The 54,459-nt window shown below is 40.1% G+C and overlaps 2 protein-coding genes across 5 annotated transcripts; both read right to left on the bottom strand.

The window, feature by feature from the left end:
- Positions 1–526: 526 nt before the first annotated feature.
- sfxn5a (sideroflexin 5a) lies at positions 527–22,898 on the bottom strand. Of its 2 annotated transcripts, none has more exons than XM_034235453.1 (14): positions 22,739–22,898; positions 20,961–21,029; positions 19,467–19,544; positions 19,024–19,050; positions 18,272–18,326; positions 17,501–17,526; positions 17,256–17,309; positions 16,363–16,419; positions 16,173–16,238; positions 14,777–14,867; positions 11,403–11,518; positions 11,170–11,255; positions 3,752–3,869; positions 527–1,712 (listed from the first exon to the last, which is right to left on the bottom strand). In XM_034235453.1, exons 1-14 carry the CDS (start codon positions 22,784–22,786, stop codon positions 1,635–1,637), a joined length of 969 nt encoding a protein of 322 aa, XP_034091344.1. In that variant the 5' UTR covers positions 22,787–22,898; the 3' UTR covers positions 527–1,634. The 2 variants fall into 2 exon arrangements, with proteins under 2 accessions (XP_034091344.1, XP_034091345.1); XM_034235454.1 differs by lacking the exon at positions 527–1,712 and adding an exon at positions 2,975–3,199.
- A 1,352-nt stretch (positions 22,899–24,250) lies between these two features.
- Positions 24,251–53,649, bottom strand: rab11fip5a (RAB11 family interacting protein 5a (class I)). Of its 3 annotated transcripts, none has more exons than XM_034235343.1 (6): positions 52,851–53,649; positions 37,503–38,011; positions 35,727–36,291; positions 29,466–32,963; positions 27,610–27,766; positions 24,251–26,866 (listed from the first exon to the last, which is right to left on the bottom strand). In XM_034235343.1, the coding sequence occupies exons 1-6, from the start codon at positions 53,228–53,230 to the stop codon at positions 26,609–26,611; spliced, it is 5,367 nt and encodes a 1,788-aa protein (XP_034091234.1). In that variant the 5' UTR covers positions 53,231–53,649; the 3' UTR covers positions 24,251–26,608. The 3 variants fall into 3 exon arrangements, with proteins under 3 accessions (XP_034091234.1, XP_034091235.1, XP_034091236.1); XM_034235344.1 differs by having other exon boundaries at positions 29,466–32,708; XM_034235345.1 differs by lacking the exon at positions 29,466–32,963 and having other exon boundaries at positions 52,851–53,642.
- Positions 53,650–54,459: the final 810 nt, after the last annotated feature.

Raw genomic sequence — 54,459 nt, 5'->3', positions numbered from 1 at the left:
TGCTTTCCCCCAAAATATAAAGTTATGTGTCATTTTAAAATGTAATTAGAATTTAGAAATGTAAAACATATCTTGAACATTCTTGGGAATTTGTTGAAAAGGTAAACTCACTAACAATTATAATTTGTATTGAGTCATAAGATACATTCTTGAAATATAGTCAGAATTAAAGCCATCAGGTAATATTTCAATAAAACTTACATTATTACAGTAAACTTCTAAGGGTAAACACACATGTGATTACAAACACAACAGCCATTATAATAGTTAAAAGCCAATAGGATTGATAATTATTTGGGTTTTGCATTTGTCTTACCCGAGTTACAGCCAGCATCCTCCGCTGGTGCTGCATGTGGCTGCTTGTCAACGTGCGTTTCCTCACACATCACACAGATCATGACAAAAGATAACACTTGTAGACAGGAAGTTTATATAAATCAAGTCCAAGTACATACAAAAGACATTTAAAAAGAAACAATATGGAATACAAATCTCCATATTTTACATTAAGACTTGTATGTGTATATAAAGTATTAACTTGTTTTATTAAAAAACTACATTCATCATTTAACTACATTACAATGTTTTCAATACAGGCTTTTGTGGTGAAAAAAAATCACATTGTCATTGGATGATTTCCATGAGATATACATTTGTTTTAAAATGTATTGCAGTTCACAGTTCGAGTTTACAAGAAAGGTTTTTAGATGTAGACGCACTATACCAAAATCAGGCAGAGCAACTTTTCCAGTTGGCTGAAACCATTAAATAGGAGTTTCGCAACATAGGGGTCAGCACCCCTACAAGGGGTCGCGAGAAGAATGTGCTGGGTTGCAAAATGATTGCCCAGGTAAAGAAATCAGAAAAACAAAATGAAGTTCATATTTTGGACTTTACAATTAGCTTTTTTCTTGTGCAATATTTTAGATTTTCCCTCTAGACATGCAACCTCTGACACCAGGTCGTAAGACTCGCGTTAGCTTTATATAAAAAGCAAGAGAAGGTCGGTCGTTTCATTATAAACAAGAACAAAAAACTATTTAAAAGGAAATGCATTTCAGTCATTTTTCCTGATTTCATTTACAGTATTTACATTTACAATCCAGAACACATGGTCGGCTCGGACTGGAGTACAGTAGTACATTTACTCAAATGATGTACAATTTGGAGGTACTTTACTCCTGCACTTCAGAGGGACTTGACAATATGATGATTCAGATTCTCATCATGCAGGAATTCACTTACTACTTTACTTTGAGTATTTGGTCCATCACTATCTAATCCACTAATTATTCTACTAAGTTTTTTCTAAGTTAACCTCAAAATGTATTGTCTTTTACAGGTAAGAAGAAACCATGCAAGCTAAAAGAAAATAGTTTTTGATAGTTGCTATTCGAGTTACTCCATAAATATATTTTGTTATTTTGTTGGTCGGTGTGCATGTCTTAACAGGGATAGTAATTCCTAAAAGGTGTTGATATGTGTTATTTATTATATATTGTCTTGGCAAAAACAACGTGTATCCTTTCTGTAAACATATGCCTACTTTTCACAGGATAACGCAGCCAAGTTTTTTGCATAATTCAGTCTTCTTACTTTATTCCTATATTTAGATGTTTGGCAGAGCAGATCACTCACAGGCCTTTATTGTATGTCACAATCTTACAATCTGTTGCCATGGCGATCTCTGGCTCTAGCTGATTGACGCTGATCTGTGGGAATCAAAGCAGGAAAAAAAAGGTCATCAGTGCAAATAGAAATGCGTTTAAATAGCAGTCAGACATAAAACGCTAACATACAGTATGTGTAGATGCATCCATACAACGCTAACATACAGTATGTGTAGATGCATCCATACAACTCTACATGCAGTATGTGTAGATGCATCCATACAACTCTACATGCAGTATGTGTAGATGCATCCATAAAACTCTACATACAGTATGTGTAGATGCATCCATAAAACTCTACATACAGTATGTGTAGATGCATCCATAAAACTCTACATACAGTATGTGTCGATGCATCCATAAAACTCTACATACAGTATGTGTAGATGCATCCATACAACTCTACATGCAGTATGTGTAGATGCATCCATACAACTCTACATGCAGTATGTGTAGATGCATCCATACAACTCTACATACAGTATGTGTAGATGCATCCATACAACTCTACATACAGTATGTGTAGATGCATCCATAAAACTCTACATACAGTATGTGTAGATGCATCCATAAAACTCTACATACAGTATGTGTAGATGCATCCATACAACTCTACATACAGTATGTGTAGATGCATCCATAAAACTCTACATGCAGTATGTGTAGATGCATCCATAAAACGCTAACATACAGTATGTGTCGATGCATCCATAAAACTCTACATGCAGTATGTGTAGATGCATCCATAAAACTCTACATGCAGTATGTGTAGATGCATCCATACAACTCTACATACAGTATGTGTAGATGCATCCATAAAACTCTACATGCAGTATGTGTAGATGCATCCATAAAACTCTACATGCAGTATGTGTAGATGCATCCATAAAACTTTACATGCAATTTGTAACAGTTTCATAAATATATTCTTAAAGGCTTCAAATGTTCTGTATTTACAGCTAATGTGTAAAACGAGCCAATTTGGCAGAGGAAAGTCTAATTTGAGGTTTGCGGCTCCTAATATTTGAACCAGAGACAGATGGCTGTTGGAGTTGGAGGCAGAATCCTAATCAGACATCTTGGTAGGTGTGAAATGGGGAAGTGGGACAAATTGAGTAGGCAGGGGGTCCAGGGGAACAGGGCATTCATGTTGCTTTTTAGGGAGTTTTTTTTCACCTGCTATCTTAGCGAAAGTGCAACAAAAAAAAAGGGGCTTGTGAGAGAAAAACAGGCCCCTTTCGTGGAGCGGGAGGCAGCTTTTCACAGGACTGTCAGCAACACATATGTCTGAAGTTTTTGTGCCATATGGCTGTCTGAGATATTTCCAGTGGTAATTAATTCCTAAACATTTTAAAGCTAGGGCTGCTTGTCTTGTGTCAGCGAGTCATTTGGCAAAGACAAGACAAAAAGATAGAGACATGGAGTGAAAAACAAAACGCCATTTAATGAGTAGTGTGACACATACTGAGGCAATAAGGCTCAAGTTAGATCTCAACCTGCATGGCTTCGATGAATGGAGGCAGTAGAGACTGTGGGCAGATCATAACAGAGCGGGTTAAGCCTTCAAGGGATACGCCTCATTAGCAGAGCCTCTGTAAAACTCAATGGGGGACGATAAAGAGGTCAGGAGACCCCGGTCATCAACATCAGTCATGGCAGGCATGAGGATTGTTCTCGGTTGCTGTTCCCTCCTTCCAGAAATGTCCTCATATCAGACCGTAAAACACAGAATGATAAGACCTTAAAAAACTCCCCTTTCCTGATAAACTCCTTCCGCCACCTGAAGGCTAGCCTATTTGGCCGCTTTCCTTTTGATAGTTTGTTTATTTCTATTCCATTTCATTGCATCTTGTTTTTTCATATGGATTATTTTATTGTTAAGTGTCTCTGAGATGAAGTTCTATATAACAACAATGTATTATTATTATCATTATTATGAGCATAGCAGCTATTTAATACACAGAGAATGTGAAGAAGCAAGAATTGGTGTTAAAAAACAACTTCAAAAACACAATCTATTATATGTTAGGGCAAAGACATATTCCTTTGCATAGGAAGAAGTTATTTTTGGGATGACGTACCTGGGACATCTGTGGGAAGAGGCTGATGGCGAGAGGCAGAGCGAGGCCGAAGGCGGCGAGGCACACCAGGCTGTGGACAGGGAGGACGAGCCGCCGGCGCCTCTGCAGGAGAGGAAGCCTGCAGGGGGAAAACATCGACACTTTTTCATCTCACAGTTCATATAGAGAGAAACATAATAACCAACTCATTACATGGTTAAGTGACAGCAGTGGAATACAATGTATACTGGATTTGTTTAGCAATTCCACAATCATCTCAAAATGTTTAAAAGCAGTACAGTAAAGCTTAAGTAAACAGTGGAAATTTGTCCTATTTGCCAAAACCAATTTTCTGAATCAGATGTGGCCAATTAGACAGATGGATAGAGATAGGTACTTTATTGATCCAAATTTGGGACATTTTTGCATTGCAGCAGCATAAAAAACAAAAGGCAATGTACATGAGAGAAATTAAGACACAAGAAATAAACAGTCCAAAATATTTCAGAAATACAAATAAAATATCGTAAAAAATTCAAAAAGTTAAAGGTGGGGTAGGTACGTTTGAGAAACCGGCTCGAGGTACACTTTTTGTTATATTCCATGGAATGCTCTTAACATCCGATAGCAATGAATATCTTAAGTGCTTTGACAAAAAATCCATAAAGAAATGTCATCTGTGGAAGCCGTGGCGCTGTAAAAAGCACGACCAATCATTTGAGCCGGCCCGGCTAAAATAACTGGATGGCCTACCTGCCTGTCAGCCTTCCATCTGTGCACAAACTTATCTCGTGCACTCATTGGTCATGTGCGCGTACATGTGTGTTGGAGGAGGGGCTCTGTGAGGAAGTGGCAGATTTTTTCCAGCTGTGTATTTTCAAATTCTAGTGAGCAGGGCTGCATTCCAATAGTCCCTTTAGCTTAGGAACCTTCCTAACGGAGTGAAATGACCCGGAAGTACGTCACTGGCAGCCATGATAAGTGCCGTTCCAATTCTCCAAATGAAAGGAAAGGAGGTTTCAAACTTCCTTTATAACCTCCTTTAGCTTAGGAACCACTGGACCTCCCTAACCGAAAGGAGAGGAGAAAATTCTGCCCCACAATGCATTGCAGCCGCAGCATTTGCCATCACAACAGTCGGCCGTTCACGGACACAAACGATTATGGGAGAAATTATATCATGAAAGTTACGGTGCTTATTAAGCTTTTAAAAACGTATGTGGTACGTTGCCAAAGTGCTTTGTTTTGAACGTTCATCAGTATTATAATCAAAAAGAGAAATATGAATGTTAATTTTTACTGAAATGATCAAATAAAGTCAACATCTCAGTCTTTACTGAGCTGTGTGGGGTTTGTTCAACTTTTAAAAGATGTTTGAATGGTGATATACACAACACAGTGATAGATGTTAAGGACTAACGTTTATAATAAATACATTTATGATTTTAAGATATTTTCATACAATCATACGTATTGGGATCATTTGTATTAATGTGGACCGGAGGGAGAGGGTGACGAGCATAAGTTTCACTTTCCTTTTTTATTTCAATTCCAACTTTGGTCATGAAGAATATGTTTCTCTGTTGTCCCCGTTCATAAAGCATAAAACAACAGCACCAGAGCACGGTGCAGAGTCTCTAGATGAGTTTACAGTAGTCCCTCGTTCTTATTAAACATCCATGTTGTAGTCCGCTGTATAGAAAACTGTAGTTTCCATAGTTTCCCCACAGCAGCAGACGCACATTCATGACGTCCGCTGCCGCATCATAAACACGTCGGATCGTGAAAGTGCATTCGGATTCTCTAAAGTACCGCGGTCTCTTCTCCTAAGTCCTTTTGAATTATCCTATCCACTATCCCTTAACCCCGTGACGTTTCACTCAGAGGTCAAGGAATAGACGATAGGGTTAGAATTTAGGAGCTGATTTTTGGATTATCGGAACGCAACCCTGGTTTCTCCAAAATTACCTACCCCACCTTTAAAGAATATAAAATAACAATTAAAAAAAAGATATACATGTGGAAAATATACATGTGGAAATACACATTTCCAGTAACAAATATAATGAAGGATATTTTTGTGCAAAAATTGATACCAAAAACATCTCAAAATGTTTGAAAGCAGTACAGTTAAGCGTAAGTAAACAGAGGCAATTTGTCCTATTTGCCTAAAACTATTTTTGTAATCAGATGTGGTCAATTACTGGCATTTTTGGGATGCTGCCAAAGCAGCATCCCTCTCCTCTGTCATCATCCTGTTGGACCTGTCTGCTGCATTCGACACGGTGAACCATCAGATCCTCCTTCACACTCTCCAAGAACTTGGAGTTTCAGGCTCTGCACTTTCCCTCCTCACCTCATACCTCAAAGACCGTACCTACAGGGTGACTTGGAGAGGGTCCGAGTCCGACCCTTGTCAATTAACTACAGGGGTCCCTCAGGGCTCTGTTCTTGGTCCCCTCCTCTTCTCCCTGTACACAAACTCGCTCGGATCAGTCATTAGCCCGCATGGTTTTTCATACTACTGCTACGCTGACGACACCCAATTAATTCTGTCCTTTCCCCGCTCAGAGACCCAGGTCGTCGCACGCATCACTGCTTGTCTAGCTGACATCTCTCAGTGGATGTCTGCTCATCACCTCAAGCTCAACCTTGACAAGACTGAGCTGCTCTTCCTTCCAGGAAAAGATTGTCCCACTCTTGACCTGACACCTTCCTCGACTCAGACTGCAAGGAATCTGGGTGTGATCCTAGATAACAACCTGTCCTTCACTGCAAACATCGCTGCTACAACCCGTTGCTGCAGATACACGCTTTACAACATCAGGAAGATACGTCCCCAGCTGACACAGAAAGCGACGCAGGTTCTGGTCCAGGCTCTCGTCACCTCACGCCAAGACTACTGCAACTCCCTCCTGGCTGGTCTACCTGCATGTGCCATCCGACCTCTGCAGCTCATCCAGAATGCAGCGGCTCGTCTGGTCTTCAACCTTCCGAAATGTTCCCACACCACTCCGCTCCTCCGCTCCCTTCACTGGCTTCCGGTAACTGCTAGAATCCACTTCAAGACACTAATACTTGCTTACCATGCTGCGAATGGATCTGGCCCTTCCTACATCCAGGACATGGTTAAACTGTACACCCCAGCACGTGCACTACGCTCTGCATCAGCCAAACGACTCGCTGCACCCTCGCTGCGAGGGGGACCCAAGTTCCCATCAGCAAAAACACGTGGGTTTGCTATCCTGGCTCCAAGATGGTGGAATGAGCTCCCCATTGACATCAGGACAGCAGAAAGCTTGCACATCTTCCGGCGCAGACTGAAAACTCATCTCTTTCGACTCCACCTCGAGCGATAGAATTACTAACAAAGAATTACTAACAAAGCACTTATATACTAATAAAGGACTGGCTTATCTATAGCCAGTTGAGTAGCACTTGAAATGTTTGGCTCTATGAAACCTGATGTACTTATATGATTCTGTTTTCTTCAAGGTTGTGTCTTCCTGGTCGAATGTACTTATTGTAAGTCGCTTTGGATAAAAGCGTCAGCTAAATGCAATGTAATGTAATGTAAAGAAAACATCTTCTAATGAAGTGCAAATCTATACAAATGGTGCACCTCATTTGAACAAAGACGCAGAAATATTAACCTTCAATGTCTAAATCAAAGATCTGTATTTTATTCAGGATCTCTGTGCAGCTAAGCAGACTCAGGAACATCACATCCACTATGTCAGAGCCATAATGTCTTCATTTGATCATCAACCTATAGTGAGAAAGATGGTACATGTAGAGGCTCCATTTCAAAGTGTGAATGGTACATTTACTGACGACCAGAAGGTGAACAGGAAGTTATTTTTTAAGTTAACAAGTTAGCTGTTCAATTAAAGCTTAAATAGCATCTTTTTATTCACATTACCCTGTTTTGTTTGTATTTGAAAATAATGCTTCAGTGATAAAAACAGCATTTCTAAGTTTAACATTCGTTTACAGTCAATCTTTGCTTTTATTGTCCTTAGTTTGAAATTCTGAAAGGTGATTGCTTTGTTGTGTTAACCTAAATAATCTAAGATAAATGTATTGTAACAGTTGGAAAACCCTTTTGTCAATCTTCACAAAAACACTTTTATTTGTAATGGCGTTTTAAAGACCTATCTCCAGAAATACATTTTCTCGCCAAAATGTCTCCTCGCTTCCCCTCCGTACGATAATCCCCTCTTCAGCGTAGGACAGTGAACTCAGCAGGAGCTCGAGAGAGAGCCGCTCCCTCTCTCCTCCACCAGCGACGCCTCTCCCCCTAACGAGGAGAGCTGCCGCTTAATGAGGGAGCTCATTAACACATATGGCTTCCATGCTTTAATTAGGCTACACACACACACACACACACACACACACACACACACACACACACACACACACACACACACACACACACACACACACACACACACACACACACACACACACACACACACACACACACACACACACACACACACACACAAACGTGCACACACACAAACGTGCAGATACACATCTTAGAACTGGGGTTACAAAGAGAAAAGTCAATGGGAGAAAAGTTGTGAGAGTCACAAGTAAACCTTAAAATCACTGGAAAGAAGGGAAATTATCCAAAATTGACGACACAGCTGTGAATGACTGAATAACCTGGAGAGTGGCCATGTTCTGGTCGATGTTTTAACCCGGGGTTGAACTGTTTACATGAACCTCTGACAGCGTGATGCAGAATCGCTGTCGCAGCGAGAAGACCAATTAATAGAATATCCCAGATGACTCATGCTGTGCCAAAGAGAGAAACAACAATATGTCGGAGGTTCGCAATTGTTTTTCAGCCAAAGACCTTTAAAAGATAGAACATATTATGGAGACAACCTCAGGTCCCTTTGGAATAATTTGACTTAGCCTTATGCAAAAGAACGAGAGAAGTGTATTAGAAAGACATTAGGGATGTATTTAATTCTACTTTTATTGCATTAGCTGCAGGCTTTATATATACACACGTTGCAGCTGTACCTCAAACAATTATTTGGAGTGCATTTTAACACATGCATTTCACAGAAGCAAGAATGCACACTATTGAAGACTGACAAAAAGGATTTCACAAAATGATCATTTAAATATATCGATCAGAAAATGGACAATTTTATTTTCCTGATTTAAAGAATGTATAATTCAATATATTTGCTCAATGTGAGTCTGTTTGGGCCTAAATACATTTGAACTAAATAAAGAATAAAGAATGTTGTGTATTCTGAACAAACACCTTTGGTTGAGTTACTTTCTAGTCCTGCTGCGCCTGCTGTTCTGAGAGGTATGTTAACAGGAGCAATAATGGGTTTCTAATTTCAACACTAAACAAACACGGCGAGGTGATGATGAACATGCAGCGGAATTATATAAAGTGTTTCAGTTTCAGCAGCGGAAGAAGCTTGTGTTTTAATTCTGCTGTGGTACAGATTTTGTTTTTCTCCAATAGCTGAACATTTCAAATGTACAGCTTTTGTACTTAGGATTTGTTCTATTATCATTAATACGGTGATATTCGTATACAAATAGGGGAGAAACCAAACAATTACATGTACAATTAGAGGTTCAACACACCAAATAGTCCAAATGCAATGACCCTTTGTTTTATAACCATTTTCTGACACTACCACAACTCGACTGTAAGATACGGTTTAATCAAGTTCTTTAGATCAAATTGTGGAATATTTGGAGAAATCTGTAAAGATAACATGGCAAGATTCAGCCGAAACCTCAGGCTCTGTCAGAAAAGTGAATAATATCTATAATACGGAAGTGTCTGCAACCTGTATTCTTTCTTATATCCAACAGGGGGTGATTTCACTGGTTACAAAAAGAGGTCAGATTGTATTGAAGTCTATAAGAAACTGCCCTGACTTTTTACCTCAGTGAACAGTTTCCTGACGAGTTTATTGTGGCAATCACTAGTTTCATGTCTTATTCAATACAGTACATTCAGATATACATGTTGTGAATGAGTCGTTCCTGTATTTTCAGTTCTTGAAGTTAACTTTGAACATTTGGACCAACTAAGACCTCCAGCGTTTGGTTGTATTTCTGGTTGGAAAACAACAACATGGCCACGGCGTTAAACCAAGATGATGACAGCAAGAATGCCAAAGGCTTGAATGCAATTAATTCAACTTAATTCAAATGAAAAAGGTATACTTTTTGCAACACTTTTTCCTTGTACTGTATGTGCAGTTTTTCTACACATCACAGTATAAGCCAAAGGATACTCAGCACAGGTAGATGTAGCCTGTTCGGAAAATACTGAATGTACTCTTCTAATATCAGAGTAGCAGCTGATAAAGGCCCTACGTAGCTGTGTACGTAACATAGCCTAAGACTCACAAAAACAAATACAAAAACATATTTAAAAATACGTATTGTTCTGGAGCCTCTCGCAGCTAGCGAAGCACGTGCAGGACAGAACCGGCTGTCACCAAAATGTGCTCTCAGCGGAGTCATCCATCATGGAGGGGCCTCGCAGGGTCTCTGTCCCCTTGTTCTCGCTCCATTGAGAGCCAGTGGAGGCGAGCTGACAGAGGATAGCTGAGCCTCAGTCCACCTCACACCCTCTGCTCACTCTCACACACTCTCCCTCTCTCACTCTCTTTTCCCGTGCAGTCATGCAGCTGCCAGGAATCCCAAACACACCTGGGCCGCCCGCCTGCTCGCAGCGGTCGGGACAAGTGCTGTCAGGGATTTACAAAGATGGCCGCATTCCTCAGCCAGGCCATTGATCACCAAACATCCGTATAAACACATTGCATCATTAAGACATCATTACAGTCACATCACACAACGCTGGCATCCCATTGAGAGAGAAGGTTCATGGATTTCAATGGAAGGTCGTAGGGGTAGAGGAATCTGAAACTGACGTTGTTGCTAATAATTCACTATAAAATGATGATTTGATTAGCGATAATATGTTTTTAATACCAGGTCAATTATCATAACAATAGCGCTTTTATTTTGTAAGGATCATAGTGTATTCAAGTCCACTAGTTGTAATCCTATAGATTATTTTATATAACACTTACTGCACTTAAAGTAAACAATCAATACTTTAGGTTACTTATTACATGGATTATTACTGTGATTATTATGTGTTATAAATATGAAATAACAGTTATGGGAATTATAATACAATATGATCCTTAAAAAATGACATTAAGTGACCCGCATTTATAAAATCAAGGAAAAATGTTTTATTATGCGTTTATCTTTTTTAAAGCATCATGAATAGTTTTGCGTGCTTATAACTTTAATTATTCAGTGCAATAAGCACAGTTTGTTTGTAATGCATTATAAAAATTGGCATTATAGAGCCAATGTATCTCTTAGGAGAAGCCAAAAAAGCTGATATTAATAAAACATCCTCTTACTTCTCCAGTGCAGCCATGATGATGGGAGGCAGCATCAGAATTGGCATCGGCATGACCACTCTGGTCAGAGCTGTTTCTAAAAGTGCCTGTCACAAACAAAAGAAGACATAAAGACATTACATAAGAAAGCCAGAAAGAAAAATCAACTATTTAAAAAAAAAAAGACAGACATTACATCAATCCCATATAAAAGCTGCACATGAAGAGTTGACGTTGGATAAAAGGTAACCTACGTGTTTGGCAGCCACTTTTGAGGTTCCCACCACGTTCCCGTTGTCGTCGAGCACACTGATGCCCTCCGACAGCTCCGAGTGCCTCATGAGAACCACGTTACAGACGTTTGCAGTGGCTGTAGAGAAGCGAGAAGGTTTTTAAATATGAAAAGAAGTATCAGACATCTATGGATTCGACATATATGAGTTCAAAAGTGAAATGAATTGTCTTTTCATCACTGTGACTCTGGTTTAAAGGTCTCCTATTGTAAACATGTTAGGCATAGATTATAGGTTTCCGATATATAAAAAACATGTCTCTGAAGTGTTTTGCTCAAAATACCAATCAGATCATGCATTTTAGCCATGCCTCATACCCCTATATTTCAGCCCTGTTACTAAAGTGCTGATTCTGGGTCAGTAACTTCAAACCCGAGCTGCTGCTGGATTATTTATGAAACAGTATGGAGCTCCAATGCTTTCTCTCTTGCGGGTTTACCACAAGGTGAGTTCCTTTTTTTATTACCTGCTTTTTTATACATATTCTCTCCAGTACAGCGTTAGCTCTGAGTGTTAGCGTGCTTGCTGGATCAGCTCCGTTGTTCCCCCGTTTTTAGAGATGTGGGTACGGAGGAAAAGAGAGAGGGTTGACACCAGTGGTTGCGCTAGACTTTTTCGCTGCCCGTCATTTTGACGGACAGGATCGTAAAACTTCCGGCAAAATCCAGAATTATCCGTCGGCCTTTACACAACTCTGACGAGGGAGGGGGGGGGGGTCGGGAGAAAGCATGCTAGTGAACTGTCAACGGGGGGGGGGGGGGGGGGGGGGGAAGAGGGACAGTTCACATGCGCCGTGTTATGCACGGCTGCTGCACCTCGCGGGAGCGTGCACAGCGTAAAGCCAAAACTCACAGACATTTCAATGATTTGTACGGCACAGTTAGGTTTGGAAACGGTATGATTTCCTTTTTGGAGGGCATGCATAACACGGCAGAACACCGGAGCCTCGCTGCGGGGAAACTTTGGCGCTGTTCCGAGTTTGTTCTAATCTGTCAAAATGACGGACTGCTTTCAGATTTGTCCGGCATTGTTAAAAAGAATCCGTCATAGACGGAAAATATTCGGTTAACGCGACCTCTGGTTGACACTTTGTGAGTCTCCTGACACCGGGGACACATATTTATGTATAAAAGACATCAAAAAGTGTATTTTGCATAATAGGTGACCTTTAAAGATCAGGCAGCCTGTGAAATAACAGTGCAGAAGGGAGAGGTTCAGGGGGGGGACTCCTTCTGGTGGGCACTTAGGGATTTTAGCCCATTTACATGCCCAAAAACCTATATAACACACTACAGGCAAGGGGAAACCCAAATAAGCATATAGGGCCCCTTTAATTATATAAAATAATAATACTGTGATAAAAGTGGTACACCTGTCATTAAGTGTCCTTCTGTTAGACACTGAATGCTTTAATGACTAAAAAACCCAAATCAGCACATCACAGCCATGTCATAATCCACAAAATGTAATGTTACGCCCGTGTGTGTGTGTGTGTGTGTGTCAAATAACCAACAAACACCGTGACTAAGGTCGACAAATAGCCATGTCGTTACCCTGTGATTTATTCACGAAAGCCAAAATGAACACAAATGTATGTTAATATAGACAGACCTTTCTCCTTGACTCTAATAGGAATAAGAAAAAGTCATTTTAGAGAGTTTAGTGGTGGCGCCGCAAGCCTTTTTAATTTAAGACAACAGCGTTCAGAGTTATCTTTACTGACGGCTGCAGGGCGCGCAGGGCGCTTTGTGAGGGGAATTCAATTGACTGAGCAAATAGCTCTTTCTACCTACAAGGGATTTTTATTATCCAGACCAATTAACAGAGGGACAGATAGTGAGAATTTGGCATGGAATAAGAAAACACAGCAAAAGGATCAAATTCTCAAAAAAACGTTTGCATGTAAATTGATAAAAGGCATCAAAGTAATTATAAAATAAATGATTGGAAAGTCTGCACAGCCCAATCCTGAAATATTTGGCTCGTATTTGTAATTATGTGAAATAATTACATTTATGTACATTCTAATTGTCATCTAATAACTAGTGGTGGCAGTGCACTATAGAGCTTTTCACATAATTACTTGATAATTAATAATAATTAAATATTGATGAATATTTTCAAAAAAGACAGCAAATTAATTATCCCAATATGTTTTTTTTTGCCAGTCTTTCCCTCCAGTTAAAGTCTTCATAATCTAATTGAATGACAGGCCTCTACTTGATTAGGTTATTACAAATAAATGTAGCCTTAAGTAAGCAAACAAAATGAATCAGGTGAAAATTCAAACAGCACTTTACTTTCGCTCGCTTCAATTAACCATTTTAATTACCTTATATATGAGCCAAGCATAACAACGGCAGCAACAACAATGAACAAAACATAAATCAGGTAAATGAGGCCTTGCCATAGACGCCACTTTAGGGGTAATTATCCAATTTGTTTGCCGCAGCAGAGTTCTAACAAGCAGCCAATTACCAGGCAAAGGCTGTGCTGTAGAAACCTGTTGATTTAATTAAAAGAGCCGCCATGTTATAAGAGGAGGGGGAGAGTGAGGGGCAAACCATTTAATTATGAACCAGCAGCATTCTGGGACATTGGTCTTTCCCCCTGGGTGTGTGTTTGCGGGGGAGAGTGGCATGAAAATCAGCTTTGTGGCTCCACACACGTCTGAAGGAGCGCGCTCACAACACCTCCGTATCCCGCAGAGAGAACACATTGAGGGGACCAGAAACAAATCAGAAGTGGTTTGACTAAAAAAAAGCCATTTATGATGGTCACATAGGTGTTTTAAAGGTGTTATTAATATTAAAAGTTAAGAGTCTTATCATTCTGTAACGAAAGCTGCACGGATTATTCATCAGATAAAACAATCAAGAACTATTTCAATAGACAATTTATCAATTAATAACAAATATTTTGCAGTGCAGAAAATGCACATGGAACATAAAGCATAACATAAAAAACGGACTTAATCAATTAATGAAATACGGGGAAAAGAAATGTACATATTTTCCACTTAAACCCGCCTGTACACCCACTTACGTCTGGAAACAATGTCCTACTCTCGTCAGTGAGAACAATACTCGACATAATCTACATTGCAAACTCGACATATGTACAAAAAATGCTTGTACATGCATTCTATTAAATAACAACCTGAGTGAATGCTCTTGAATTTTTTTATATAAGACTGCAATGGATCTTTACTCTTTTATGAACTTCTGTGTTCCATACCAAAGAGACCCTTACACTTATTACCAAACTATTTTTGAAATATTGACCCCTGACCCCTATCCATCCCATAGTTGTTTCCCTGAGCCCTTTGAACTCACCCACTGCTGGGAAGGGGATGAACCTCTGCACCAGCAGCCTGGTGGTCGGGCTGAAGCGGCTCGATTTCTGGATCAACACGTTCAACCCCACCTGAAGACAAACAAGGCACAAATTATACAGACAATACTACACACACAGTGAATATTTAAAATGAATCGAAAGGTGTCAACAATGTTATATATAATAAAATACAAATTATAAAAAATTATAAACATTTTAATTGAATATATAAAATGATGAGTAAGCTAGGAAATCTCTGCAGCACTACTGAACTTCAATCAGAATATTTTTACATATTTTGCCCTATACAAATATTACGCCTACTGCTATTTGGCTGTAGCACTCAGATGTATACAGCTCTGAAGTGACAAAAATGCCTGGCACTGTTCATAAACAACCAAAAACACTTATATTGTATATTGTATTTCACCACACTACAGGGCTGTCGTCAAAAGTCTATGAGCTCTCAGATAACACACTCGGCGGGGGGTCGTCACCAGAGCGGACCTTTAATTGGAGAGCTCCTGCCCCCCCCACACGGCCGTCGGTCCGCCCTCCAGACACCCCACGATTTTATTCTGTGCTCGCTGCTGTGCAGAAGCCTGAGGGCAGCAGCCGGATGAGCGCCCAGCGGGGTCAGTAATTGGCTCGGTTTGAGCCCTGTGTCCACACTGAAGGCTGTGTGAGGCAGGTGTGTGAACGTGTGTCATAGGCTTTTGACATGGGAGTCTTTAAAATACATAAAGGTAGGGGAAAAGGAGTTCAAAGAGTTGAACTGCTAAGGGTACTATGATGGCTGAAATTCAGAGGGTTAGGCTGATATTCTACTTTTGACCATTTGATCATTTTCCTGTCATAAAAATTCAAATGATTTAGCGCTTCAACAACCAGTAAACCAGCAGTAAACCTTTGAACTCTGCACTGAAGCCTATATTTATGACCATTAATTAATTGAATTACTTTACATTTAATTTAGCTGACCTTTTATCCAAAGCGACTAACAGTAAGTGCAATAAACAATGATAGAAACTCAGGACAACAAGAAAAATGCAATTTTGTTCCGCTTCAAATAAACAAAATGTGCTTTTACAAATAATGCCCCTCCTGCAATTTGGATTCAAGTACAATTTTCTATGAAAACCTGATTAATCGCTTATCCCTGCTTAGCAGTGAATGTGTAGCACAACTAGACAAATAGGTCTGCAAATGAAAATAATCTCATGATATTTTAGAGACTTTATAGACATAAAGAAATATCCAGTTTGATATGCAGCTGATAAAAGTCGATCATAATGCTGATTTATTTGTATGCCCATGGTTTAAATGCAAAAAGGATCAATAAGTGGCTCAGATAGTGTGTGTGTTGAGATCCAGCCAGGCATTGTGGGAACTCACAGCGATGGAGACTGCGCTGGTCACCGCTCCGAGGTATCCCTGGAAGAATTTAGAGGCTGGAGCCGGCTGAAGTGGAAAATAAGTGAGATTAAAATATGAAAGCATTTTATGCAACTTGTGCACACATTTTTATATGAAGATAGTACAGTATCGGTCTAAATGGGATTGAGTCACTTAACTGATACAGTACCTTGGAGGCGTTGCGGTTGGAGTAGTTCACACAGGCATTGTGACTCTGGTTTAACCCCTGTAAGGGAAGAAGGGAGGCATATAGAAAGAAGAAGAAGTGAGTTCATTTTAAGTAAATGTACTAATATTACGGTGGATTTAAAGTACAAAATACAACAGCAAAAGACAAACACAAAGACATTCGACCGCATGCATGTTCAGGAAAATGTCCCATCACTGTTTGGGGGCAAGACACAGAGGTTCATCTCCTTTTTGGATTAGCAGTGGAATTTATATACGTTTCTATAAATAAAAAGAACACACAAACATCACTTCTTGATAACCTCCAAATGGTGACCTTTTGTTTAATGCGTTTAGCATAAGCTTGACAACTCGTGTGTTCAAAGTGGATGTTTTATTATATATCTGTTTTTAGGATGCAATTTGTGTTCCACGCTTCTGTCTACTGTTGCGTCTTCCTGTCAGGTGTTTGTTTTGCTCAACCTGTCACTTAATTACTTTTACTTCATCTTGACAGGACTGCAGTGGGAAATTGTATGCCTAGAAAATACTGGAACATTTACAGTAATGTTGATTAATGTGTATTAAATGAGTTACATGAAACTAAAATGTCCGGCAGTGGCTCAGCCGTAGGGTCGCTGGTTCAAGTCGACCCTACCAAACAGACTTAAAATATAGAGTGTGGACTTGTACTTTGAGAGGTCTCAGTTCAACTCCTGGGCCTGTCATGGTGCCCTTGAGCAAGGCACCGGACACCCCCCACCCCTCCTAGTGTGTGCTGTGTGCATGAAAATGTGTGACAAATAAAGAGGGTTTCATCTTCAAATTCTATCTAAAAAGAGGTCTTGATTATATTATTTAACTGAGTTTTTCAGCTGATGATGTGGTTCTTACCTGCCAGAAGATCGTGGACACTAACGTTTGATTTGGAAGAAGGAGGCCAACAACCTACACAAAGATAAAAACCCTTTTACAAATAGATGATCAGAAAACAGAGCGTGAATGATATATTGGAGGATCAATCTGAGTCTAAACAAGATAATATCATTGTATGACATGTGTATACATGTTTCGCTAAAAAAATATGTAGCCTTCAAAATATGGATTCATTAAAATAAATATATGCAAAAAAGTCTTACCACTGGTGTGCCAAATGGGATAAAACCTGTTAAAAGAGAAACATTTAACTCCAGAAAACAGACATTATAATAAATATCCCTATTGTCAATACTAAGTACTGTGAAGAAGCAAAAACCTTGATGTGTTGTTGAAATGAAATTGTTAGTGCGAACTATCAAAGACACACAGTTTAAAGTAACCACAATACAGTCTTAATGTAATGCATGACAGAGAAATGCTTCGACATGAATTTAGTGAGGGATTCTTAATGCATTGTTTAAGTGTTTTTAGTCACAATATCTGAATGCTGCTATTAACCAATGCATTTATTCTCCTACCAAAAAAGTTATTCAAAAATATTCCAAAAGAGGGAAAATGATCAATGAGAGTTTGAGAAACACCAGTCTAGTCTGCACAGGTAGGCAGGCCAAAAAGATTCTACAGCTTACTCCCATTGGTCCTCACATATTAATAGTCGGTGTCTCCTCCTCCCTCATTTGTCCACCCCCCCCACCCCTCCCTCACTTAAAAGTCCCTTTGCTAAAATGGTGCTTTGAGTCTGAACCAAAAATATTTGCTCCTTCAGAGAAGCTCGAGAACTTTTCGGTCACCATGGGAGAGAGGTTTTAATCAGCGCCCAGCTGAGTGTGACCTTTTTCTGGCCTGAGACAACCTGAAGAGCCCCGTGGAGCCGTGACACTTTCCCAGAGAGAACGATGCCTGCATGTTGGACCACATAACAAGCCCCTCCATCTCACTTCCCTTTAGACTCCCACACCAAGCCGCTGTACCTGACATCCGAAAGGGCATGAGGATCTTCTCCCCCGTGTCAGGGTGGATGATGGCCTGTTAGAGGTAGTATAATGACCCGGATAATTAGTACAGAGATAGTTCAGATCAAATGAATTAGGAACAGAGATTTGCTGTGGGATGAAAAGAATGAGGGAAAGTTTTAACTGTTTGAAAAACTATTTAATTAATACAATGAAATTACTTACTTTGCTGTATGTTTTTAATCAGGTAAGTGTTGCGCTTAAAGGTGGGGTAGGTAATTCACTTCAGAAACACTTCTTGTTATATCTCATGGAATGCTCTTAACATCCCGATAGTAATGAATATATTAAATGCTTTGACAATAAATACATTAAAAAATGTCATCTGTGGAAGCCGTGGCACTGCAAAAAGCACGACCAATCATCTGAGCCGGCCCGGCTAAAGTAACTGGATGGCCTACCTGCCTGTCAGCCTTCCATCTGTGCACTAACTTATCTCGTGCCCTCATTGGTCATGTGAGCGTTCGTGTGTGTTGGAGGAGGGGCTCTGTAAGGAAGTCTGAAGGAAGGGGCAGATTTTTTTCGGCTGCGTACTTTCAAATTCTAGCTGGTTTCTCCATTCTTACCTACCCTACCTTTAACTGTAAAGACTGCAGTATGTGTTGTTTGAAATCCACTGAAACCATACCATAACAACTAGAGATGATACAAGATAGTGATCTGTGTTAGTGAATGAGACAAAAAGTAAATAAAAGAGAGAAAAATCTTACCTGCTTTATTTTTTGAGCTTGCCAAAGCTGAAGAGAGACATAACATATTTTCAATGAGATCATGATGGACTAAACAGCCTCACACATTTTTCTGTTAGTAACTGCCTATTTAACTTAATTTAAACTAATCCTTAAACATGTTTTACCCTTAAAAGAGATGGTAGATAACCCACATAACAGCCAAAGACTATGGCTAAACATACAAACATTTTTCAAATAAGTAGCGTGCAAACACAAGCTTTTATTTATTTATCGTTGTATACCAGAAAGACTGCAGCTCCAAACTGCTGAATGTATATATAGTTAGACAATTAAATATAAAATGTCAAACAGAAGATGGCAGCATTTACATCACTATATTGAAGATATTAAAAAGGGAGCTATTTCGAACAACATTTCCCTAGCTATCCTTCAATGTGAACTTAGGTTTTTTGTGAGTGTACCTGAGCATCAGTAACTCCTGGAGGCAGAGTTCCTTGTTTAAAACGGTCGAGCAGCTCCACAGACTCCTGCAGACGTTTCTAATTTGAACACATTGATAATAGATCAGTAAAATACAAAGTTAAATGAGCACAGCTTACCCTGGATGTTTTTTTATATTCCACTTTTCAAGCCACACAGTTCAACGCATAAGATAATTGTGCTTCACTAAAACTCTCATGCTGATTTTCAGTTGACAAATGAGTTTCCTAAAGAGTAATGAACAGCTTTCTGTGGTGTGATCAGTGTCTAATTCGGAGCAAAATACAAGGTCATGTGGCCCAATTTGTTCTAATGAGCTTGCCTGCATGTGTGTGTGTTCCCGTTTCTTTCACTGCGTGTGTGTGTGTGATAGTGTTAGGTGTACACTTTTGCATGTGCGCATATGAGGTCATGTGTGTGTGATTGCACAGCGATCCTTGTTCCACTCTCGTCATTAGGGGCAAGTTGAGGCTACGCCTGGCCCAGCATGGTGCATGGTGTGTGTGAGAACATACACACTCTCCTCCCTCACAGCTGCCCCACATGTCCACACCTCATCATATCCCAGGAGCTACTGCTGCTATTACTGTCACCAAAGAGCCCTCTAACAGCTTCATTACCCAGAGGCACCGGAGCACTGATGACTCCATGAACAAAAATTACCAAAACACAACAAGGAAATAATACCATAATGGTCTGTGGCCGAGAAGGTTGAACATGTTTTTCCTCTTCCAGAGAATCCTTGAGTTTGATAATACATTAGTCATCTAACAATGATTTTCATAACAAGGTCAAGGACATTAATTAAGAACTGTGATTAGCAAGTCAAATTCAATGCAGGCTCTGTGTTGTTTCACATAACATTATTGTGCTTACACTGTGGAATAGATTACTCTAGGTTTCAGGAACACTTCAATCGTGGACCTGGGCTACCTTGTATTATAAGAAAACGTAGTTTTGCTCGCATACTTCCACGTAGAACAAAAACAATTCTTATTTCTATCATTCTTAATGAAATGCATGTGTTTCGCATCCGCTTTTACTTCAATCAACAAGCATTTTCTTTGTGCTTTGACTCTTTGTACAATGTTGAGGCATTGCAGGAAAAACTTTAAATATTTCATTTTGTGGGTGAAGTATTCCTTTAAATGAAAGCTCAAATAAAAACTGAAAATGAGACTGAACTCCTGAATTACCTTACTATAACACAGAAAACTCGCCAACAAAACCTCAGCTCTTACAGTCACCTGCAATCAACAGAACTTTATAACCAGTGAGGCGTCATTTCATGAAAATGGGTGGATTTGCACATGTCGAAGAAGCACTGCCTCAGTCTTGCTACAATCAAAAAAAATGCAAACAAAATATACTTATAAAAAAGCAGAACTCTGACAAAGATACATTCCTTAGACTTAGACTACAAGAGATACCGGCTGCCATTAAAAAGCGCATGATATTCCTGTCAGCTCAAGTACCTCTGAAACGAAGAGTGTGCTGGGGTCGATCACATCCAGGAAGTGCCTGAACCGCCCAGAAAATGTGTTCTAAGAGAAGAAGAAATACATCATAGAAACATTATCTTGCGTATTGTTTGCATTTTTAACGTGTTATCAATGGAATATAGGTCAGGATAAGAAAATGCCTAAAATCCTCATTTCTATCTACTGTACAAGTAAAATTAATCTAAACTTTTGCTCGAAAGAAGGCAGACAGATCTGATTCTGTGTTGTTCCTTAAAGCAACTAGAGGCAGAGATGTTCCAGCTGTTTCCGAATAAACATTGAAGTCTGGCAGATGTTTTAACACACCAGGTGGAGCCACCTCATTAATCCCTCCAACAGACTGTTTCCGATCTGCATCTGTTAGGGACCCAGAATCCACTCACACCACATTTACAATTAATTTCTATAATTGTCAAAGTGCCAGGAAAAACCTTTCGATCATGTATTCATAACTGAGCATAAGGAATCATTTCTGAGATACAGGAACACACCACGCAGCGTTGAGAGGCGACCATCACTCCCTAACTTCAGTTTAATTACACTAACAGCTAATTTAGATGAAAATCTGGCATCTGACTCACGCTTTGTGACTTTCTGAACATATGGATGGTTACTAGAACACCGCATGGGGGAGTGGTTTTTTAAATATCTTTAATTAAATTATTAGAAATGAGAAGCAGTGTACGAGAGAGGGGTTATTTTACTTGTACTTATTGGTGTTGCAATGTATTCTGTGAGATTTACCAACAGGTATTTGTTCACATAATATACTATTACATTATTTCGGTCTGATTTTAGTACTTTCATTTAGGGCTGCACAATATGAGGAAAATATGTAATGTGTAATAACATTGGTGAATATCACATTATAACTTCTGCTGAATAAAAATATATTAAAAGTGTACCTTTCTGCTGCTATACTAGTATACTGCTAAAAGTTAAACACAAAAACAAACTCTTTTGGAACAAATTGAACACAAATTCCACCATTAAAAAAGAAAATCATAAGTAACATTTTAGTGTAGCAAAGTATCTCAAAAATGTTTTCAACCAAAATGCAGTACATGAGTAGCTACAGCTTTTTAGTTATATTTCACCATTGCATATGTGTATGTACAATAAGATCTCATGTAAATGAGTCAAATATACCAAAAAAAGACAAGATAAGATGGTACTTTATTGCCTAGCCAATGAAGAGGATTCTGAATGAAAACATACTGTGTTGTTGAATACTCCATTGTGGCCCTATAACATGTAGGGTAACAAATTGTTAGCTTAGTTGTTGGCTATCAAAATGGTAAGCTATCACTTTTGCTTTCTAGCTAACTGTATTTTATAGTGAATTTGTAATGATTGCATTACTCCTCGCGTTGCGTTCAAGGGTCAAAAGTGGATCCGGATCACTGCAGGACTTTCAACTTAGTTGACCAAGACACAATAATATGGACAAAGTGCAAGCCAAGAGCTATAATACAAGTTTACTTTATTAACTTACTTCTAGAATGACTGTCTCAAACTACTAAACACCATGTTTGCTAATGTTGACAGTGCAACTTAGCTAGCTGATTTAATGCTAAAGCAGAGGAAAACTATGCTTTTACACTCAAATATGTAAAAGTCTGTTAACGCAGAGCAGAGCCCTAGAGAGATAGGGCTCTGACGCAGAGGTAAACTATGTAATGTATCTAATATGATATTTAACTGCGTAAAGTGCATGTGGTAAACTTGAATCGTGTTAAAAATAAATGTACCTGGTCGAAACGAGGCTTGCCATGTTGAAATGTCTCATATTCAGACATGTTGCAGTTTTAACACACAGGTGTATCTTTTTCTTCTTCTTTTCGATAATAATTAAGACAGTTTCACCAACACTTCATGAATCTGTAGCTGCTGCAGGGCTGCCCAGTTAATATCCAGCTGTTCAGTGTTGCATGACGGGAAATGTAGTTTTCCAGGGTGATTTGCTCAGGAAGGATTTCCTTTTAACCGTTTGTTAGCGAACTACACTTCCCAGGATACATGCTTTGTTTACGGTGAGTTAAAAAGGAAGAAAACGGGGTGAAAGTTTAATATCAGAGTGTAAAGTACAGCAAATACTAAAAAGAGAAATCTGGTGGTATCATTGAAGGAAGGTTTATGAGTTTAAAGAGTATAACATAGCCCTCTAGTGGTGGTTAAAAATAAAAGTCAGAAGCAATGATCAAACATTTTGGAAAGGAAGGAAGTGAATTAATAATGTAATAATTCACATTATTTTATTTTGATTGTTTCTCCTCACTGAAGAACTGAACATAAATATAACTATAGGGATTGTATTTGTTTAAATAAAACATGTGTTAAACACCAATGGAGCAAGATATATCACTTTTGATATGACTAGATAAGGTTTTTTTGTTTGTTATTAATGTCTCCCTTGTTTGCATTGTATTTCTTTAACATTGACTACTAATTTGTACATAAATAATAAATAAAATATTGAATATACAATTGGTACCATGGGCGTCACTTTGTGAAGTAGTGAAGAAAACTATTTCTCCAGATTTAACATCAGCATAGCAGAAGACAAAAGACGGTCGGTGGTTTGATTCCCACTATGGCGGAGTGAATTTTGGAGATACACGTTTTAAACAAATGTACGTGTCTGCTTTGCTTCTTTAGTTCGCAGTTGAGATATTGTAACAGGTTTTGTCCTTAAAAAGCAACACAGATTGATCTTTAGAAGTAGAAACCAACTTGTTAAGATTTTTGATGAAACCTCTACAGGTGGCCTTAGCTTAAGGGTTAAATGGATGTCTAAACCTGAAGGTCTGGATTCCATCTCAATCTAATGGAACTAACGAGGCTGTGGTAATTGTGTGGTGGGGACAAAATTGGCCATTTCAAAAAGTAGTGGGGAGATGTCCCAAGCGTCCCCAGCTCAAATGATGACTGATTGGTACAATGTGTACATTTTAAAATCTAGGGTTTGACAATAGATAATAAATAAATACAATAAGTTATTCCTTAAACCAAAAGACCGACATGAAAAGCAAACAAGCAGCTACTTTATTTAAATGATTGACTAAATATTTATAAACATTTATTTTTGCTAATAAGAAAAATGATGAACATAATCTAGGTTTTTTTTACCTAATGACAGCCAAATAGAAAATTGAGCTAGTTATCTTAAATAAACAGAGAACCAGCCTGTAAAGTAAACCAAGATTATAATCAGGTCAGTGGAAAAAACAAACACACCCCAAATAATGATTTACAACCAAACATACGGTGAGCAAGAAACACAAAATATTCTTTATTAAATATACAAAATTTGTGAAACAGAATTGCATCACGAATTGTAAACTTTCCAATCTCAAATACTACCTTAAGAACATTCCACCGGCTACACACTCAAAGGACAAAAATACAATCAGTTTAAACTTAAATTAAAATGGAAGACATGGGAAGAGGACGTTTATTCTTGCGCTTCATAAGTGCCGAGTCACATTTTTAATATGTCTCTACAGTCATCTGCGCACTTCATATTGCGATCACACAGCAGAACTGAGATGACCAGACGGTTTTTGGATGTTTTTTTGTATGCTTCAAGCTCAGTGGCAAAAATCAAGGATGTGGTGTCAAATTGGCCTAGTGCTTAAATCACAGAGCGATTAGAAAGTGCAGTACGGTGTAAAGTAGATCTAACTATACCGATAACAGACAGGTACAGTGATGTTCTGACGATTAAGTAGTGCAAGAACATCCATAAACGCAGTTAAACGTGGCATCAGAATACTTCATGGTGTCTCAATCTGCTCTATAGATTTTGTTTCAAGGCTTTTTTTTGGTATTACACAGAAAATCTGCTCTATTCGTATGCATACAATTTAATATTGTGCAGTGATCTAAAGAATATTGTAACAAAGCATTAACAGAAGTAAAACAAGAAAAGCGAACAGTCAGTGAACAGATGGCTTATCTTCTTCAAAACCTGCCTCAAATGAAGTGCTAGATTTTCAAAACAGAACAAAAATAAGGCAGCATTTGGCATTTCAATACAGCATATATGCTGTAAAATGCACTGTATATCCCTTTGCAACACCTGAAAGCAGAAGCGATTTGCGTGCTTGTGCAGAAGCGGATGTGACAGCGAGGGACGGGAGTCAAGAGCCAGCATGTCGCAGGCATTTCCTCAACAGCGGCGTCATGTTGATAACACACATGGGAAGGCAGGAGCATGAGATCAGAGGAGCTTTTGATGGCTGATCTTGATACTGTCTTCACCTGATAACACCGTGACCCATACAAGAATCTGTTTAGCTTATGTGGCTGAGCATTGTGGGTAATTTCAAGACATGCCCATAGAACAGAAAGAAGGAAAAGGAGCAAGCAAAAGATAAACAGCACTTATCCTGCATAGGAAATAAAACCATTCACTTGCTGGCTAAGAACACTTTTGAACATTCAGAAGCTACAGTCAGTTCCCAGTGATGTGCACGTTGGGTCTGTAGTTTCAAAAACTAGTCAGAGCACTCGGTATTCATTGGGGAACATTTGTAGAGTGTCAATCCAAAACAACATATTTTTTAAAAGGGAAGCAAATCACAGCCAGAGTCCCATTAGGGGGTTTTGCATGATTTTACCTTATTAACCAAATATTGGGCATACTTTAATATATATATATATACTACCTTCCAACGTCTGTTTTAAGATTGTCAATGTTTTGTTTTTTTAGCAGCCATTAGTTTAAGTTCATTTCAAAATATGCTTTTAATTTAGCGGGAAAAAAAGAGATTATTTGTACCTATTTTAAATCTCTTCACCAAGTGTGGAACTTGAGCAAGGATGTGATTAGCTTAGATTAGCATTAAACTGGAAACAGGGGGAAACAGTTCTGTTCAAACCAGTTTTCAAAATGCTGATTATTTTTGCTTTTTTGGCTTTGTTTGAGGGTTCAATCCGAATCTTAAATCTTGGAGTCTATCACTATTTGAACTATGTCCCTCCTTTTAACGACATTAAAAAGATGTTCAGTTTCATTTCCCTGCAGGTTGAGTTTCATGCAACACTGAAATGAAGGGAACCCAGTGGCTGCCTTGAAGGTATAACATCTATCTAAACCTGATGGTGTGCTACAGACATATCCAGCTTTGATTTCAAGAATATGCAGTTTGTAGTTAATGGTCTGAAACATGGTAAACCATCAGAGTGGCTCTCCTGTCCTAAAGCACAGCAACACAGTTGTGTGAGAGGCTGAAAAGCTGTGTGAGGTTTGTAGATATACGCTGTTTTGGACTGACACGCTACCATTTCTTTCAAACATTTTGTGGTAAGGTGATAGGAGTGAGGTGAGGTGAAAAAAGAAGGAATCATTGTTTTTACAATCAGGATTCCAATGTGGACGCATCTGGGCTCTCCTCTGTGACCTTGCTTTGTGAACCTGAAAACAACCTGAGGACCCGCTACATTCAGAACCGCCCGAACCGAAAGCCTTCTACGAGTTTCAGCACAGAAAAGCATGCCGGGTGGGAAACATGGCCGCCCTCCAGACGTCTCTCAGTGCCTACATATTTGTATCAAAAAGGACAGCATAGCAGTGAAAAGACTAAAGAGCTGTTGTGGAGTGAACTGCAAACGTTTGGTCACTTTAGCTTGGAGCGCACTTGCAGGAGAGTGGGCTTCTGCTCCATGATGCGCACCAGCAGCGTGTCTATGTAGTCTTCCAGATCTTTGACCTGCGGCTTCAACTTCTTCAGCTCCACCTCGCGCTTCGCCAGCAGGCGTTTCTGGCGTTTAAACTCGTCCTCCTGGCGCTCTAGCTCGGCCTCCCGCTGCACCAGCAGGGCGACCAGCTCGCTGTGGTTCAGGTGGAAGTACGAGCCCGCCCCCTCCGACACAGGCTGCGGACAGACAGACAGGAAGGGGACTTAAAGGCTAACAGAGATAAAACATGTTACGTCTTTTAATTATATTGCCTTTTTTCAGCCTTAATGGCAATCAATTTAATGTCACTTACAGTTGATCTCTGTGCACCAGAGGATTAATCCCAATAATTAAGCTTTCTTACACTATATGCAAAAACTTTAGCACAATAATAAGCAAACTGGAGACAACCAGGGAGTGGAAAGAAAAGGTACTGGTGTAAATAAAAATAAGCATAGTTATATACACTCTTAAACATTACTCTTAGCATAGGTGTTAGACAGGTTTATAGTTGGTTTTTTAAATCTTTATTCAGGGATAGAAACAGGACAGTTACACAGTGGTGTAATCTATAATTGTAAAAAAATTAATTAAAGCATTTAGGTTATCAAAGTAAAAAGGAAGAAAGTAATTTTACCCAAGATGTAGTAATTGTATTTATTATTTTCAAAACCCTATAAGGATGCCTTGCCTGAAAATCAACGTTTACCAAGAAAGAAAACTAATAAAAAAAGGGATAAAATTGCAATGACACTGTTAGGTAAGCTTTTAAGTGCTTTTGAAACCCTGCCCAGAAAGACAGCGATCAGCTTCCCAAAACTCCCATTGTCCTTGAGAGGTGTTATTTAATTAATAAATACGTTTTGCTCATTGAACATGTTTGCCTCTGAAGGGCAGTATTGCAGTATTTTTCAATATTTTGAATGAACACAAACGGTACCTTCTTCTTGCTGGTCTCCTGCTCGCTCAGCTGGCTGCTCCTCCCCGGGCTGATGGAGGACTTGAGCTTCTCGAGGCCGGTGGCCAGCACGGAGCGGCCCTCCGTCCGCTTCTCCTCCGCTGACGTGGTGGTGGTGAGGGGCTTCACTGGGTGGGGGCTGCAGCAGCACACACACACATATATGGTCAGGTATCACACTAGGTACAACAACATCACCGTGGCTTTTTATTTTAGTTTTAAAGACATCAGGCTGTCTTCCTGGAGGTCCAAAGTTGTTGATATTCATGACAAAACAAAAAAGCCAATTGTCTTAAAGAAGATGTGTCTGAAATTATGCGGAAACATGCATTTACTAAAAGGAATTTTGTTTAGTACTAGAGGGGAAGTCAGCGTTGATTTTCATATAAAGATCCTTCTATGTGCCACTAAATAAAAGTTAAGTCTGCTTGTGACTGTGGGTAAAACACAAGGCTTGTTTTAATTTAATGTATACTATAATTCTTTGTAAATGCATTTCTGCTACACAAGTTTATAATGGGAAAAATAAATATCTATTATGTTAACATTTCCTAAATTCTCTTAAATGTTTTATCGTGACTTATTTCACTTCATCAGGCCTTATTATGCTAATATAAAAACATGTGAGAAGAAACACCACATTTATTTCTATTTCTAGTTAAAGTGACTTACTGTATGTCAACAAGGAGGCCCGAACTTGTGATGAGTTGTCACAAGCAAAAGGTTGCAACTTAGCTTTTATTGTGAAAATCACACAAACACAACCCTAGTTTCTAAAAGAACATCCCTCTTTTGTAAAACTTTGTTTTTCATAAAACCAAACCATCCCACATTGGCTAAAATGAGGCAGCTCTGTGGCTCTTAGATCAAATCAAAGCTGGCCAGTTAACGGAAACACCTCTACAATAATAACACAGGAAAGACATGTTTCCTGTGTCAGTGACCTACATTTACCAGAAAGTCTACCACCAACAGACTAATCATGTACACACTGCAGTGACTCCCATTAATACAACCATAATTGTTTTCATATATATCTTTAACGCATGTAATCAAGTTTATCGGTTATCTGATCACAACATATTGTCCTCTGGACCTCCTGGCAGACATGGATGCTACACAACACATCAACCTTTTAAAATCCCCAGAAACTGTTAATTTTAGCAATCAAGAATAAAAGGAGGTTAGGCATGTCCTCATTAAAAGGAAATACTGGTGAAAATTGAAAGATTTAATTGCATGCGTTGGTGCAATCAAACATGTAGAATTGTGCAAAATGTGTTATTACCCCGAGGAGGAAAGGAAATGCTATCAGTGACACAACAACACCTCTTTTGCTCTCGTGCAAAACCTGGTTTTCTGGTTGAGATGTGTGTGTGTTGGGAAGGAGGGGGTGTGTGGTTAGAAACAGGGTAAAATAATAACTGCTAATTGGCCCGAGGCTCTGTTTCCCCCTCCTGTTACCGCAGAGCCAGGACACACAACAACAACAAGACACCTGCAGAGGAGGTATGTGTATATATATATATATCTCACACATACAGGCTGCATGTGTGTGTGTGTGTGTGTGTGTGTGTGTGTGTGTGTGTGTGTGTGTGTGTGTGTGTGTGTGTTGTGTGTGTGTGTGTGTGTGTGTGTGTGTGAGAGAGTCTTAAAGTGATAAAAAAAAAGAGAAAGTCACACCACAAAAAGAGATTTCCCTTGAGAGTCGTCGGTACAGAAGAGAAAGCAGGCGGAAGCGGCAGACGGATACTGAAAACACCACAGGATAGAAGAGTTTCTGGAAGTGGGAAAAAGTGCTTCCTGTCCACCTTTTCCCCAAGCATGTGCAACCTCACCTGTTCTGCTGATTGGCTGCCTGCTGCTGCCGGTGCATCTCCTCAAGCATTGCCGTGCTGGGTGGTGATCTCGCCGTAGCGTTGTAAAGAAAAGGGAGGGAAAAGGAGCTACTACTTGAAGGAGTTAGAGAGGGAGCAAAGGAGGTCAGAGAGGGGAGGTCAAGGCTCAGAGGAGGAGCCGAGGAGGACGCCTGTATTGCACCGGGATCGCTCCCATAGGAGGGCTGCAGGAGGTCTTCAAAGGCAGGTGTCAGTGTGCCTTCAGAGTGTGAGCGGGGTAGTGTAGTACTTTGTGCCTGAGGGGATTTCGAGAACATGTCACCCAAGACGACATGTTGATATTCCACAGCTTCGTCATCGAGATTCCATGGATTATAGCTCTTGTAAAGGTCTGTTGATGCTGCAGAAAGTAAACCGAAGTTATCCTCTATCATGAAGCTTGGTTTAAGAGTTGGTGTAGTGTCCTTGGCTCCAAAGAAAGAGCCTCCAATATTGTCGAATTCCTCGTGAAATGGATGGCTTCTGGAGTCTTTTTGGTCCAAAGCAGCTTCAGGGGTTGTCTGAATCTCAATCAGATCGCCACACAGCGTTGAGTTTGCAGAGTGCAGCGTCTCGTTTTTCTCTGAGCCGCTGGAGGAAGGTTGAGACACACAGGTTTGGTAATCCTGCGAGTTGGTGCTGACATAAAGGCTATGGAGGAAGCTGCTGGTGCTTTGATCAGACGCAGGAGTGTGCAACATGGTGTCGTCAAAGTCTTGGCTGGGACTGGTGTTGAGGAAGTCGTCAAAAAGCCCAAATGGTACAACTGAACGCTGGCTTGCATCCTGCCCTCCTAAACCAGTGCTCTCAATGGGGGAGTCAGATGAACCGTGCCTCACATCGGGGGAGGAGGTTATGATGCGTAGTGATGGCTGTGTGGAGTACAGTTTATCATCTGGAGTGTTTATTTCAGATATTGAGGAATCATTTAACAATTTAGAAAAATCCTCTACAGATGTGTTCATTTCACCAATGTCTTTTCCTTTTTCATTGTCAGGCTGTAAAGAGATGTCGGATTTTGTGTGTAGTTCTGTTAACAAGTTTGAAAAGCTTGAAGCATCCTCACTCCCCGTATCTCCTGCAGGCTGCTGATGTGATATCACTGGGGACAGCGGTGCCAATGAGCCCTCTATACCGTCTAAATCAGCCTTTTCATCAGTTTCCCAGTGCTGAATAACATTGTGCTTAGCTAAATCAACTAAAGACAGATCATTGGACCCGTCAGTAGTGTCTTCTTCTGATTTTGGCGGCTTCTTTACAACAGATTCTTCTTTACTAAATCGGAGGACGCTGCTCTCAAAGTTCTGTTCTTCGGATTCCTCCAAGGAGAATGCAGGGAATTTGCCTGAAAAAGGAGAGACATCTGACACAAAATCCTTTGCAGAGCTGTTGCCTTTCTTTCCATTTTCCTTGACAGACTGTACAAATATGTTGGGTTTTGTGTGTAGTTCTGGTAACAAGTCTGCTGCATCCTCACTTCCTGTCTCTCCTGCAGGCTGCCGATGTGTAAGCACTGGTGACATTGGTCCCAATGAGCCCTGTATACCGTGTACATCTGCCTTTTCACCACCATCTCTGTGCTGAGTAACATGGTGCTGGGCTAATGACTGATCATCGGATCTGTTAGTAATGTGAACTTCTGATTCTGACGGCTTCCCTTCAACAGATTCTTCTTCTTCACAAAAACCGACGATGCTTCTTTCAAAGTTCAGTTTCTCGGCTTCCTCCTTCTTGTTGATGCCTTCCTTTCCATTTTCATTGTTAGGCTGTAAATATATTTTGGATAATGGCTGCAGTTCTGGTGAAAAGTACGAAAGGTTTGGTGACTGTGTATCTGCACCCTTACTTCCTGTCTCTCCCACAGGCTGCTGATGTGTCACCTTTGGGGACGTTGGTACCAATGAGCCGTCTAAATCTGCATTTTCACCACCATCGCTGTGCTGAATAACATTGTGCTGGGCTTCATCATCTAAAGAAAGACAGATGGACTGGTCAGTAGTGTCAACTTCTGATTCTGAGGGATTCTTTGCAACAGATTCTTCTTCTTTAAAAGAGCCGAAGGTACTGCTTTCAAAGTTCCGTTTCTCGGCTTCCTCCTTGTTGATGCCTTTCTTTCCCTTTTCATTGTCGGGCTGTAACGAAATGTAGGATTTTGGCTGTAGTTCTGATGCAAAGTATGAAAAGATTGGTGACTCACTTCTTATCTCTGTTGCCGACTGCTGATTTGTAAGCACTGTTGACATTGGTGCTGCTAATATGCCTTCTAAATCTGTCTTTTCATCACCATCCCCATGCTTCATAACATGTTGAGACACATTGCCTAAATCCAGATCAATGGACCTGTCAGTAACGTCATCTTCTGATTCAGAGGGCTTCCTTACAACAGATGAATCGGAGGATTTCTCAAAGCCGAGGATGCTGCTTTCAAAGTTCTGTGTCTCGGCTTCCTCTGAGGATGACGCGGAGAATTTGTCTGAATAAGAAGAGACACACGAGAGGAAATCCTCTTCTGCAGAACTGCCCAGGCCTGAAGAAGTCGGATCTGGGGAGCTGCTGCTGAGCTTCACAGACGAGGCATGCCCGGGGCTGGGATGCACGTTAGTGTCAGTAACATCATTTGTGTTAGTAGCAGCGTTAGTTTGATGAGGGTCAGTGAACGCATCTGGTATTGGCGAGTTAGTGGAAGTATTCAAAGTGTCATTGTCATTCTCAAAGCTGGTGTGCTCTGGGATTGTCTCGAGGGAATGTGCAAATGTGTCAAGATGATATGCATTGGATTTCTGTGTATCAAATACAAATTCTGTGCAAGGTTGAGTATGTAGTGCATCATTCACGTTAGTGTTTTGATCCGTTATGGGTTGTAATGCTGCTTTTTCATTGCAGTGTTCCGGTGAATGCTCACTAAGAGTGTTTTGCTGTGTTTTGCAGTCTGTGGTCAGATCCTCGGGAGACTGCAGCCTGCCAGCAGCAAACGCTTCAAAGGATTCGTCCCATTCAGGTTCCAGCGCCCCGGCAGACATAAAATGGTCGGACGACTTCACGTTTAAAGGTTTATCTTCGTATGTGGGAGGTGGAGGAAGAGGTCGTTTCTTAGCGTCGCTCTTTGTACCAACGCTGGAGTCCTCTGCGGTTGGGTTTTCGTCGTTGAGGGTGGGGTAAGGGTTACTCGCCTGCGGAAAGAGCTGAGCTATGGGAGGCCGGGCGCTGGAGAGATAAGGCAGAGTAGGCAGCGAAGGTTTTAAGGGCTCAGCGTTAAGCATGGTGTCATAGAAAGGGTTTTGCTGGATGAAAGATAAGAAAGGGTTGCAGGGGGACATGGGAGGTGAGGTGCTCTGTGAGAAGGGGTTAGTGTGATGCAGGGAAACCAGAGGATCGACAGGGGGACCCGGGGGGTGACTGGGTGGGAGTAGAGGGGGGTGGGAGTCAGTGCTGGGCTCTAGTTTAGGGGACACCACCAGGCTGTGAAAGGAAGGGGACACAGTCCTCGTGATTAGTGTGGATCCCTCAGGTCGACTCCAGGTTTTTTTGGTTCAAATTACATCTTAATCATACATTGATACAGAATGGCTAATATGTTAAACCCACATTATTAAAGACGTATTGTTCTTGCTATTCCCTTAAACACTGTTTGAATTAAGGCTTAGCAGTGTTGCTGCTTTTGGTCTGGAAAATACGTTTTAACCCGAGTTCTTTTTGTCAACTTGGAGACAGTGCAATAATCTATTAACACAATAAATACATTTTACAGCAGGACTAAATGCTGTTATTCACATTTGAAAGCTATTTCATTTTTTTAATGAGGCCACAAATGGCTGTCGTCATATTTTTAGGAAGTCATCACCCTAAAACATTAAAAATAGATTTAATATAGGGGTTATTTAAATGTTATATTTGCTGCTAGACCGCCCCCTTAATAAAGCTAAATGCTTTTTAAACAAATAATTGATTCAGCTGGGTGTAATGATAACTGTGAGGGCTGTCAAAATGTAAAGATGTAAAGATACAGAGCTGGCAGGAAGCTATTGGGTGTACTACACTCTAGAATCGCTGACTTTGCCTTAATCAGCAGGTCCAATATTTTGTTTACGCTCAGTGCAAGGAAACATTACGATACTGTGGTGGTTTCCTTTTTGGTCCTTGTCAGGGAAATCATTAAAAAAACAAGTTAAATAGCTTATAATTGGATATATGACTTTTGAGTAATTGACCAAGACATTTTTTTTTTACTAATCATAAAAGTAATTTTCCATGTGAAAAATGCAGTTAAATATTGAGATTTGGTGTGTTTCTCTGTACTACTGTATATCTTATTAAATACATAACCTTGGACTCACCCTCCTGTTGTTTTCGGGTCAAATCTGACCGATTTACTGCTTTCATCAATCATAACTTTTTTGTTTTACATTCGATTGCATTAAGGCTTTATGATATCCTTCACAGTAGACATTTGAACGTATAAAATTGCTGATCACCACTTTCATTGAATTTTGGATGATTTAGTCAACTTTGTAATACCATGGTGTTCCCGGTAAAAAATTACCGCCATAAAGAAAAGGAATTAGTAACCATCCGGATCAGATAAAAGACACACACACAAACAAACACCCACACACACACATACTCTAGATGTGTTCCCCCCCCCCCCCCCCCCTTATGTGCCCAATCCCCCCATGTGAATCACACCTGGCACACAAACACACAGCAATTTGACACATTTCCCACTCTTATGTGCCCATCAGGTACATGGATCATACCTGGCACACGCAATACATGTTCAGTGTCTATTCTTTGTATATTTACTGCAGTTGTTCATGTATACCAGTAGTCTGATACAATATTTACAGTTTGAAAGGGTGTTAAGTGAAATTTGGTGATGATTAATGGTTTTTGTGTTAATGTAATAGCAGTTAAAACAGGACCGGTCAAATTTGACCACGAACACCAAAGTAATGGGGGGGAAAACTAAGACAATAGGAGGGTTAAGAAACTTGGTTGGACATTTTTCATTATTTTATGACAACTTATACACCATTGCTCTAGAAAAGTATCTGCAGATGAATCAATATTGCAAATAATCGTTAGCTGCAAGCCTTTGAGACACAAACAGCAGCAGCGATGCACAACAGTGAGCAGTACAGGACACGCTCCAGATCACACACACACACACACACACACACACACACACACACACACACACACACACACACACACACACACACACACACACACACACACACACACACACACACACACACACACACACACACACACACACACACACACACACACACACACACACACACACACACACACACACACACACACACACACACACACACACACACACACACACACACACACACACACACACACACACACACACACACACACACACACACACACACACTATTGTTCACATCATCTTTCCATTGAAACTGACATTATCACTGAACCATGCACAAGGCTCCAGCTTGAAGGAGCACCCCCCCCCACATCTGCATTGCAGATATGAGCTGTAACCAGAGACTGAGTCATGTTGGTCGGTACACAGGAAGTTAAAAGTAAACTATTAAATGTATAACTTTTCAAGATATTGTATCTTCTCTGATTATAGATTCTGAGTTTAACCCATAATATCAGAAAATTGATAATATTGATGTATTTTTTTTTTTCAAAGTCGTGATTTTCTCCACATCGCCCAGCCAAACTATTGACTAAATGTAAAATGATGATGTGAGATAAGGTTCAAACCCTCTCACAGTATACAGGTCACCAGTAGTGGCATAGATTAGATACTCAGATATAAGTAAAGGTACTGATACTTAATTGTAAAAAAAAAACCTGGATTTAAAATTAAAAGTCCTACATTTTAAATGTTACTCGAGTTGATTCTCATCAAAATACTGAAAGTACCAAAAGCAATAGTACTTGTAATGCATAATGGTTGGCTTGTTCAAACAATGATATGTATATTGAATTACTATGATTTGCGTAAATGCTGGTGGATATTTTGACCTATAGTTAGTTTTTATAATCACCCGAAAAAAATAATTCATGATCCTATAACCCTTGGAGCTGTGTGATTCCCCTCCTCAGTGATCACAGTGTGTGTGTGTGTGTGTGTGTGTGTGTGTGTGTGTGTGTGGTGTGTGTGTGTGTGTGTGTGTGTGTGTGTGTGTGTGTGTGTGTGTGTGTGTGTGTGTGTGTGTGTGTGTGTCTCACCTGGGTTTGCTGTTCGAGTCCTTTGATCCAAACCATCCCTTGTGTTTCTCCTCGGCGGCGGGGGCCTGTTCAGACTCATCCTTGCCCCGACTCTGCCCTTTCCCCGCAGACTCCCCTCTCCCGTGGGAGAAAAAGTTCCTCCTCTGCTTTTTCCCGGACTCCACCGTGGAGGAGGATTTGATTTGAGCAGCATATCCCAATCCCTCCTCTTCCTCCTCCTCCTCCTCGTCACCCAGCATGGGGCCGCTTTTCTCCAACGCCGCCGCTATGGCTGCCTTCTCCTCCTCGTCGGGCTTGTCAAAGGACCAGCGCCGCCCGTCTCCCATGGGGCTCTTTGGGGCGGCCGAGGCAGGCCTGAGGTTCTGCAAAGACACGGAGAGAGGCAAAGACTTCTGCAGCGGCGGCAGGCCTAGACAATCCACAGGGTTTACTGAGCCTTTGTCCAGGGGCAGGTCACTGTAAGCGTCGCCTCCGTTGACCCACGCGGTCGGAAGAGGAGGCACGATGATGGAGATCTCCCCGGCATCGTCTCCAAACTCACACTGGAGAGAGTTTGCCGTGTGCTCTGCAAAAGGGAGGTGGAGAGGAGAGAAACAATGCAGTTAATCAATTAACTTACTTATTTAACAAGAGGCTTAGTGAGGTGATAAAACCATAAAATAGCTGTGACAAATATTTTTACAGAGGGATGGATTAAAAGCAGACTTACAGTAGGTGTTATAATTAGATGACATTATATTAGATGTACTTAATGATCCCAGATAGGAAACATTTTTGATTTTATAGACGCCCTATTATGCTTTTAGGGGTTTCCCTTTCCTGTAGTGTGTTATATAGGTTTTTGTGCATGTAAATGGTCTGCAAAGGCTAAAATCCCAAAGTTCCCTCCAGAGGGAGATTTTTCTCACAACCCCCCTCAACCCCTATCTCAAACGCATAGTAACATCACTATGCAACACTTGCGCTTCTATTGGCTAGCGGCACGCTCCAACACATTGTACGTGACTAAGGGGCTGGACATCTCTGAGCGGTTGACCAATCACAACAGATCCGGCCAGCTAACCAATCAGAGCAGACTGGCCTCTGGTTTCAGACAGAGGGTGAAAAGAGGTGCTGCAGCACAGGCAGTATGAGAAAAATAAAGAGTTTTTTGAACATTAAAGTGTTAGGGATTCATTTTGTCTTTACTCCTAGACATTTAACCTTATTTTGTGTGTTGACATTTACGACCATCCCTGCTTCTAATCTCCCTTAAGGAATGTGTTAATGCAGTCGTATGTTGATACTAGGTTTATGGCCTGACCTGGTGGGCACAAGGGGAGTTTTCTAAGCTCCAGAGATGTGAGAGACATCTCCTGTGTCTGCAGATGTGTTTACGCCCATCCCCAATATGTGGATTTGACTCTCTGTAAACTAGTTAAAAGGTCTACCAAGATGCGAGGCTGATCAGATTTGACATGGCAAACCACCCATGCAGTCAGGACCTTTGACTGTGTGACTTGCGATGTGAATTTCTCCAGCCGATGCTTGTATGAAATATCAGTGTTTGACATCAGAACTCCTGCTCGTCCCGTGTCTCCTTCATGAGTCGGTGACTCCCACTGCATTGCTAAACAGAAGTTTCCTCCACAAAAGAATGTAGACAAGTCAAAGTAGAGGAATAACATACAAATACAGTATGAACCTGAAAATGAGCATAAAATGTCCTCTTGAATGAAGGATGTATGACTGTGGATTTGTATAATGAGTTTAAAGTCAAATACTCTCCCCCCTCACCTGGGCTGTTGTCAGGGGACAGGTTGCTGCTGTTGCTAGGGGAGTTGGAGAGGTCGGACACCACCATGCTGATGCCGGCGGTGGGGCTCAGACTGCCCCCGCGGGACGACTCGCTGCTCTCTGAGCCCAGCGACGTGCTGGAGCGAGTGTCCGAGGACTTCCTCAGCTTCCCCCTCAGGAAGAAAGTCCTCATCTTGCTGCGCCGGGCCTCCCCTCCCTCGTCGTCCTCGTAGTCTTCCTCCCCGCCTCCGTCGCTCGGGAGTCGCTGTCTCATCCGGTGCAGGGAGCCGTATCCACTCGGCAGCACGGCTGAGGAAGAGTCCTCCTCACTGGATCTCTTCTTCCCCTTGATGCGCTCCTTCAGCTTTCCGAAGGTGGAGGCGGTCTTGTCCGTCATGACCAGGTCGTACATGCTGGCCGTCAGGTTGTTTCTGGTGAACTGCACGGTGGCTTGGATTTCTCCTCGCTCCTTCTCCTTCTTCCCCGACTTGGAGTTTAACTTGTACCACCTGTAACAGAGGAAAATACACAAACATGAGATTAACAGAAAACATTGGAAGAATTAGGATCAGGTAAGTAGCTTTTAAAACAAATTTGCTTTAATGAAAATGTATAAACCTACAGCAACAAGTTCACACTTGTCCTCTTGGAGGTAGAGCTGCAATGATTACATTGACAGGCAAATATTTGCCAACCTTATAAATAAATAAACTGTTAAAGCCACTTCTGAAATATGCAGAAGTGGAAACAGTTCAATAATATATTAAACTGAATATCTTTGGGTTTTGGACTGAAAAAACAAGACATTTAAAGACATTATTTTGGACTTTGAGTGAGAGGGATCGGACATTTTTCACAATTTTCTGAGAGTTTATTTACTAAAACAATTAATCTACAAAATGATCATCACAGATTCTTTGATAATGACAAAATCGTTAATTGCGGCCTCAGTAATAACAGTTCAATAATAAAAAGTAGGTGTTAAAGTACATTTACAGTGTGGGAAAAGTATTAAATATAGTACAAGTGTAATAATATACTTATTGCAGGGTGTACAAAAAAACACTTCACAGAATTATTATCTGTGTTAGCATTTAATAAATTATCATATTGTACTGTTATCATGAATGGAGTTAATCAGTCCTGTGTGTGTGTGTGTGTGTGTGTGTGTGTGTGTGTGTGTGTGTGTGTGTGTGTGTGTGTGTGTGTGTGTGTCCAACTAAACCACAAAACTGTTTGTGGCCAGACATCCAACAATACCCAGGCGAGGCTTATTTTATTTTCAGTGACCGGGTAAGAAAGAACAGTGAAGTTAAACAATGCTCATGTCTTATTGAAACTTAGTGATTGCCCTACATAAAAACCAACAGTTTGTCCCCAACTCCCACTCTAGACGGGCACTGAGGAGCACTTCTTAGAAACGCTGTCACCCGTGGGCGTTACAGCGCCAACAAGGTCACTGACTCATGGGAAAGTCTCATCTGTTCTGTTTTAGAGAATAAAATGAGTGAGAAAAAGTCCCCCAGTTAACATTTGTTTCTGACACTGCATGCTGCCAACGAGCGCAGGGAGCAAGACTGAAAACTTGGTCTGAAACCACAACCTGCTTTTATTTTTTCACTTCCTGTGCTGCAAGGCTATTTTCACCTCACACCTCAACCACGATGCACTTCTCTATTGTTCATAAAGGAGAGGCTGAGTGACACATATCTGCCCAAATAGCACAACTCTGTGTGTACATAGTTCCGGGTTAAACAGGTTTGCTCCAAAATGGATCGGTTTACGGAAACAATATCTAATGTATTAGTGAAAAAACCAGTGAAATGTAAATATGGAGCAAAGAATATAGCCTAGCATTTTTTGCGATAGAAAAAATATAGAACAATTAAAAAAGATTGTCATTTTTAAACCATTTGAAGATGTATATCGCCATATTACTCAGCCATAAACAGGGTTCTTACACCTTTTCCAAATTCAAATACTTTTCAAGGTGCATTTTCAAACATCTTACAGCTGTTGTAAATTACATATTTATACATATTTATACTCAAATGATTATTCCCCTACCTCACATTAAATCAGATACACGAGGATGACAAATTAAAGAAAAGAAAACTAAGTTTAAAAGTAGATCTGTAAGGCATCATCATATATAGTTATATTTCTTTATAATATGTTTATTGTATGCACCATACACTAAGCCAGATTCCTTGTAATGAATTATCTACATGGCAATAATGAAACTTTATTGTGATTTTCTTGATCAATTAAAAGCAAATAAATGACGCTACATCCTTAAAAGATAAGTGAAACTGTGTCAATGCACAAATAGGATGAGTTCTTATTTTTTTTGCTTGATGAAATGGGAAAAGGTCTGTTAAGTCAACAAGAAAATCAAATGTGAAACGAAAGAAAAGCCAGAAAAACAAAGGTTAAAAAGTCAAAGACAAGACTTGAAAGCTGCAACATGAAAGAAGACAAGAAACCAGGCCACGGATGTGAAGGAAATTAGAAAATAACCTCACACTTTAACTTCACAGCTTTCTTAAAAACCAGAGAGTTTTTTATTTCGCCTCAAAAACATTTCCTCCTTTTTTTCTGTAAACCTGAAGGGTGACTACACATAAACTCGGCAACACTACAATGGGGGGAAACCCAAACACATAAAGGCGTCAGATATTCTCGGTAGGGCTACAAAGGACATTATTTTCATTCTGGATTAAAGTATATCGATTTAAGATTAAGAAATGGCCAAAAAACCAACAGAGCCAAACATGACGTCCTAAGATCAAACAATATTTAGCTTAAAATGAATTATGTTTAATTTGAAAACCAGAAATGTAAAACAATTCCATGAAAACAAATCATGACAATATTAGATTTATGATGGGAAAAATCTAGTTTTTGTTATCATGTAAAATGTGTACAGTTAGCATCAAACGGTTAGCATATTAGCCAAAATATTACAAGTTAGTCTGCTAATGTGTATTGTTGTCATATATCTTGTTGGTATTCTATGTTAGCAAACTGTTAGCAACAATCTCTAACTACATGTGTACTTAATAGTTTTCTTGCCACGAAGAAGATTGGCTTTGCATTACATTGTATTAGAACTGTAGATTTGAATTAGTTATTGGATTAGCTTTAAAAGTTAGAATGTATACAACCAAATAATTGTACATTCATTCACAGCAACTAAAAAAATGTTGAGTGGCCTTAACCTATTTTGGATATTGGCCAACAAGCATGCAACATATTGACAAAAGATGCAGCTGATGTATCTCTTCCTCATTACATAATCTATGATGATAATTCAATGTTTAACATGTTGTAAAGTTTTAAATAGCAGTAATCCTGTAATATAGCTTCAATTGAAAGGATCTGGATTCATGAGACCTATAATGTGATGTACTGTGCAGGTCGCTCCATTAAGGAGGCTGTTGTTAAATTGCAGGCTGCTTTTAAATATTATCCAGACTCAGCTCTCTGAGTTTAAGTTTATTTTAAATGTTGATAAAACTAAGGTAATACTTTTTTCAAAAGCCAAAAGGACAACGGAGACCACTTTAGATATTGTTACTACGCAAGGACAAGTACTTGAAGTGGTTACCTGTTATAAATACCTTGGTATCTGGCTTGATGATTGCCTCTCTTTTAAACTTCAGGTCAATAATCTGATAATCTGAAACTAGGTTTCTTTTTCAGAAACAAATCCTGTTTCTCGCTTGAGGCCAGGAAAAGGCTAGGCTGCAGTCGAATAGTCCATTTAGTTTAGGAACCTTCCTAACGGAGTGAAATGACCCGGAAGTCCCTCAGTGGCAGCCATGATAAGTGCCGTTCCAATTCTCTAGAATGATAGGAAAGGAGGTTTCAAACTTCCTTTATAACCTCCTTTATCTTAGAAACCACTGGACCTCCCTAACCGAAAGGAGAGGAGAAAATGCTGCCCCACAATGCATTGCAGCCGCAGCATTTGACGTCACACAACAGTCGGCCGTTCACGGACACAAACGATTATGGGAGAAATTATATCATGAAAGTTACGGTGCTTATTAAGCTTTTAAAAACGTATGTGGTAAGTTGCCAAAGTGCTTTGTTTTGAGCGTTCATCAGTATTATAATGAAAAGGAGAAATATGAGCGTTAGTTTTTACTGAAATGATCAAATAAAGTCAACATCTCAGTCTTTACTGAGCTGTGTGGGGTTTGTTCAACTTTTAAAAGATGTTTGAATGGTGATAAACACAGTGATAGATGTTAAGGACTAACGTTTATAATAAATACATTTGTATTGATTTTAAGATCTTTTCATAGTTCATACAATCATACGTATTGGGATCATTTGTATTAATGTGGACCGGAGGGAGAGGGTGACGAGCATAAGTTTCACTTTCCTTTTTTATTTCAATTCCAACTTTGGTCATGAAGAATATGTTTCTCTGTTATTCATAAAGCATAAAGCAACAGCATCAGAGCACGGTGCAGAGTCTCTAGATGAGTTTACAGTACCTCGTTCTTATTGAACATCCATGTTGTAGTCCGCTGTATAGAAAACTATAGTTTCCCCACAGCAGCAGACGCACATTCATGACGTCCGCTGGCGCATCATAAACACGTCGGATCGTGAAAGTGCATTCGGATTCTCTAAAGTACCGCAGTCTCTTCTCCTAAATCCTTTTAAATTCTCCTATCCACTATCCCTTAACCCCATGACGTTTCACTCAGAGGTCAAGGAATAGACGATAGGGTTAGAACTTAGGAGCTGATTTTTAAACTATCCAAACGCAACCCTAGTCTCTGTGACCTTTTTACCTGTGCGGGACTATGGTGATTTTATCTATATGAATGCACCTGCCCATTACCTGATCAAGTTAGATGCCGCGTATCACAGTGCACTGAGATGTGTTACTAACTGTAAAGTATTAACTCATCACTGTACCCTGTATGCCAAGGCAGGTTTGCCTTCACTAACTGTACAGAAGCTCAGTCACTGGTACATTTTCATCTACAAAGCCATGTTGGATAAACTACCATTTTATATCTGCTCTCTGATCACACGGCGAATTGAAAGTAGCTATTGCCTGAGATCTCATGATGTGGTTTTGTTAAATGTGCCAAGTGCTAGGACTGTTTTAGGGACAAAAGCTTTTAGGTGTGCAGCTCCTCTAACTTGGAACAGTCTGCAAAAATAATGGAAACTGAGTAATTTGGTTCCACTAAATGTTTTTAAAGCTCGGATAGATGCTATGCAATCAGATACTGTTGGTACCTGTAAATGTCGTTAGGTATGTAAACTATAATCCCTGTAACTATGCTCCAAGATGTCCTTTTTGTTTTTCTGTTGTTTTATGTTATGTCTTCATGTGGAACCTACTTGCAGCAGGTCTCCCTTGAAAAAGAGATCGGTGGGATTCACCTGCTTAAATAAAGGAAAAAAAGTAAATAAAAAATAAACTCAGTGCCCTTATTTTCATTTTGTTAGTTCTATTCTAACATGCAAGTTATTTGTTTTCACCGGAAAAGAGACGGGAACGTTTTCCTTCTCTAGGATAAACATGGGTGTAATTGTAGGCTGCAGAGTGGGAAATAAACACTGGTCGTATAATTCACAGCACAGGCTGTTGTGTAATCATCATCATCCTGCCTTCGACCTGAAGTTCAGCCCTGAAACAAGGATAACACTCAAGACAAGTGGCAGTGAAAACAATTAGCAGACAAACTCCTTTCAGAACAAACTGCAAATAACAAGAAGGTGGAGTCCGGAGCACCGAAGAGAAAGAGAGGAATGCCAATGCTTTGTATAGCTCCACAGGAACAACAAACATTACATTGCTCATAAATGGACAATAGAAATATGCAGACACTGGAAAGTTCTTTAACTAATCCCATCATACACACACACACTTTAAAAAGATGTAGGGAGATGTTTAAACTGGCATTTGCATACAAATCAATCAGAATTATAATAATCCAGATATTTACTTTGGAGTCAAATCCTGTTACCGGATTATCAAACTGCATGTGAACAAATTCAATCTGAGCATGTCGTGCCTTCTTCTTAATGTCAAGAGGGCGCAGGCATGTAAAAAACATAAAGACTTTATGAGTAGGATCTTTCTCAAGTGTCTAAAATTGTAAACCAGTGCTTCTCCCTCGCATACCTCACTGTTAGGTGTGGACTCGAGTTTCACATCGATGCTTCAACAACAGTATCAGTGCTGCTCCTGATTCAACAGCCAACTCCCTGCAGCCAAAGGTGGGGCTCACATTCCAAACATAGGACCTGGGCACTATGTAAGGGTTTTTCTTTTGCAGGCGTACAGCTACTACGACCATCACCATACCGTCGACCATGCAGGGACTGTAATCTAGGCTACTGTGTAAACCCAATTTCATGTTTCCAATGTTTTACAGTTGCCATTAATACGCAGTAAGGTAGAAGTGATTGTACGCAAACACAGTATGACGGATGTGCTGTCGTTATATGCAGTTCAGTTAATGTGTTAATAAGCATTTGTACATATAGACAAACGTACCGGGTTTTCTTAATTCTGGAAGGTGTAGCAACTTTTCAGTCCGTCGGTTTGTCAGCGCTTCCTCTGTTCCCTGCTTTCGCTGTCACCAATGCCCCCATATATACATCCATTCGCATCTAATGAACCACTAGTGTCCAAAATAATACTGCACAATATATCTAAACAAGTAAACATGAATGTCTCCTATAGACTAGACATGAATCCAGTGTGTCTCCTAGCCCTTATTTTTGTTAAAGATTGTGAAGCTAAAACATGTGTGAATTGAATTAAAAATGTGTGATTGGTGTTCATTTTGTCTTATTAGATTTTGCTTTTATATTTGAATTAGGCATTAAAACTGTAAAAAAGGAGGAAATAGGAGGAAAGGAGGAAATAGTTTTTGCTTCTGCTTACTTTAAGCATTTCAAAACCTATTTTCGTGACACACACTCTGTCTTTTGTATTTTAGAAGACGATGCAAAACAATGTGCACACCCTTGTACATTCAAACACCTGCGCTGGTAGGTCATGTGACGCATGACAAAGTAACATGAGGCCTAAATACAGAAACTGCAACTCTGACAAAAACAGCAGCCTACATTTTGAAGCCCACGTACACAGGCAGAGATCAGTCTGTTAGAGAGGACCCAGTTTCCTATCGTCCCACGCAGTACAGTTCAACGAGGCCGCTGTGCTCATATTGGACAGCATTTTTGTTTTGAATCCACTAAAATAGCAGATGAACGTCACAGTACAAAAAACAATTTTACATTCAAATGTTCTGCCTGTTTTGTTTGTCTAAACAGATTTCCAGACCCATTCCAGAGCTGCAAAGCATGACCACGTATCGGCTTCCCAATCTGGCAAAAACAGGAAATCACAACACCCCACCCTATCCAAGTGTGACACCATCTCCTCATCCACCAAGGAGCAGATAGGAAAATGTTCTCTTAGCTTATTCTAGGTTTCGGCTTACAAATTCTTCCGTGGAACAAGTCGATCCCTGGAAACCTCCCTCCAAGGCAGGACGGGGCTGAAATTACAAGACAAGTAGGCTATCAACCTATTTTATCCTGCGTGTCTCTGCGGGGCTCCGGCAGTCTGGGTGGTATCAGAGCCACCGAGAAGAGACTCTCTGAAATGAAACTGGTGCCAAGGGCGCAGGATCTGTGTCAACAGTGGGAGTTAGGAGTGCACCAAACATATTGGCATTTAAGGTTATACATCACTCCGAAAATCCTCTCCTTAAGGGACTGCTGTGAGGCCAAAGGGCCTCTACAGAGACCTCGAGAGCGATTTGCTTCAGTACAACTTAAGAAAAGACAAACAAACTCTGACATTAAATGTCACATTTAGAAAATGAACTAATACAGCCATGCTAACGCCGATGTTTGCAAGTCACCTAACCAGTCTTAAAACACCTTGAGACATTGAGCAAGCTTTGTGGGTGTGAAACTCTTGCTGCGTCATAACTATTTTTATCTGATGTGTTTAACCACTGGTGAGAAACATTGTTCACATTACTTATTAAGGCACTATTGCAATGCGACTTCAGAAAAAGATGGCTGGCCTTTGAATTCATCAGGTAAAATGAGGGGTCACAGGCAGATCATTTGACTCATTGATTTTAAGGTGCAGCCCTTCTTGTTTTGCAGATATTTGGTCCTAATCTAAAGTATGAAAGGGGTGAAAAGAGGTGCTGCAGCACAGGTAGCATGAGAAAATAAAGACCTTTTTGAATATTAAAGGATGTAAACATGTCCCAGTCGAGGTTCAAAATAAATATATGAACCTGAAATATGCATAACATGTCCTCTTTAATAAACAGAAATGTTCTCTTAAAGTGTGAAGCATCAGATTCCTTATTATGAACAGCCATACAGAGAGCTGATTCAGCAAAACAGCCAGCGGCAAGGTCCAACTAAAGCCAGCGATGCTAACCAGACTGCAAAATATACAACCCACAGTCAGCTGCAGACCCTCATCGACGCCCATAAGTGGCAGATTATCGGCTTAGTGTGTGCAACAATGGCAATAACATGCAAGGTAGGTGATAGGTGCTACTTCATTAGAGGTTTTCCATCCCTATCAATGATATAAAGTCATCCCAGCAGGAGCATTAATATCGGTCCCGTGGCCTGGATTTCCGCCTCGTCAGCAGTAGTAGCAGACGGGACCCTGACCACATTCCACATCTGGATGTGATGAGCCCTAACCTCACCACCAACTTCCCTCCCAATACTTCCACACAATCCAGCATTGTGTCTTAAAACCACAGACCCTCAGGTTTTCTTTTGAGAAAAGTGAAAAGTTTAAAACACAAAATAAACAAATGCCACCAATTCTTAGCAGACTAAGGGAACAGCTTACTAGAAATGCACGATAACTGTTAATACATTTGTCTTAGTAGTCAGTTCAATTACGTTTTTCTGTAGCTTTAAGCAAAGATGTAAGGTTAGTAAAATGGTATCTTTTATTGCTTGATTTTATGTGGTGTAATGAAACCTTGCATGCCATTAAAGACAAGGTTTAAAAATCAAATGTATTAATTACGGAAGACATGTATTAGTAGTAGTAGTGGTAGTAGTAGTGGTAGTAATAGTGGTAGTGGCAGTAGTAGTAGTAGTAGTGGTAATGGCAGTAGTAGTGGTAGTGGTAGTAATAGTAGTGGTAGTAATAGTGGTAGTGGTAGTAGTAGTGGTAGTAATAGTGGTAGTGGCAGTAGTAGTAGCATTAGTAGTGGTAGTAGTAGTAGTAATAGTAGTAGTAGTAGTAGTGGTAGTAATAGTAGTAGTAGTAGTAGTAGTAGTAGTAGTGGTAGTAGTAGTAGTAGTAATAGTGGTAGTGGCAGTAGTAGTAGTAGTAGTGGTAGTAATAGTGGTAGTAGTAGTAGTAGTGGTAGTAATAGTGGTAGTGGCAGTAGTAGTAGCATTAGTAGTGGTAGTGGCAGTAGTAGTGGTAGTAGTAGTAGTAGTAGTAGTAGTAGTAATAGTGGTAGTGGTAGTAATAGTTGGTAGTAGTAGTAGTGGTAGTAATAGTGGTAGTGGTAGTAGTGGTAGTGGCAGTAGTAGTGGTAGTAGTAGTGGCAGTAGTAGTAGCATTATACCCTCCTGTAAAATACCTAACCCATGTTTACCCCAGTATAAAGCAACAGTAACTTGCAGGCTGCTGTTTCTGTGTGCTTACAAAGGCTGCTACAAATAATAGAATGTTCGCTCCATTGGACTGTGCTGTTGTGATACATGAGGACATATTTTGTGAAATTCAAGTCCAACTTACGAAAGCAGATTCCAGTTAACTCTGTGTTCAGATGCTTCTCAGCAAAGTAGCTATATTTTGAGCCTTGTGACACTAAATGCACTTTGGCTACTTCCCTATTTTAGCACTTTATTGCTTTATATCCTGTGTAGTGCCTTAAGGAGATGTATGTAAAATAAATCATTTAGATACCAACTTACAGTTTGAAAATACAATATTTCAAGACTGGCAAACAGTCCTTGGATCAGTTTTGGACAGCTAGGGTTGGCCATATCTTACTGTACAACTTTGCCCCCTCAATAAAATGAAAAACACTTAATTTGACGGCTCATATGCGCCAAAAGGTTTATTTTGTCATTTAAAACGTGTTACAATATTTACACAATTGCTCAATCCTGGAGAAGCTAGTAGGGGCCAGCATCTCCTAGCCCTCCTACATTAGCATGCCAGCTTATTACTGCAGTTAAGTGCTCTGACCTGGACTGAACTGAGTACTGACAGGAACTATAGACAATTTGGGATGTGGTGTCACAGTGACCTAGATTTTGAAACAAGTCTCTCTTCTAGCTGAGACTGTTAATGTTTCTTTCACCCAAACCACGACAGTTATTTACTGTGTCTCCATGAGGATCTCATAAAGGCAGATGGGACATTTATGATGCAACAAAACAGCCTCTATATGACACTAGCAATACTGTACATGTTACATGTAGCCTGCAATATATCCTGCTTCCTATAGAATGTGTTTCTACTGAAGTTAATCTGATAAATCTCTTTATGTTTACAACAATCGGAGTCTCAATCATCTAGGATTGTCCGGCCATGCTGTTATATAACATCTAATGTCCATTAGACCGTATTCTCCAGCAGCTACTGGAGGTCTGTCTGTTCTTAGTAGGGGATTTGTCTGGATGCACATCACACACACAAACACACACACACAGTCAGCAGATGGAGGTGTAGTTCTCAGGCCTGCCTCAGTAACATTCACTTGTCTGAAACAACAGCAGAGATTTGCTTCCTATAGATAAACAATATGACAGGGGTTAAACTGAGGCAGCAATGGAAAAAAAGCAATGGTTGGAAATCTAACATCTAAAATGAAAATATCAGCACTGCAATAACCACCCCACCAACACCGAGAAGAATCACTGATCTGCAGAAAAAAAGAGCTGAAATGGTAACCTTAATCTCTTGGGAAGAACGCGATTATTAAGGGAAATAATGTGATGTCAAATTCCTCAAATCTCTTTTTGTTGTTAAAAACGTGGGTTGCCTGCTGGTGTTTTGTACACAGTGTTTCTGCAGCTGCCTCCTGACAGACCCTGCAGGGGAATGCACCCAACACCCACCTTACCGGAAAAAACTGCTCTAAACTGATAGCTCAACATGCAAATACACGACAGCCACTGCATCCTCCCATGCCATACAGTCATGGGCAGCTGCTCTGCTCACATTTACTGAACAAATTGGCGACTAAAGATCAGAACGTGTTGGGACATGTTTACAAAAAAAGCATTCATGTGGTTGATTTGCTGTTCTCAATGCTAATTTGTGATAACTGTGACCTAATTTAAGCTCCTAATAATAATAATAACTGGTTATTTAGAGTGTCGCTCTCTTCCAGAATATTGGTTTGGTGTAATACTGGACGCACTGTAATGCAGCAACTTGTGGTTATCAAATTATTATATCAAATGTGATGCATCATTTAATTAAACAGTTTGTATATTACATTTAAAGACAGCTGTTGCTAGCATATTTTCTTAGCTTCATCTAGCTAGCTCTTCAAAACTAATGTTAGCTCAATAATTTAGTGGAGAACAGTGTGTCCAGCTCACTTTTTGAATGCGTTTTTCCTGTTAAACAATGGAGGATATTACAAAAGGGATCAGACATATTAATTTCATGGCTTGATACATTATAATGTGCTAAATGACTGAGGCTAAAGCTAACACGTCCCAGGAAAATAGCAGCATACTAACAAGTTGATTATCATGTAGAATACATGGACATTTTGTATATAAACAGCCTTGTTCTTGCTGTTTTATTATACATTGTAAGATGACAAGAAATAAAATGAAGGATATGACTTTTATCTTGTTCTAACAACCCATGTTGTCTGCTTAGCTTACATAGGAAAAGCTAGAGCTGCTAACGCTAGCCTAAAATCTGATAGCATCCTTGAGCAGCTTCTATAAAGTGGGAAAATACTATGCATCAAATATGCAGTTTTGTAATGATGTGGTTTTATAAGCAGTTAATAAATTAATACTGTAAGTAAAGGCTAGTTAGCTGTGCATGCTAACGATTGCAACTCATGATAGAGCAGATAAACATTACATTTAAATTCTTCCTTACACTTTTGCTCTCATGTTTTTCCATTTTTGGAGAGGCTAAAGTCACAAGGTCCACAACTTGAGTCTTCACTTCTGGCACATCCTCGCTAGTTTAACCATCACGTGCTGAAAAAAATGAATCTCCTCCAACCTAACAACCTAAATGTAAACCTCATCCTTCATTTTCACTGACTGGAACACGCTGATTCAGAGGAACCCTGTGTGAAAACTGATGAGAAAATAAAACAAGTCTGAGGTTCAGAAGAAAGAGCCATTTCAACCTGACGCATCTCCATTTGCTCAATGTACCACCCAGAGCACTACATCACAGTGACGCCCCCCACATCCTCTAAAGAGCTTTATAAAAATATTAGAAACTGCATTGAAGGAGTTGTTGCACAGCCCTCAACCTCTGCAATACTAAATGTGACACTTCCGTCTCTGTAAAACACACATTTGAAAGAGATTGTGGTCATCTGTAAGTAAAGTATCTTTTGATGTTGCTTTATTAGGTGTGTGTTGGTTTTAAAAGCACCACAGCCACTAATTGATTGCACTTTTATTATCACACTTTACTGCCGCTATTCTTCCCTCTTTGAGGTTTTATCACTATGCAAACAAAGCTCACCTTAAACTAAATATCAGCCTTGAAGAACCTTTTATACCTCTATCATGAGAGCTAAACGATCAGACAAATCACAGCTTTACTTTAAAGGTGTTACTGGGAATAGCCCAAAACCATAAATCATTCTGAGGTAAAAACGTTGTTTTAAATACTGCAAAAAAAATGTGTTCTCAAAGATGCAAAAAGATAAAAGCCAAATTATCCTTTTTTACTTGAGATGGTAAACAACTTTGTGATTTCAGCTCAGAAAAATAACCGCTGTTGACACCATTATCTGGTGTTTTAGGGTTAGATCTGAATTACCCTAATCACACATTTTTAACAAACTACACGTTTTAGATACTGATTTACCAAAATATTTTCTGTGTACTGTAATGAAAAACTACTGTTTCGTCAATGGCGTCTGGTAGCTTTGTAGAGAGTATAGCTTCAGCATATTGCTTTTAAAACAAAAAAACATGATATATTTTAGGTCGTAGATATTTGAGACTAAAAATCATATCGAAGTCAGGTTTGATGGCTAATTCACAATTTGAATAGTAGATTATTTCTTTAACATCTCGTTCTATAGCACTTGCCTTAATTAGCACAAAAACAACTATGTTCTCATGAAATCTGGTTCATGTGTTGGTGGATGTTTGCTGTCAAACTAGAGGCGATGTTTTTTTCAAAGACGTGACACACATGAGCAGTGTTGACTTTGGGAAGTGTTGACCATCCCAGATTGACTGAATACCACATGGAGACTCTGAATGTACCACGACAACAAACTGCTGACGATTCAACATCCCATTCTAACTTTAACCTTCAGGTGACCAACAGGAGACTGCTTCTCCTTTCAGCTCATATTCACACCTGAGAGAAAGCTGCCTTAAAAGGACAGGGAAACTAAAGAGGAAGAGAGGAACGTTTGTGTACACGACAAGCCAAAATATTCAGGGTACAGGGTGGCAGAAAGACGGGGGATGTCCTGGATCATCTACCAAATCTGACTCATCCTGGACTGCTGGACAGAAAATACTCTGGCACTCATACAAATTTTCTTAATGCTGATCTGATAACTATCTGATCTTGTAAATCACATTAAAAAAAAAGACGTTTGAAATACAAAAGGTTTGTATTGTGTGCCATATTGTTAAAACACTTAGAGCTGCATCCTGTATTTTGCAAATAAAACTTTTTTATATTATTATAATTACTTCTTTAAAATTGATTTTATTCATGTTGTATTACTTTTTGTACAAGTTATTTCTAAATATGGCAACTTTACATTTGGCATGTAACATATGTAACATTAAGCCGTCTCTTTTTCTGCTGCAACAACGTACATTTCCCCTCTGTGGGACTAATAAAGCTATTCTGATTATCCAAAAGGATAAAAAGGCAGATAGCCTCAGTCTAGATTTTGTTAAGGTCCGGTTTAAGACAAAAAGTATGAAACTTTTATTAAAGTTGCACAAAAACCCCCCAACTATCCTCTTTCAAGATCTTGTGCTTCGTCTTGGAGAATGTAAACAAAATGCCACCACATCTCATTATGGTTTGATAGCAGGAAATGTTTCAGCTAAATGTATCGGGAGTAAACACCAGGTCTGCCTTCAGTCTCTCCACTAAATCACACAACTTGTTTCTATGATAACAAATGCAGAAACCTACAATCCAACACGTATAAATTAAATGTTCCACTATTGTCTGACATTTTATATAGCGAACGATTAATCTATAAAGCCTAATGAATGATGAAAATAATTGTGAGAAGCAACTGAGAGTTAAAAAACTCATATTGATCATAAACTGATGGAAACTGCCTTTGAGATTTGACAAATGTTTAAAGTAATACTTCACCATCAAAAAAGTATCTCTTGAGTTGAGTATCAATGAGACTTGGATTATTCAGGTGTGTGTTGAGTTTGTAAACAGTTGTTTTCATATAGTTTTGCTCTTGTTAAACACAGCCCCTATTTAATTACTTAAGTTCATCAAGACTTTCTCTGTCAAATTGATTTCTTATTCATCATGAAAGCATGCAAGAAAACTCATTTCCATTCACTAATTCAACGTTACATATAACAGTAGCAGTTGATATACCAGTGGTCATTTTGTTTGTGAAGATTTCCATTAAAATGTTGCAATGTAAGCGACATCTAACTTCACATCACCTCTTAACTTCGGTGGGTGGGCTTTTGTAAAACAACATGTTATGCTAAAAATACCTTGCTGCTCTGGGATCATGAATCTGTTAGATAATCCCTGGAATTGGGACAGGCATTAATCCTCCTGATTCTCTACATCAAGCCTCATCTATTTGGGAACCACATTTTAACAACCCACAACAAAACAACCTAGTGTGGACACCCTGCAGCAGGGGAGATGTTTCTAGAAGGTTTTTGGTGTGAGGTGAATAGTGGTCAGATAGTTTGTGGGAGGAGGGAGGGTGTGTCTGCAGGGCCCTGGTGCAGCACCAGCTGTGTTTATATCTGAAAACAAACTGAGTAGCAACTCAACAAAGGACAAAAGCAGATCAGAACACCCTGATGAGTTCAATGAACATGGGAAACCAGAAAGAAACATGCACACACATTACTATGACATTCATGTGCAGCTAAACTTACTCGTTTTTCACGCATCTACTCTCATGGAAGAGCTTATCCAGCTGGATCACAACCTGTCCCAGGAACACGTCCATCCCCATATGTGCCCGGTGCATCACGATGAGCACCAGCTCGGTTGCACCGGCCGGACAGCCTCCGTTCCGCCCGCCGCCCTGCAGCACGCCGGGCTGCAGCTCAAACGAGCACTCCTCCCTCCACTCGGGCTCCGTGGTCTTCTCCACCACGCCGGTCGAGTATTTCTCCTTCCCCAGCTGGATGATGGTGTACACATCGCTGGTGCCATGCTTGCCCTTGCCCCGTAAGCCCCTGCCTCTCAGCACCGTCACCTGGACCTGTGTCGGTAACCATTTCTGGTCCTCCTCCACGGTTAGCGAGGACATGTCCCCCCCTCCCTCCTCCTCTCTCCAGACAACCGCGACAATGCGAGGCAACCGGGGAGAGGTGGTGGTGTCCGCCGCTTCCTCCCTGCGTCTGCACGGTCACATCAGCTGGCGGGTCGGCGGGCGGTGCCGCATTATGGCTGTGTGTCTCCTCTGCAAAGTTGCCGGTTGTTCGGTGCTCGGTGTGTACTCTGCGGTGTTTCCTGCCTCTCTGCCCCGGTCTCCTGCACCGTGCGGGCCTCTCTGCGGGCAGCGACGTCACGCCCTCTATCCTCCTTCTTCTTCTTCTTCTGCAGGACGAGGAAGTTCAACTCCACACATGTGGGCTGCATGCACAACAGAATATAGCCCGAGCACTGTGCAGGAATTCAGGGTCTGATGTTTCCACCAAAGCATGTCCACTCCTCCTCTCAAAGAATGTCAAACTCGCCTCTTTTTTGGCTGTCATGATTGCAGACGCCCTAAGGGAGGCCTCTGCACTATGAGAGCAGTGCTGGGGATAGTGAACTAAATGTAATTAAACTAGTTTAGCTACATTTTTTTTGCAGTAGCTTGCTGATAGTTCAACCTGATTCCTATTTAGATATTCATTCAACTTGTTCATTCAACATTTCATTCTCTTATCTTGTTTAGTTCACTTCTGGACTATTAACAATTTGATTAAAAGAAAACAATATATTAATTGACCCTTCTCTCCAGAATGTATGTGAAGTGCACACATTGATAGTAGTAAAGTGTAAAGTTGACATGCTTTAACATTTTCATAAGACACATATTTCAATTTGATTTATGATACACATTACGATAAATGGTATTACATACACTTTGCGGTTGGTGGTTAAAACAAAGCTACACTCGCTAATAGTTCAATCTAGCTAGCATAACCATTTGTTATTTCTCAAGCAAAGTTTTCTGTGATGATGATTAGCATTATGACCTACAATTATTCAACAATAGTTTGTTCCAAGTTGAGATTAATAAGTAAGTAAACCAATATAACGAATAGGCTGTCTACAACACAAATGCACAAAACAGATAAAGATCTTTACGCATCAAGACGGTGTTAGCTAGGAGTAAAACTTCGACATTTGTCCACAGGGGCCACCCAAAACAGCACAAAATAAAAGTTCCTGATGTCAATTCAATTCAAAACCTTTATTTATCCAGGTAAAATCCCATTAAGATCAATGATCTCTTTTTCAAGGGAGACCTGCAGCAGTAGGTTCCAC

Source organism: Gymnodraco acuticeps, unplaced genomic scaffold (genome assembly GCF_902827175.1).
Source record: "Gymnodraco acuticeps unplaced genomic scaffold, fGymAcu1.1, whole genome shotgun sequence".
Taxonomy (NCBI): domain Eukaryota; kingdom Metazoa; phylum Chordata; class Actinopteri; order Perciformes; family Bathydraconidae; genus Gymnodraco; species Gymnodraco acuticeps.
Note: the sequence above shows the minus strand (reverse complement) of the source record. Positions and strands in the feature narration are given on the sequence as shown.

Coding starts and splice junctions, on each gene's coding strand:
- sfxn5a (XM_034235453.1), bottom strand. CDS start 22,786: ATGTCTGAATATGAGACATTTCAACATGGCAAGCCTCGTTTCGACCAG. Junction 16,420..17,255: donor TGTCCACGATCTTCTGGCAG/GTAAGAACCACA, acceptor CTTCCCTTACAG/GGGTTAAACCAGAGTCACAA. Junction 11,519..14,776: donor CATCCCCTTCCCAGCAGTGG/GTGAGTTCAAAG, acceptor GCTTCTCTACAG/CCACTGCAAACGTCTGTAAC.
- rab11fip5a (XM_034235343.1), bottom strand. CDS start 53,230: ATGTCCTCGCTAACCGTGGAGGAGGACCAGAAATGGTTACCGACACAG. Junction 36,292..37,502: donor GTCCCCTGACAACAGCCCAG/GTGAGGGGGGAG, acceptor TCCCTTTTGCAG/AGCACACGGCAAACTCTCTC. Junction 32,964..35,726: donor GACTCGAACAGCAAACCCAG/GTGAGACACACA, acceptor TTCCTTTCACAG/CCTGGTGGTGTCCCCTAAAC.